This window comes from Anser brachyrhynchus (genome assembly GCF_964034855.1).
Source record: "Anser brachyrhynchus genome assembly, chromosome: 3".
Lineage (NCBI taxonomy): Eukaryota > Metazoa > Chordata > Aves > Anseriformes > Anatidae > Anser > Anser brachyrhynchus.
In genome coordinates this window covers 97,061,370-97,133,458 of record NC_137696.1, presented here as the reverse complement: position 1 = coordinate 97,133,458, position 72,089 = coordinate 97,061,370, and positions in this window count along the sequence as shown.

Sequence of the window (72,089 nt, the reverse complement as noted above, 5' to 3'; positions counted from 1 at the left end):
CTTGTATCTGATATTGGACATTAGGGGTTATCGGAAATCAGGAAAGATTAAAGTGCATCTTACCTTGTCTGAAATTAATTCAATGGGGTTACTTTATCAAAAACAGGAAAAAAAAATCATGACTGCATACATATAGAAAGCAAGGTACTTTTTTAGCCTACACCTAATTGCTACTTTATGAAGTTCATTTACATTCTGAGAATTTGTACAAAATGTTAATATCACATTTGATAACCTTTATATCTATATTTTAAAAATGATTTGATATATGCAACTTCTGTGTAAAAACAAAACCTAGTGAAAATTGCTGTTATCTTTTTAATTGAAAAAAAAAATGATGGATAGAAAACAATTTTAAAAAGATATTTCCTAGGGCCAGGATAGAACTTCAGGTCAAAACCAGATTGACTTTGGGAATTACATATTTGACATGTATCTAGACTCTTATTTGGTAAAGGCAACAAAATTAAAAAAAAAATAAAAATCACAAATACCATATAAGTGTTTAAATGACTGAAGGTTCTATTTACATTTTCAAAATCCATTCTATTAGATCTTTTTAATTTGAATAAATAATCAAAGAATCATTATAAAAGAGAATGGATTCCTTCTTCTTCTATAAATTCAGTAAATGCCCTAGTTATTGAGCTATTCAAAGAAAGATTTCTTGGAAGTGTTTTTGTCAGAAGACTTCTGAAATCTTGGTTTCCTCCCAGTGGACAACAGAAAAATGTTGAAAATCTATTCACAGAAAGAGAAAATGCCTCCTGTTCATCTCAAGCAAAAAAAGTAATACAATTGTCACCTATAGTTTCTTAAAGTGACCTGGAGAAATTTTTGTGTGGAGAACATTATCAAAGTTTCATAATCTACCTAAATTTAAGTGTCCTCAAATACCTAGATAATAATTCTTTAGATTACAGTTACTATCTGCTGCTCAAAAAGTGACAAGAACTTAAAAGTTCTTTACCTCCCAACTCACTAATGATTTTCAGTGTATGTTTTAAATTTAAGCAATAAATTTCAATGTCAAAACAATTACAGTGTCACTCAGATGTATTATGTCACTTGTGAGTGTGTTAAGATAAAAATTAAAAGTTATAGTATTCAGAAATTTTGTGATTTTTGTATTTAATTTTGTGATTGAAATATAACAGGTAACATTCGTGAAAATGTGAACAAAATATTGAAGCCTTTTCTAATTACTGCAGTTTATAAGACTTCCTCTCTGACACTGCAAGATAAATGCAGTGATTTAAAGTTATCAACTGTCTTGGTTTATTTGGGATTTTAATGACAATTAGAAAAAAAAAATTATCGAACAGTTCACAAACTAATGATAGAAACTAGAAATTGGAATTTTGGAATAATATGGACTGTGCTCTGTGTTTTCTTTAATTGGTTATTTGCAGTCCTTCTGGTTCTTCAAGCATCTTTATGCATCTTTGCTACTGAAACAACAGAGGAGTCTGCTGAACAAAACTGCCACAAGGAGTGTAAGAACACAAAAGGGAGAGGTGAGCCTTGACCATGACAAATCAGGATCAGAGTCCAGGACTTGTCATACAACTGTCCTGTTACTGTGGTCCTTGCTATCATGTTGGCCCAGAGTAGTTCAAAAGATTCAAAACTGCGAAGTATGGTGTATTCTAGAAAGAGAACAAAAGGGTTTAAAGGCATCACTCGGCACATGATGTCTTTCTTAGGTGAACTGTTTAATTAATCCAAGGAAGTTGACCAGCTACAGTGGAAAGCAAAAAATCCACAGCAATTTATTCTTGTTCCAATGATGTTGTAGAAAATCCCTTTCTGATCCAAATTAGGTGGCCAATCAGACCTGCAAGCAAGATGCAGCAAACAGGATACAAGAAACTGTAAATAACTGTAGTAGTTCTGATATCTAACATAATGTGTATACCAGGGACAAAATGTCCCCTTCCTTTCCTTCAGATTAAGCATGAAAGACAGGGCAGTGGGAGAATCTTTTTTTTTTTCTCTGTTTGGTATACTTCCTGAAAATACATTACAGTATTCTTTGGAAAAGCAAAATATGAATATGAAAGGTTCTATCCATCAGTAAAGTATTTCACTGTCAAAAGTCAAAAGACAAAAGGGGAAAGTGTATATCATCATTTTCTCAGTCTTCTGTTCAGCTATCTAAGGCACACTGGAGTTAATTAGACTGTTTTCATGACTGAGTTGAGAAAGGTGGCTCAGAGGGTATTGGTTTAGAAATGTTATTAAGTTTGGATTCACTCTGGCTTTCTTGGTTATGATGTGTCTTTCTAAAGCTTTAGTTTCTAACACAATTGGAATTGCAGCCACAGCAATTACAGGAACAGATTTCCAAGTACAAAACAAAGCCTTGCCCTTCCCTACTCAGAGCTGTGTGTTTGCTGGCTCTAGTACTGTATAGATGTGAAGTGAACAGCGATGCAGAAAGAAATAAAAAGGCCAGCAGCACAGACTCTGACACAGCACCCTAACTGTAGATTTAAGGAAGGGCTGACAGGCACCCTTCTCCCTTGTCAGGCTGCTAGCATTTCTCATACACTTAGCAGTATACCAGATAATGTCTCTTATTCCTCAGGGAATGTGTAGGGCTGTGGTGAGCACGTCCTGACCATATAATGACCACATATACTGAGCAGCATTTGTGCCATATCTTGGGTGTGAGAGACAGTGGCTGGCCAGAGGTGGGAGTGAGGGGATGTTGCTAATATAAGTCTGTGGTTGCAAACACAGGGGCCCTGTGCTTGCTGGGTCTGCATCTGGAAGGACAGCAATCCCATAGCAGTCTGAAACACTGTAACAAAAAGATCCATTTCCTGAGGTGATACCTCCCATCTGATGTGTGTCAGCACAGATTGCCATCCGTTCCTCCAGATGAGCCTCCGTCTGCCTGCCCGCTCCTGAAGGAAATAGCAATCATGACTGAAACATTCTGATGGCTGTGGAAAACACATTTGCTGAAGTATAAAATAGAGAAGAGAAGTGAAAAATAGAACTGGAAAGTAAGTCATGGAACATGGTATGTATCACTGAACTACAATGAATGAGACAGATGCATACTGATGCTCATCTGTGGCTCACACTGACTATTTACCTACTGTTCTGACAGAGCAGATAGTCACAGTCAGAACAGAGCTGGCCAGATCTGAAGAAACTGTGGCCTGGAAGTCATACTTTATTACCACAAGCTCATGTATCTCGCCTCTCTACAAGGCTGATTAGGTTGGGCTCAGCATCTGATTCTCAACTCAGCACAGACATAGAGACTTCAGGGCACGTTCAGTAGCAAAACTTTGAATGTTTGGATGAGTTTTCTCGTAAATGGTTATGCAACCCTAGTGCTTACCATTTTTGGAAGGGCTTTCTTGATTTCTCTGTTCGACATATGCACCTAAATCCACCTAATTTGTACTTTCATTGCTCAGTACTGCTTGGTTTTTATCTATAGGAACTTGTTTATAGCCTTTAACTACCCTGTATGTCATTTGGAGCATAAGAATATAGTTTTGGGCTTGTAAAATATGTCTATAGCACATAACGCAGCCCATGAAGTAATTCTTGACCTTGCTTTGAACGAGCTACATCTGGAACTTGAATCACCGTAACTGAGTCAGTAACAGCCATTAGAGTACTCAGCTAGGACATCAGTTCCCTCCTAAGTGTTTCCCAGGATCAAAATCTGCAGTGTTAATTTCTCTCTATGATTTTGAAACCAAGTAATAGTATGGCTATTTTCCAACTATGTTTCAGCTTCTGTGGTGTCTTCAAAACAAAACAAAACAAAACAAAACAAAAAAACAGAGCTGATACTAGAAAATCAAATTCATTAATTTGTACGAGGTTCAATTATTTACATTATATTTGAGTTTTTCTGAACTGCTAATGCCATACAAGCATTAATGACTAATGTTTTTAAGCACTTCAAAAGGAACAATAACATCAAGTGGAAAGTACAGTCCAATTGCCATATAGTGTGAAAGATCTTTCCTAAAGCAAACGATGGGAAAATGGCAGTTACTTAGTGCACTAAATCAAATTAAACTTCATTGTATTTAAACTGGGACCATGTAACCTCATGGAGTCATCTAGCAAAAACGTACATTCTAGATGTAGTTAAAATGCAAGAGAATCATCGGTGATACATTTTTAATTCAATTCTGCTTTTTGTCTACAGCAGCTCTACAGAAAAGGAATTGTCTACCTTAGTTCAAAATTTATTAGACTCTTCCTATATCTGCAATGTATCTTGTGTCCAGATCTTTCTATTGCAGACAGACAGGCTTATTCTTCTTATTATTATATATTTTTGAGGTTGCATTATCATGGGTAAACATTTTTATAGGATTTGGGGATCAGTTCAGATCCAAATTCCTAGATTTTTTTTTTCCCCTGATATGGTTCAGATGCAGCTGGCATCTCTGAAAATCAACAATTTATAATATGTTTTGTGAAAAAAATGTGTAATTTCTAGATTAAAATGCCCTGTTTTGAATTTTTCCATCTACTGTCCAAAAAGGAGTGGAGGGGGTTACTAGTTCATCATTTGTCATCATCATATCTGAACCCCAGTATTTCACACAAACCAAGTATGGATTAAAATCCATATCCAGGGCACACTCTGCAGAGGTGCAGGGGATCTAAGCGTACAGGGGAGTTTCCTGAGCCGGAGAAGTCCCTGGGAGCACAAAGACCCACCAGAGGTCAGCAGCCTGAAGAGACGTGGGTAGGGCCAGCAGTAATGGTGGCCACTCCCTTGCTCCTCCATGAGCAGCCCCTGGGGCGCTCGAACAGCCAGGAACACATCGATCAGGGAATGCCATAGCAGTTTGCGTGGCAGTTTGTGTGGGAGGGTGCGCAGGGAGGGTGCCTTTGAAGAATGACCATTCCACTGGCCGAGTGCCAGGTGCCAAGTACACCTTAACCCTGGGTATTGGGTTTACATGGCAAGGTTTTGGTAGTGGGGGAGGATGCAGGGGTGGTCTTTGTAAGCAGAGCCCAGCAGTTGCCCCATGTCAGATCAGAGCCATCTCCAGCCGGCTCCAAAAGGAACCTGCTGCTGGCCAGAGCTGAGCCAGTGAGCAACACTGGGAGAGCAGATTTAAGGAAGGGAAAAAGCTGCTGTGCAACAGCAGCTGGGAGAGTGAGAAGTGTGAACCAGCCCTGCAGGCACCAAGGTCAGTGAAAAAGGAGGGGGGTGGGGGGGGAGGGAGGGAGGAGGAGGTGCCGGAGCAGAAGTTCCCCTGCGGCCTGTGGAGAGGCCCCTGGTGGAGCAGGCTGTCCCCCTGCAGCCCATGGGTCCCACATGGAGCAGATCTCCACACTGCAGCCCGTGGAGGAGCCGCTGGTGGAGCAGGTGGATGTGGCCTGGAGGAGGCTGTGGCCCATGGAGAGCCCCGGAAGGAGCAGGCACCGGGCCGGAGCTGCAGCCCGTGGAGAGGAGCCCACGCAGGAGCAGGGGGTCTGGGGGGAGCTGCCACCAATGGGGGACCCGTGCTGGAGCAGTTTGCTCCTGATGGATGGACCCTGTGGTACGGAGCCATGTGGGAGCAGTTCTTGAAGAGCTGCTGCCTGTGGGCAGCCCCCGCAGGATCAGTTCGGGAATCCCGTGGGAGAGACCCTACCTGGAGCAGGGGCAGAGAGTGACTGTGAAGGAGAGGCAGAAACAAAGCGTTAGGGACTGCCACATTTCCCGTTCCCCTGTGCCACTCAGTGACAGGACATAGAAGAGGGTGGAAAGGGAAGGGAAGTTGTTTATAGTTTCCTTTTAGTTTCTCACTGCTCTAGCATACTAGTGATAGGCAATAATTTATATTAATCTCCCCATTCTGAATAGGTTTTGCCCATGCTGATGGCTGTTGAGTGGTCTCCCTGTCCTTATCTAAACCCTCGAACCCTTTTGTTTGTATTTTCTCCCTTTTATCCTTTGAGGAGGGGGCATGAAATAGTGGTTATGGTGCAGTTCAGTTGCTGAGCAGGGTAAAACAATCACACCCAGCACCTAGATCTGCACAGGCCAAGGGCGCATGATCCTCAAGGCAGAATGGTGGGTGCTCATCTCAGGGCAAAGGCTGTGGCTCTGGCTGCACAGTCTGCACTGCCTGCCCCAGCGGTGGCTAATGCCCCCACCCAGATTGAGCTACAGGGGGGTGAGGCTACAGTGCAGACTTATGCCTGCTGGAAGTGCCTAGATCTTTCCTCTGGGGTAGGGACAGGTGGCAGACCTGCCTGCAAAAGGTGTTCCCAGGTGGAGGACCTCCTGTACCAGGTGGTGGAGCTGCAGGGAGCAGTGAGAAGGTTGTGTAGTGCCAGGGAGTCTGAGGAGGAGTTAAAACAGCTGGATCCTAGCACAGTCTGCAAGGGACCCACAACCCATGAACAAACAGCCCCGAAGTCCCTCATCAGCACTTGCATAAGGGAGGGGGGCCACTAACACAGGAGAGTGGAAGCTGGACAGGAGAGTGGACGTAGACATTGGGGTCAAATGCACCCTCAGCAAGTTTGCAGATGACACTAAGCTGGGTGGTCCAGTTGATACAACAGAAGGAAGGGAAACCATCCAAAGGGATGTGAACCTAATGAGGTTCAACAAGTCGAAGTGCAAGGTGCTGCACCTGGGTTGGGGCAATTCCAGCCATGAGTACAGACTGAGTGAAGACCTCAGGATGAGCGGCCCCACAGAGAAAGACTTGAGGGCTCTGGTGGACAAAAAGCTTGCCATGAGCCAGCAGTGCACGTTTGCAGCCCAGACAGCCAACTGTGTCCTGGGCTGCACCAACGTTGGAGTGGCCAGCAGACTGAGGGAGGTGATTGTACCCCTCTACTCTGCATTTGTGTTCAATATCTCCAAACACTGAGGATTTTCTCCTTAGAATATTCAAGGAGATAACTAGTGGGTATACAAAAGGATGGTGAGGCACTGGAACAGGTTGCCCAGAGAAGTTGTGGATGCCCCATCCCTGTAGGTGTTCAAGGTCAGGTTGGATGAGGCCTTGGGCAACCTGATCTAGTGGTTGGCATCCCTTCCCAAGGCAGGAGGTTGGAATTACATGATATGTAAGGGCCCTTCCAACCCAAACCATTCTATGATTCTAAGATTCTATGATCTTACTTTTGCTGTTATGGAAACATGAAATATGTGAAGGTGTGAAGGTCACACAGGATACTGGAGGACAAATCATTTCCCCCAAGTCCTGACTGTTAGAAACTGTTGTAAACTGCTTGAACTGTTAGGACATTTTTTTAATTTTATTTTTATTTTTTGCTAAAGTGTCTATACTCAAAGTGGGCTACGTGTGCATAGACTACAGTGTAGCCATTGCTGGCAGAGATGTTTCTGTAATTTTAAGCACTAAACACATAATTTTTCCCTTAGCAGGGACAAATAGTAGGATTGAATTGTGCAGTTACAGATGAAATCCAACAAAAGGGATGTAATTGCATGTCTGCTGTATTTGTTTACAATAACACAGTTGAAAAGGTAGAGACATAAGATATTTTTATTGTCTTTGTTTTCGGTAGCATAAGGAAATTTTTCTTGCACACAAATCGGAGAGGAGAGGAGAGGGGAGGTGAGGGGAGGTGAGGGGAGGGGAGGGGAGGGGAGGGGAGGGGAGGGGAGGGGAGGGGAGGGGAGGGGAGGGGAGGGGAGGGGAGGGGAGGAGAGGAGAGGAGAGGAGAGGAGAGGAGAGGAGAGGAGAGGAGAGGAGAGGAGAGGAGAGGAGAGGAGAGGAGAGGAGAGGAGAGGAGAGGAGAGGAGAGGAGAGGAGAGGAGAGGAGAGGAGAGGAGAGGAGAGGAGAGGAGAGGAGAGGAGAGGAGAGGAGAGGAGAGGAGAGGAGAGGAGAGGAGAGGAGAAATAAAAGAATATCCATCAATAAAATTTGCGGATAACACAATATTAGGAGTGGCTGATATACATTAGAGGCTTGTGCTGCCATCCAGAGGAACCTCAATAGTCTGGAGAGATGAGTTGACAGAAACTTTATGAAGTTGCAAACATAAGTGCAAAGTTCTGCACCTGGAGAGGAACAACCCTGAGCACCAGTACATGCTGGAGACATCCCAGCTGGAAAGCATCTTGGCAGAAAAGGGCCCCGTGGACTCAAGTTAATCATGAACCAGGAATATGCACTTAATGCTAGGAAAGCTAACAATATCCTGAGCTGCATTAGGAAAAGTGTTGTCAGCAGGTCAAGGGAGGCGATCCTTCTGCTCTCCTCAGCATTGTTGAGGCCATACCTACAGTAGCGTGTCCAATTCTTGCCTCCTCAGTGCAAAAGGGACATGGAAATACTGGAGAGAATCTACTGAAGGGCCTTGAAGCTGTTTAAGGGACTGAAATATCTCTCCTATGAGAAAAGGCTGAGATAGTTCGGACTGTTTAACCTGGAGGGAATAGCTCAGGCTAAATCTTACCAATGTGTATTAATACCTGAAGGCAGGGTGCAAAGAGCAGGCTCTTTTCAGTGGTGCCCAGTGCCAGGACAAGAGTCAATGGGTACAGACATACAGGAGGTTCTATCTGTCCTGATTTCAACTGAGATAATTTTTTTTCTTAGCAGCTGGTATAGTGCTGTCTTTTGGATTTAGGATGAGAAAAACGCTGATAACACACTGATGTTTGAGTTCTTGCAGAGCAGTGCTTACACTAAGTCAAGGACTTTTCAGGTTCTTATACTGCCCTGCCAGTGAGGAGGCTGTTGGCAGCTGGGTTGGGAAGGGGGCTGCCACTGCTTGGGGATGGGATGGGCATCAGTGGACAGGCGGTGAGCATTGTGTATCACTTGTTTTTTATATTCTTTTATTCTTTTATCATTATTTTCCCTTTCTCTCCTGTCCTATTAAACTGTCTTTATCTCAACCCACAAGTTTTACCTTTTCTTCTTTTTTTTTTTTTTTTTTTTTTTTTTCCCTGATTCTGTCCCCCATCCCACTGTGGGGGAATGACTGAATGGCTGTGTGGTGCTTAGCTCCCTGCTGGGTTAAACCACAACACAATCTAAAGATGAGGAAGAACTTCTTTACTGTGCGGGTGACTGAGCATTGGCACAGGTTGCCAAGAGAGGTTGTGGAGTCTCCCTCCTTGGAGATCTTCAAAAGCCATCTGGACATGGTTCTGGGCAATCTGATCTAGGTGTCCCTGCTTGAGCAGGGAGGTTGGACCAGACGACCTCCAGAGTTTACTTTCAACCTCAGCCATTCTGTGTGACTTTTTTTTTAAATTATTTTTATTTTTACATTACAAAATCACTCATCTATGAAAACAATTTTATTTTTTAAAATTTGTATATTTATGTTTGTATATAAAATATAATTGTATATATGTGCTTTAAGAGGACAAACATATTTCTGTTGTCACATTCATGGATGGGATAAAGGAGGCAAAAATCTAGACAGGCATAGGCAGGTGCAAAGCACTAACCTGAAGCTTGAAGTAAGTAAAGCTACTGTTAGCATGGATCTCCTAATATAACCTGACCAAAATTTAGACTGACTTATTTACATATAAATTATTGCAAAATACAAAATATTAGTACTGAAGAAATGTCATCTTCTGTGACCTTAACAATAGCTCGTGCATGAAAACTCTAGAGTGCAAATTACTTCAGGGGGAAAGAGAAAGGTCAATGGGCATTCTGGTTGGTGGTTGTTAAGAACACAAACATCCGTGGAGAACCTGGAAGCACTGACAGCGTGGAGAAAGAGTGGCTTCATTAGTCACCAGTTTCTCAGACACTGTGTATCCAAAACAGAAGTTGTAGAGAAGAAATTTCTTACACATTGAAAAATTTGATGAGACCAACAAATAAGAACATTTGAACTCCACAGTCCACAAATACAGCAGCAGATTTTGTAGCTGTCTTGGAGGGGTGGCATTGTATTTTTATTTATTTATTTATTTATTTATTTATTCGTGGAAGAGAACAGGAAGACTGGGAAAAATAAATAAATAAAAAAATAACCCTCATATCCAAAATATTTATAAATATATGACAAGGACAATAGTTCTTCAGGTTTTTGGAAATCTGGGAAGATCAGGTGCAAAATACAATCCATTACAATGATAAGGCTTCAGAGTTAGTTTTTACACTGATAATAACCAGAGAAAAATAAAACATGTATAAGCTGTTTAACATATGCTATGTACAATAAAACGTATCTGAATGCTTTTTTTTTTTTAAAAAAAAAAAACAAACATTAATATCATTACTGTCAGGCAGCCAATTTTAGCTGATTCAACCATGGTATAACTAGAGAAAATATGTGAAAATTCCATAATATAAATGAGACTGGAGGTCAAAATAATTGAAATATATGATAGACCGAAGCAGGTGGACTTTTTTAACATAAAATTATAAATTCTTTTCTTCTCCCCTTTCAACTGAATAATCAAACAAGTGTGTTAGATTTAAAGGTCCTATGAGTATCTGCTGAGGAAATATGTTACAGCGTACATTGATCTTGTGACTTTTAGAGATCAATTTATTAATTATTCACACACTGCTTCTCAGGATGTGTATGAGACATGATCAAAGAGCCATAATAAAAAAAAATTTGAAATAAAATTACTACACTATATAGCTATTGGATTGTCAGATTTCTGAAAATTTCTAAAAATTCCAAATTTCAAGGAAGCTTTTGTATGAAATTTATCTTAGATTGATCCAAATCTTCTAGTTCATTAAAAAAAAAAATCGTTATTTTAAGAATGTATAACATAAAATTAAATATATCAACAAAATCATCACATTCTACGTAAAGATATGGTCTCGTGGACGGTGTTCCCCAGTATTTTTTTTTTTTTTCAACTAAATTTTCTCTCTTCTATAACTAAACTGCAATACGGAATAAATGATAAATCAAAATCTGTACCTATTACTCTGTTAGCTGGATTTGGAAATTAAAGAAAGGAAAAATACTCAAATAAAAGAAAGAGCATTCCTGACAGCTAACACTTTTCAAGGAGGACCCAGAAAATAAGCAATTAAAAAAGTACATTAAAAATTCTAGTGTTCTGCAATCTGCATTTCCTTTAAGTCAAGGAAATTCTGATATATATTCAGATAAGCAAGTGAACATGAAGTCTTGTCAAACTACACAGAAAATGAGACAATGGAAAAGTAACTTAAGTAATTCCTTTCTCACAATGTCTTCAAATAACATTTATCTCATTTTCTGATTAGTTGTTACAATGAAAAATATTTAATTCAGTGCATCTGCTGAAGCAGTTAACCATTTCAGCATATAAACAGATAACCTAGGCAATATAGCTTAGTTATGAAGAAATGCATTTACATACAAATGTCAACAGATGTGAAATCCACACGTATGTAATCATTCACTGGTTAGAAAGTACTGTATTTTTATGTTTAAGATTTTGAGAAGGACTGTCTGAAAGACAAAAGAATTAAGAGCAGAAGGAAAAATGGGTACAACTCAGTTAAATATCCTTGTTCTCAATTTGGCAATTAAAAGATACTGTGGTTTGCTCTATTTTATATGATATTCTTCAGAATAAGGTTTACAGATCCATAAAGAAGTTATGATATTCACTGTTTCTCAAAATTTGATATCAAGATATTTACCCTGTGTTTTCAGCGAGTGTTTGTTAAGATAATTTATCAGAGTTTTAACAAGAAGCAGGAGAGAAAAATCAGAGTTCTTCCATAGAGGTACCATGTGGCACCATACTGCTCAGTTGTGTGAAAGAAAGAAAGATTTATTTTTTTATTTTTTGCAAATAAGCCAAGATTCCACACTCTGGTTGTGGATCACCCTGAAACAGGACTTATACTCTCTGTTGTACACACTTCATATAAATAAAGTTAACAGATGAGCTGTTCCTCACCCAGACCAAACCTCTGTAGTGCTAGGACACTAATAATGTCCTGTTCCAAATTATTAATCCATGATAATGGAAACATTTCAGAGTATGCCCTTAATAGCCTGATCCTCCTGATATGACACTCTCCATGAAAGGTATCAAGAAGGGGACATGCGCTGTCTGATAACCAACAGGAATTAAAATAAAGCTGTCTGGCTTGTGAGAGTAAAGTAGGAGATGGCACACTTAACACAGGGATTCTCTGGGAATTTGAGCCTATGAATAATATCAAATATCATTAGTGAACAACTGTGACTACATCTGTGATATTACAGAAGGTGTTTTGTTTGGTCACGTTTTGTTTTGTTTTGTTTTAGTATGTGGAAGGTGCTCTTAGTTCTCTTTCTAATTCTACTGACTATAGTTCTGTGTTGTTTATGGGACAGGTCTGAAATTGAGAGGTAAGGTAGTGATTGATTTAGACTAAAATGTAACAAATAACAGACAGGAAAACATTCACAGTTTCTAATCTATGGGAAAACTGAAGGTGAATGATTCTGTACAAATTTGATATCTAGATGCTGGTTGTAATAAAAATAAAAATCTTGGCTATAGTCTCATCTCAAAAAGAAGTTCAGAACAGCTTTAACAGATCCCAACTTGATGAATGGATAGATAAACATATCCAAAGGAAAATTTCTCCCTCATAAAATAGAGCTCTAAACATTTGGGTGTGACTGAAGCCAACAGAATATTCATATGAGATAATTTGTCTCAACTGCTTATTATCGTCATGATAGGTAGTCAGCCAAAATGTGGAGATGACTGCGGGGTAATCACTTAATTGAAAGTAATCTTCATGGAACTTCAAGTAAGTTTATATTGAGGAACATGGTTATGTGATTTAAAGCAAAATGGTTTTGCTGGAACCTAAATTTTAATATTCCTCAACGTGGGCTACAAAAAGAACAACTATGTAGGAAAAGAGAATACATTTCAATACATCAAGTTGAAACAAACTATAAAATTGAAACTGTTACAATGTTAGAATTTAAGAACCTTTGGGAAGGATCTCAGCATACATTTCAGGGACCACTAGGTATGTAAATGTTAGGACTAATTAATATTTATTCAAGTATTCAGTAATATAGTGTCAAAACCTATGAGAACAGCTGATGGGTTTGTGTGCATTTCTGGTAAAACCCCCAAAAGAAAAAAGAAAACAGTGTACACATGAAATTGTTAAGCAAGTAACAAACCAATTCTTCTGACAATATTTTTTTATTTTCAGTTAAGTATTTTTTATTTTCAGTGAAATACTTTCTTGTCAACTTTCAGTGAATGAAAAAATGAAATGAATTTTTTTCATTTTAGTGGTTTCAATTTTCCATTCAAAAAGTAGCTTTCCTAAGCTTGAAATATCTAACTTCTCTATCACTCTCAACTGGCTTTAATTCCCTTATCATATAGTGTATAAATTATTTTTGTTTACTTTCATGGTCCCTCTTCCTACCCATAATCTGTCATAAAATGATGAAAGGTCAACTCCTACGTCTGTATAGTTCATGATATCAACATTTATCACCCACTGGTTAAATTTATAAACAAACTCCTCTGCATTTTCTCCCACTCACACTTGAGATAAGCTCCTATAAACACCCACAAAGCTACCTCATCGTTGTCATAGAGAAAAACTGTTCAACTCGCATAGTTTAAACCAAACTAGGATCAGAGAGATTTACTGATTTATAATAGACAAATAATTAACTGGCAATCAGTGAACTATATGTTCAGGATCAACATCAGCACTACAACAAATAAGCCACAATCCCAGACACTAGGAAAATGTTAATATACACCTACAAATTTCCAAATACACTTCTGTAACTGCTGTCCCTCCCAGACACTGTGCAACCTTGTACTCACTGGTTGCCCCCTAACCTCCCAGTATATGAATACTGGTCCCCCCCCACAGACCCTTTTGTGGAGATGTGGGTGCTCCAGTTGTGTGTGCACCCGTGCTGCTACCTGCACCTAAGGTATTGCTGTTTGCCAGTGCCCCACATGGCACCATAGAGACCGTGAGGAGGGCTCCCCCTCCATCTCCCCTGTGCTGTGGGTCCCTGGCTGGGTGAAGCGTGCTCCCAAACCCTGAACAGGAGATGCAGGGCAATGCTTGGCAGCGCCCAACAAAGGTCACTGCTCCTTATCCTGCTTCAAAGGAAGGCTTGAAGGCCCCCAACACTGTTACAGGTTTTCATACTTTAACACTGCTTCCCAAGTTGATTTCTTTGCTTCTAAAGTTTCTTGGCAATTCCCTGGTTACTGTTTAATTAGAATCATCATAATCAATGTTCTTCAGAATGGTCAGGTGCAAATGCTACTTCAAACCTATTTTTAGAATTCTCTTTTACCTGCAGAAAGAATTTCTATTCTAGTAACATACTGACCAGGCTGACCAGTCCCATCTCATTGTTTCTCTGCCCCATTCCAGCTTTTATTGCACTGTACTTGGGGAACTTTGAACAATAAGGGACAATTCCTTTCACATGTATAGCACCTACCCCAAAAGTAGGGACATTGCCTATGAACAAGTAACTACTAATATGTATAATAAATATTTACCTTTAAAATTTCTTTGTAATATTTTATTAAATTAGAATGGTAATGACATTTCAACAGTATTCACTTACAGAAACTATACAGATATAGTACATAGATAGAATTATCCATAAGTGTTTAATAACATCATGACTAACAAAAACCTCCAGATCATGCAGAATTACTTAATATGATAATTAAAAAGAAGAACCCATAATTATTTAGAATTAAAAATTAATTTGAGATACAAAACCAGCTACTGAAATATATAAAATGCGCTTTGGTATGACTCTGCATGTGCAAGTAGGGAGCACAATGGACGCCAATCTGTATGGTAGAACAACAGTTACTGAGGACCTGGTCTCTACGTTACCTGTAAAGGTAACAAACTGAGAGTTTTGCTTCAGATAGTCTCTGTGATGGTCCTATAAAATGAATGCTTGTCAGCAACTACTGTTCATTAGATAAAGCCCTGGAGTTGATCATCTATGTTATTTTCACAGTTCAAAGGAGCTCAGCTTTTTTGCTCTGGAAGTACTCTGCATGGTGCATTGAAGTATAGGCAAGAGCAATCAGGAGATGGACTTCTTTCTGAAGTATGATGCTTATGAAGAGGTAGCCACTACAAATTAGTGGCTGATAAGGATATTCTATTTCATTTTATTTTTCTGAATTAAAATAACCTTTTTGTTATTTGAAAATGGAATTTTTTACTCATGACAAATTTCTGCAGACAGCTATACTCTCTTAGCATAATTACTAGAATTTAGATATATATAATCACGATATATATATGGTGCTTTTGCTAATTACATCACTTCTGAGTTCCAGCTTTCCTATCACCCATTAGAAGTTTGTCCACTGAGAAGTGGATAAAGGTTAGAATGGAAAGTCAAAGGGTCACAAAAAAAGTGATTACATGTGTTTAAATTAGAAGCCCATATGTGTTTTCTTCAAAGATAACAAAATTGATCTTTAATTGTTTAGAATTTGTCTCTATATTATGCAGCAACACATTGTTAGAAAACCAAGTGAATATAAAGAATACCTAGTAACTATCTATCACTAAACACTTTTACAGTCAATGATGAAACATCATAAGAAAGAAAAAAGAATTTTTGAAGTTTTTTCTTAAGACAACAGTGTAAGAGTTTTGAAAAAAAAACAAGAACAACATTTTATTTTGTTTCTGTAGGTAGCAGAAATTTTCAAAGGTCATGATTAGAAGTAATGAGGAAATTCTTTGAATGAAGGAAAATTCATAGAATGTGAGAAAAATAAATATCTTAGTTGATATTAGTAAGACATTTTTAATGATGGCTAGTCATAATAATTTATGCACATGACAAGCATAATAATGTTCAGAAAACAGATTACTTCATGAATCAGAACACACAAAATATCCTCATACATTTTTGGAACACTGGTTTCATGAACTCAGCCTCTTTGCAATGTATCCTGCACAGAGTCGGATGACTGAGAGTTGCCTTAGTGTTATGACCACAGTAGCTAGTGCTGCAGCACCTTGGGAATGTCAAAGATGCATGTGGGGTCCTCTGCATAGCCTGTTGAATGAACTTCCTCTGCTCATTAGAAATAAAATACATATATATTGTGAAAATAGCTACACAAACTGTGTATCAAATTATACTTATAACAGTGTGATAAAATGGAAGAATAGAATAACGAACAGCTTACAGAGATAGATAAATTATTCTGATAGCAGCAGAACAAATAACATCTACTTTCCTAAGGATGCATGTGCTATATATTGCAGCCCCATTACACATCACCTTTCCAATATTCCCTAAACTTAAATGTGATATAAAGTAGATTTTTTGTACTTTTAAAGAAAGCTTTCTTCCCAAATCTATAAAACATATTAAAAAAATCATTCTCACTCACAACTCTGTGGCTTCTAAATCCTTACCTAATTTTTCTAGCTACAGGAAAGAATCTTCAAAAAGAGATAATAGATGAACTGAATCATTAATAGATGATAGAAATTAAGATGTTAAGATGTCCATAAATTAGATATTGCTTACTACATTCTACATTTGTTCCAGGGTCATGTGGTTCTGGAAATTTTTCACTATGTGCTTTGCTTTTAAACTTGGAAGTTTGCACTTAATGACTAGTGACTAGAATTGCACTTCTAATTATGGTATGGAGTGGAAGAATTAATTGAAGGCTCTGAGACACCTTTCTTAATCCTGAAGTAATCCCTAGTGAAGGCAAGAATTCAAACTCTTTCCTGTCCTCTTCAGTCCCTACTGGCTAGCTCCCTGGAGCTCTCTGCCAGCTAGCTGGCCATGCTGTCCTCTTCTGCAGGCCCAACAACACTACCACACAGTTAGGCTGATGCAAGATCTGACCTTCCCTGTGCCTTGCCTTAGGTTGTGGCAAAACAAACAAACAAAAAAAGGCAGTAATTTTCCACATGCATTTTATAGGGACTTCAGATGCATGAAAATACAAAGAGCAACATTTGAGTGACTAAATGAGTCAAATTCTAGATTCTCTATGCTTTTGATTTCCATTTTGTGTTGGAAGACAGAAGTTTATTTTCTCAAGCATAATGACTAAGTTCTGGCTGTCTTGGGTCACAAACCTAATCCCTGACTGTGAGTTTACTTTGCTAGGGAAGATAAATCCATGTCACCCTGTTGATATAACTCAAAACTGACCAAATGCTTAAGTAGATACAGAATGTAATTTCTTAAAGCTGGAGGGAGATGTGAGAGTCATCCATTCTTGCACTTTTGTCTTACGCAAAGAGAATCAGTGTTTGCAAGGGTCTAAGGACTTTTGTGTAATAGAAGCTATAGGCATGGTAAGTAAACTCTCAAAAATAGGAGGGAATTAAAGCTAGGAGCCTTATCTTTGGCATGCAAATTTTAACTCCTGACTTGCTGAATTAAAGTTTAGACATTTATTTTATGGTCTTTTTTCTTTTTTCCCAACTTTTTTCTGAGTGTTTTTTTTTTTTCTCCCCCCCCCCCCCCCGATAAAGCTATTTTGTGAATTCATTCCTTTAACTGCAATACATTTCTGAAAACTTAGAACTTCTCTTTCAAGAAAACAAAACAAAACAAAAACCTTCCTTGTCTGAAATTATTTATCTGACTTGCAGTTGCAGCTCAACTTGCTATTGTTCTTTATTCAGGTTCTACTTTAGACTAGGATGACTGCCAATGCTTGCAAAATAGTCAAAGAAAACATGAACAAAGGAAGAAGGAAGAGGTGGTCAAAGGTACATTTACTTTACATGATTGTATTACCCCTTCTATCCACCCTAATACATTTGATACAATGCTTCAGTTAAAGCATATACATTTTTCATTTGTATTATTTTTTTTTCTGTTTTTAACTTTTTTTATGTATCCATACATAAGGATAAGCTAGTCTGTGTGATGTTATTTATTTATTTTAAATAGGTGCACAGTTTTTTTATTTGATTAGCACTTCTGACAAATACAAGCAGAGTTAGAAATATACTGAATTTGTAATATACACTTTCTGAGGGAAAAATAAAAAGACACTAGCTTGATAAGATGCAGGAGGAAAGGTGAAATATATATTTTCTTTAAAAGATTCGTATGCCAAATTAGTGAACATAAAATATTTAAAGCTACCACATTTGCAAGTACTTGTACACACATTTTTTGAAAGAAAGTAACCTAAAGAATAAAGTTACATTGTTCTTTTTTTTCTTTTTTTTTTTTTTCCTACAATAAGTCACCCAATAAACAGCACATGTTTCTAGGAAGTAATCCAAGCTAGTATTGCTCCTACTCCTGTTTTGTATTCTACTGAGTGCCTTAAAAGCAGACTAGGATTTTTGCTATGTAGGTTTAGAATTTCACTTTTCCTTCAGGAGATACCTCTGCAAGGCAATTGATTCTGAATGAGGAAGTAAAATAGACATGACTATTAGGACCCCAGATCTCAGATCAGTTTGCTCTCCAATCAAATAGCAGGCACCTTCTTCAGTTCAGGAAATGCTGATGCTTTTAACAGTACAGATTAAGAATAGCTTGCATCCTTTGCACTGAAGGCACTGAAGCAATATTACTATTAATGATACAGCAAAATATATATATATATATAAATTCACTTCTACTGATAGTGATGTGTCAGTAAAACGTAAAATAGGTCACTAGACATATCAGTCTCATAAAAAACAAGAATTGAAACTGGTACAAAAAGGGTGAATTTTCTCAGTAGTGCTTAGAATCAGAAAAACTTACAGTAAAAAGTTCTGTTTTTTTGGAGGATTGCTGTGAAAACAAATCTTTTCCTCTTCATGAAGGAGAAGGAAGGGGGACAGGGGGTGTAAATAGAAACACTACTCAGTGTACAAAAGAAGATTCTGACTAAAGCAAACTTCCCATCTAAAAATGGTGTTGAAATTGCAGTGTCTATGGAAACTGCAACTTAAGATGTGAAAAATTTTATTCAGGGACAGGCAAGAGGGCAATATCCATAAAATATGTACCACATAAAAACCAAATGGTAAATTGGAAACAGCAAACAGCTAAAGATCCTGACATTTGCTGCTGCTGTGGAAGAGGGTCAGACATCCATGCCAAAATTGTAGAAACTATTATAAAAAAAAAAAGACATATCTGAAGTGTAAATGATCCAGCAAAGACCACAGTAAAGAATAAAAATGATCTTGCTATTGATACAGTGATAACATCACATTAGCTAGGAAGCAGATAAGCCCCCAAAAGGTCAAATAGAACAAAAATGACACAAACACAATTTTTGATTAGAATAGGAAACTAACCTTCAAATTAGGAAAATGGTCAGGCTTGCCAAAAAGAGCAGGTGAATGTCATTTTGACAAGGTCAGTCATTGGCTGGTAGAGCAAAGTCCCCCCCACTGTAAGCAAAGAGCAGGTTCGAGACCACCTGATGGAACTGAACAGGTACAAGTCTATGGGGCCTGATGTCATGCTTCCCAGGGTCCTGAGGGAACTGACTGATGTAGTTGCTAAGCCTCTCTCCATCATACTTGAAAAGTCCTGGCAGTCAGATGAAGTCCCTGCTGACTGTGAAGAGTGAAACATCACTCCCATTTTTAAAAAGGGTAGAAAGGAGGACCGGAGGAACTACAGACCAGTGAGTGTCACCTCTGTGCCTGGGAAGATCATGGAAAAGATCCTCCTGGAATCATTGCCAAGGCACATTGTCCTGGTTCCAGTTAGGACAGAGTTAAGTAGCTCATAGTAGCTGGTAGGGTGCTATGTTTTGGATTAGGATGAGAAGAGCGCTGATAACATGCTGATGTTTTAATTGTTGCAGAGCAGTGTTTACACCAGGCCAAGGACTTTTCGGCTTCTTGCTCTGTCCTGCCAGCGAGCAGGCTGGGGGTGCAGCAGGAGCTGGGAGGGGACAGACCCAGGACAGGTGACCCAAACTGGCCAAAGGGGCATTCCATACCATCTGACGTCATGCTAAACAATATATAGGGGTGGCTGGCCGGGGTGGGGGGGCCGGCTGCTCGGGGATAGGCTGGGCATCGGTCAGCGGGTGGTGAGCAATTGCGTTGTGCATCACTTGTTTTCTTACACATTATTATTGTTAATACTATTACCATTATCACTATTATTATTATTATTGTTATTATTATTTTCCTGTCTTAATAAACTGTCTTTATCTCAACTCACCGGCTTCACTTTCCCGTTTCTCTCCCCCATCCCAGAGAGGGAGGGGGGAGGGTGAGCGAACGGCTGTGTGGTGTTTAGCTGCCAGCCGGGTTAAACCACAACACACATTCAAGACAAAGAGGTGATCAGAGACAGCCAGCATGGCTTCACCAAGAGCGAATTGTGCCTGACCAATCAGGTGGTCTTCTATGATGGAGTGACTGCACCAGTTGACAAGACTGACTGATGCCATCTACCTGACTTCTGTAAGGCCTTTGACACGGTCTTACATGACATCCTGATCTCCAAAATGGAGAGGTACGGATTCAATGTGTGGACCATTCAGTGGATAAAGAGTTGGCTTGAAGGTCTTACCCAGATAGGGGTGGTCAGTGGCTCTACTTATGTCCAGGTAAAGACTGGTGATAAATGGTGTCCATCAGGGGTCTGTTCTGGGACCAGTATTCTTCAATGTCTTTATCAGTGACATAGTGGGATCAAGTGTACCCTCAGCAAGTTTGCAGATGACACCAAGCTGAGCAGTGCAATCGATACAACAGGAGGAAGGGAGGCCATCCAAAGGGACCTGAACAAGCTTGAGAAGTGGGCCCATGTGAACCTAATGAGGTTCAACAAGTTGAAGTGTAAGCTGCTGCACCTGGGTTGGGCAATCCCAGCCATGTGTACAGACTGGGTAAAGACCATATGAAGAGCAGCCCTGCAGAGAAAGACTTGGGGGTTCTGATGGACAAAAAGCTTGCCATGAGCCAGCAGTGCACGCTTGCAGCCCAGAAGGCCAACTGCATCCTGGGCTGTATCAAAAGTGGGGTGACCAGCAGGTTGAGGGAGGTGATTGTGTCATTCTACTCTGCCGTTTTGAGGCTGCACTTGGAGTACTGTGTCCAGGTCTGGGGCTCCCAGCAGAAGAAGACAGTGGATCTTTTAAAGCAAGTCCAGATGAAGGCCATGAAGTTGATCAGAGGGCTGGAGAACCTCTCCTATGAAGAGAGGGTGAGAGAGCTGAGGCTGTTCAGCCTGGAGACGAGAAGGCTCCATAGTGACCATATTGCAGCTTTTCAATTCTTAAAGGGGGCTTATAAAAGAGATAGAGAGCAACTTTTTGCTCAATCAGATAATGACAGGGTAAGGGGAAATGGTTTTAAACTAAAAAAGTGGAGATTTAAATTAGATGTTAGGAGGAATTTCTTCACTCACAGGGCGGTGAGGCACTGGAACAGGTTGCCCAGAGAAGTTGTGGATCCCCAACCCTGTAGGTGTTAGAGGCCAGGTTGGACAAGGCCCTGGGCAACCTGTTCTAGCGAGTGGCATCCCTGCCCAAGGGAGGGAGGTTGGAACTAGATGATCTTTAAGATCCCTTCCAAGCTGAGCTATTCTATGGTTCTATGACTTACGCTACAGTCAGAACATACTGAGAAGCACTTATTTGATTTTCTACTGTCTCCCACCATAACAAAAAACTTGTATGTTTCTGATTCAAAAGACAAGGATATTTTTCACTCTGTCCAGGTGCACGTGGCAGATTCAAGTCCTCAGCAGACTTCTGAGTGTGAGTGATATAACGTGGCTTTACAGTATCTGACTCCCTATTATGGTATCCATATTTTTTGAATGAAAATTTTAATTTAATTTCACGATCATATCTGCCTGAAGAGCATGTATAATACAAACAGAGCCAACTACAAAAATGAAAACAAAAAGAAAAAAAAAAAAAGAAAAAGGAGAGAGAGAGAGAGAAATGAGAATAGAAGAATGTCATAAAGTTGAATTATATAGAGACAGGAGGCTATTTTCTTATGATATCATACTGTCACCAGAAATGTACTGTTTAGTGGATGGCTTATTGTAGAAAAGTGATATTGTCACTTTCCTGCAAAAGTTTCTTGACCTGTTCAAGGCCACAGTTAGGATCAGTCATGTAATGCTTTATTTGAGGTGTTAAATGGATGCATTTAAAAAAAAATAAATGCATAGATATGCATAATAACAACAATAAAGTTATGATTGAATATAAATCAACATATTTTCATTATTCTGTGAAATGGTATTCTTCCAAATTTTACTTTTCTAGGAGATCTGATTTAACTGCTCCATTTTTACTTTTATCCCTGCCAAACGTTTCAGTTTCATAAACCAGAAGTTCACTTGTGAGATAATTGCTTCCTGCACTCATACAATTTTATCTGAATGTGAAACTTTTCTTCTCTTAGAAGAGTGCTTTAATCTTCTGACTGTGGGGTATGGTAGGGTAACAGTTCTTTTGGTGATTCACATTGCATAAATAATAAATACATGTCCTTTTGATCAGAGATTGGAGATCAAAAATTCTCAGCCATTACTCTGTAGAGCAATTCTCTCTCTTAGGGGCTCAACACTCCCTTCTGTGTTTTAAACCAAGTTAAATATCTCCAAACACTGAGGAGTTTCACTTTAGAATACTTAATAATTTGGTAACCAGTGGGTATACAAAATATACAGTATATATAATAGGTATGCTAACTGAGGAAAAACTTATTTTAAGTCTTGACCCAAATTGTGTTCAGATAAAATAAGAGAGCAGACATCTGAGAGGTGCCATATTTTTTGTAGATGTTGTTTGTTTGTTTGTTTAAGCTTTAAAGATTTCTTAGTATTATAGGAGGAGAAAATAATAATAATAAAACAAAAACAAAAACAAAAAAATACAACAAAATTATTTGCATAACCGATGACAACTTTAAAAAGAGTAAATAATAGTTCCACTGAGGACCATACAACTTTGGCATCAAATTGGACATCAGTTTAAATGGACATCAGTTTATAAAGTTTCCAGGATAACTACATTTAATTTTTCAGTGAAAGTTTTTTTTTTTTTTTTTTTTTTTTTTAAAGACACATATAAATGTGTTAAGAAATAAATATTTAAATGCTCCAGTGTGATTGTTCTTATTTTATTAGGAACTATCAACAGTTTTTTTCTCTCCTTTCTGAGACTCCAGTACCTCAGACTGCAGAATTATGAAAGCCGACTGCGAAGCATCCCTGTGCTTGCCAGAGCAAGAGAGGGAGCTTAATAAGCAAAGTGATGTCAAAATAAGTTTATTTCATTTCAGTCCTCTTCAGCCCTCTGAAGGCTGACCTCCAAAATTTTATCTTTGACACATGCAGGCTGGAAATTCATATGAAAATGTTCATATTCCTTCTAAGAAGAAGAAAATTTCAAAAGATTGAGCAATAAAGAATTCAAAAGCAAGAATAGTGTCCTGGTGGTTGAAGTACAAGAATTTGAGGTATATTATATTGTTAGAAATGTATATTATTGAGAAGATATTTTTCACTGAACAGAGGAAAAGGTTGAGTATATAAGAAGATTACAGTCCTTCTGGGCTAAAATAATAATACGGTCAAGAATGTTGGTTCTTATAGATGTACATTGGTGAGAGAATGCCAGGAGCAAGACGGTTGAATCTCACTTTCTTCTTTACTCATAATCACAATGTTTTTTTTTGTTTTGTTTTGTTTTGTTTTTTTATTTTTAGGATTCTAATAGTCTTTCATAGTAGGTGAATATATACCTTCACTATGAAGGTATTGTCAGAAGATTATTTTTAATTACATATTTAGAAGATGTAGCATTGTAGCTGTGCAGACAGCAGAGAAGGGACACTGGCTCCAGTACCTTTTGAAAGTCAGTTTACTCACTGATGGTACTATGCTAAGATGTTCTTACTTCTAAAGAAATGTGCAAAAATTTCAATTTAGATTACAGATGCTGCAATTTCTCATCTCTTTTACAGCTGGCTGAAAAATATGTGTTTTCAGGGGGCTGGGTATATGCAAACAAATAAAACAAGATGTCTTGAGTACTGAGGCATTAGAAGGAAATGCGCATGAAGAGAGCCTCCAACAGTGTATCTTTGCACATCTGTGCATGAAGATAGGTGATATTAGACATTCTGCTGAATGGTGTTGCAATTTACATGTATGTGTCCTATTGACTACATTATTATTGTTTTGATGTGATTGAAAAACTGTTCAAAGCTGTAGAAACTATTTTTAACTCTCTTACTCTGTTTTTCTGTTTCACAGGGCAAGATACTTTGCAATCAAGACCATTTATCGAAAGCGGAAAATGTGTAAAAGTGCAAATCCATGAAAATAGAGAACATCTGCCCATTTCAGTTCATGAATTAAGCTCTATCAATCACAGAGCTGTCTGATGGTTGCACTGTGTATGATGCATTAGCATAGAGTGAAGTGCTCTTGGCAAAGCAGCTGGGCTGAACTAGGGCTGTTGTCCTTTGGTCACCAGGATAAGAAGATTCTTATGCTGTCTTTCCTTCCTCTCAGATCTGACATGTCTCTTGACAAAGGACATTCTCTTTGAAAATTTCCCACGTGATATTTTGGATGTGTGCAGTGAGAGTATTTTTTATTATAATTGATTTCTTAATTTAAACTTCAGGGCATTTCAGCATGTTCTTTTTCTTAATAAAATTTATTTTCTTTTTGTGATTATTTTTTGTTTGAGCAAAATACAGGGGAAATTAAAATTTTAATGACAATATGCACCCAGCCCACCCCACCTCCCCACCAAAAAAAAAAAAAAGGAAAGAAAAGAAAAGAAATCAGAAAACAAAACACAACAAAAGAGAAAAAAAAAAAAAGGAGGGGAAAGGAAACAAAGTATATGTTCTTGAATGAATAATTTTGCAATTTAAATTTTATGATAATTCATTTCTTTCATTTTTATTTAGTATTGTACCATCATGAAATACATGATATAAATATTTGCTGTTGGCTTTGGATTGACTTTTTTCCCATGATGAGTGCTTTTCAAGTTATATTCAATTAGAGTTAGCACTCAGACAAGCCGTTTCAACTTCAGAATACTACTCTATAATTCACTTTATGCTAGATAATCATTTATTCCTCTTTTATGCAAACCTTTAGTTGCTAAAATGATCCCAAAGGTTTATGTTTTATTAGGACCTGTGTTCCTAATTCAGTGAGGTTACCTACTCTTTTATATAATTCCCTGAAATGGTGAAAGAGGAAAGTGTATGTGCTTCATTTTTCATTACCTTAAGTAATGAAAGTATAATAACTCTGGTGTAGTGAAATATATTTAAAATTTTGTTGATATTTAATACATGAAAACATGGTTATTTAAGGGAAAAAAAAGGTATAAAACTAAAGGGATGTTTTCATACTGCTATGTATACATACATATTATTCATATATATATATATATGAATAAGAAAGTTTCAGATCAGAATCACATAACTTCAAAACATACAACACAAGTCATCAGAAAGGAAGAGAAAAATATACACAGATGAAAAGACAGACTAGATTACTTGTGGGCCAGGCCTTGACAGACTTGAAAAATCAACCAACAAACCATTATTGTTAATTTGTTTCACATTATAGTACATAAAATAAATGAATAAATAAATAAATAAGAATCCCAAAATGAATCCTAGGCAAAGTGTGTAATTAATCTAGTATAGATGGGTGCAAAACTGTATTCAGAAACTGGTTACCAGTGGTTCACTTTCACACTGGAAATACTGATGGTCTGTTCACCTTGGCTCTGTCTAGTGTTATTTAATGTTATTCAATACTCTTGATAATAAGTTGGATGTTGGAATGGAAATTTAAAATTTATTACATCTACAAATGGTACCAAACTGACAGAGAATGCAGTAAAAGAAAGACTGAATTAGAATTCCAATGATTTTCGGAAATTGGGCAACTGGTATGAAAAAAAAAAAGGAACAGAGTTTAATGTAGTCAAAGAGAAAAATCCACACTTAGATGAGAACAACTTCACAAACTGTGAGAACAATGTAAGAGTAGAGTGCAATTCTCAAGAGCAGGGTTTGGAGATTTAAATTATGACATTTTGAATTGTTCAACATTTTGTTCGTTTTCAACATTTGAATTGTTTACTTGGATAGGAGAGAGAATGAAAGAGAAACAGAGGGAAAGAGAGACTCAAATGAGACATCCTTTATAAATTAGGATACAAAACAAAACAGAGCATAAGCTATATAAGCTAAAAACAAAACAAAACAAAACAAAACAAAACAAAACAAAACAAAAGCAGTGTGCCCTGGCGGCCAGGAGGGCCAACCGTGTCCTGGGGTGCATCAAGCACGGCATCGCTAGTAGGTCAAGGGAGGTGATTGTCCCGCTCTACTCTGCGCTGGTGCGGCCTCACCTCGAGTACTGTGTGCAGTTCTGGGCACCACAGTATAAAAAGGACATGAAACTGTTGGAGAGTGTCCAGAGGAGGGCTACAAAGATGGTGAAAGGCCTGGAGGGGAAGACGTACGAGGAACGGCTGAGGTCACTGGGCCTGTTCAGCCTGGAGAAGAGGAGGCTGAGGGGAGACCTCATCACAGTCTACAACTTCCTCGTAAGGGGGTGTCGAGAGGCAGGAGACCTTTTCTCCATTAACACCAGTGACAGGACCCGCGGGAACGGGGTTAAGCTGAGGCAGGGGAAATTTAGGCTCGACATCAGGAGGGGGTTCTTCACAGAGAGGGTGGTTGCACACTGGAACAGGCTCGCCAGGGAAGTGGTCACTGCACCGAGCCTGTCTGAATTTAAGAAGAGATTGGACTGTGCACTTAGTCACATGGTCTGAACTTTTGGGTAGACCTGTGCGGTATCAAGAGTTGGACTTGATGATCCTTAAGGGTCCCTTCCAACTCAGGATATTCTATGATTCTATGATTCTAAAACAAACAAACAAAAAAAACCACCTATAATAGATTGCCTACTTGCATTATGGCTTTTCCCTCACTACAGATTTTCAAGAACACATTGATTCATTGAAAACCATTCAAGCAGATGAAGAGGTATAGATCTGATACATCTTAAAACTTGCTTTTGTGACTCCTTTGTTTCTGATCATTTTTATTGCAAACATGCTAAATATGGAGAGTTCTTAGCTATTACAGCACCAATAGGACTCAGAAAGCTACACAAATTGAGAATGAATGTGATTGATTAAAATGACTTTCAAGAATTCGAGGCTTTAAGATGCTGTTTACATTTTGATTGAAATGGTTAAGATCCGAAATAGATGATCTTAAATGGTTTTCTTTAAGTATATGGAGAGAAAATTGAAATGTAAAGCTGCTCAGCTGTACTGTGGGAGATAAAAATATACATTCCCAACAACATCAACAACAACAAATTTTCAAAGACCCTCAGTGTTTAAAAATGAAATTTTCTAAATTAAGAAAAATGTTTGCCAATAATTTTTCAATAAAGACAATCAGTGACTGTATTTTAAGTACATGATGACATAAGAAGCTTTCCCATTCAGAATCTCTGCTCAGTATGTGTGAAATTCATTCCTGTACAGGTTCTAAAGAAAATTGAAGTGTATTTTTGCTCTTAGGATGACAGTGTTTCCTTTCTTATAGTGATAGTAGGACAGGGAACATTTACCAGAAAACTGAATAAGAATGATAATGCTATATTTCTGCATTCCATTAAAGGAAGGAATTTAGCATCTTGACATTTTTTATATAAGCAACAAACGGTTACTGCTAAATTCTGTTTTAAAAAGACATACTTGTGGCTAGAAAAATGTCTACATTTGGCCTCTGAGATTGTGACATTATTTCTGTGCTTGAGAAATACACTAAATGCTTTTAGTTTTCTAGGCAAAGGAAAGCTTTGACCTTTTTTTCAGATGAAGTACCTGAATAATATGGTGATGAGGACCACATAAAGAACCTTAATGTGAATCTTCACTTTCCCTGAGGGGAGAAGCTGATCTCGCAGGTTACTTGTTCCAGATCAGAAGATAAAATAAGATAAAATCTTTTCCAGTTTTACTTTGTACTGAGGTCTTGCCTCTGTAGTTTATATAACTTTTCAACTCAGACCTTTAGTTATTATTTGAGACCCCATGTAACAGAATATTGAATTAAGGTGTTAGATTACAATTTTAACTGTTTTTCAAAACTTCACCATTCCTGGAAATCATTGAAGGATTTAGTTCACATTTTAAAGCAATAGAGAATTCTGTATTTCCTAAGAAATTTCCAAATTACTTTTTGTGTGTATGTAAATTTAAAACATTCATGGAATTGTTCACTAGAGGTGTGTTGAAATCATTTTTATGTGCTTACACCTTTACCTGGCTAGAAGAAAACAGTGTATTAATATGAAAATATTTTTTATCTTACTTTTCAGTAACTGTTTTTCATAAGAGAATTAAGATTAAAGAATATTTGGTCAATTGTACATGTGCATATAAGTGATATAGTGTATATTCCAGTTTAGATTAAAATAAAAATAGATATTTATATCTATTTAAAGTAAATGGATTTCTGGTCAATGGATTTAAAGTTAAATTTGCAATGGCTTTGAAATCCGACTTTTTACAATGTTTTAAAATAGCTAAATATTGCCTGAAATTTCAGTTATACTTTCCATTGCATGATGATGATACGTAGCTTAGAGTAATCTAAGGATATTTAATAACAAGCGTGTCAGCATCATGGGGCACAAATGACTATAGACCCCCTAGAAAAAAATTACTTGGGATATTTATGGGCAATGATCAAAGCAGTGTAGCAATGTTTTATCTAGTTATTTATAAACTACAACTAAATATACCAGGACCAGGATCCACAACCATCTAAAATACTCTATTACTTAGTATTAACTAGTCTCCCTTGATTTCCAGAAATGCAGTTCTTAGTGCCTCACATTCTGTATAATCTATGGTGCTCTGAAGCAATCCACAGCAGCTCTTGATGTGGTGTCAGGTACTGTCATGGCTAGTAATGTCAGCTAGTTAGTTTCACAGCAGGGCTCTATTCTGTTGAATAAGCATTCTTTGACCTGAGGAGGCCTCCTGTGTTGCCCTCAGTGATTAAGCAGACTGTAAGCAATAATCAATATGCAAAGAAAAAGCAGTTAAAGTCCTTGTACCACTCTGCTCATGGAAGGGAAATTTGTCTCTTTAAAAGCAGTTATATTGATTGCATTAATATCTCTGAAATTTGTTCAAGGTCTTCCAAAAGTCCCATTGGCCAGGTTGGCTCACAACATGAGAAAAAGATAAACATTCCAAAGAATGTCGAATAATATTTATGTTAAAATGTTATTCCTGCTTCATCTGGAAGTAAACTGTCAACAAATGGATTGAAACATTTATTTTCCTAGTGTGAGACATGCAGAAAAACAGCGTTTGCTTCAGGCATTCTTCAGGCTTCTTTCTGGATTTGTTAGTCCGATATGATCAAAGTTATTATTATTTTTTTTCCAAATCAACAATTAATAGGCCATAGAAGCTTCCTAAATACATAAATAAGTACATAAAAATATTTATAAATATTATGAACAAATTTTGTAAAAAAAATAGATCTACCTTTCTGAAATCATAGCTGACTGCAAATAAAAATAGCAAAAGCTATTGTTTTATATAGTAGTTCAAGTATTGTCAAAAAAGCAAAGTTTCTTGCAGAGATAGCTATAAAGGAGGTCTGCAGTGTGTGAGGGCCTGACTTAATTGGAGAAACAAACAAACAAGCAAATCATGAATGAAATTCCATATAGCCAAAAAATGTCTCATTAAAGTAACTAAACTCTCAACATTCATGTCTAAGTGCTAAGAAGGTTATTGAATTCTTGGTCCTGTATATATGCAGAGGTAGTTCAAATGTAGGAATACTCTTACTTCTTAAATAAAGTCTAAATTATTATTCTAATGTACTTGAACAATGTAGTAGGAAGCAGAGATCATAACGCTTTCTTGTTCTCTCCTTTCTCTTCAAACTTCCTGGAACATTTTATCACAACTAAATCAGAAAGGGAACAGATTGTAACATTGTCTTGCAGAAATCCATTGACCTTGATAGAACATCTTGTGAAAGAGAACTCAGCTTAATGTAAAACATAAAAGAGAGGGCACTGAGTGAATTTCCTATGCAGAAAGAAGTGGCCATATATTTTTCCCTACAACAGATCATCCAAGCAATATCTTTCAATGTACTATTGAGAATTTGACTTAAAGAAGAAAGAAATAATAATAATATTGAAAATACTAAACCTGTTCTGCTCTTCTGAAAGTAAATGTTTAATTTTCTTACTGGGAAAAAAAAAATCTATCAGATAAGAGAGTGAAAATATCAATCTACTATTCCTGAACCAGTTATTTATTTTATGCTAAATTAGCATTAAAATTACTTCCATGTCAGTTACAAAGAAGCAAAAAGGAAAGAAAAGTCTTTATTCAGCACATTAGTTATGATTAAGGATGATGCAAATCCTCATTTTAAATCAGACATTACAAAATTAAACCTAAAGCAAAATATCCCAAAAGCTGGCCTGCAAATCTTTCATTACAGTGTCAATAACAAATGATATTTCGAGCCAAAGAGCAATTCTGATTAGTTAAACAAACTGTCAGATTTGAATTGGTGTTTTCAATATGGAAGTTATTCAAGGGTAACATTCTGAACATATGCAATAATTATTGGAAGGAAGGATATGCAATGTATTAATTTGGTTTCCTTCATAGAAAAAGCAAACGTGAACTACTGACTGAATATAGTAACCAATTTTTAACTTGTCTGTATTAGATCACTTCTTAACTGAAGAAAGGAATACCGTAGGTACTTTGGTCCTAATTTTAAGTCACCAGACATCAGTCTAAACTGCTGTCTGTGTTCAGAACTCCACTGCTACAGGACAAGGTCAAAAGAGAATAGTTTGATCCTCAGTGGAAAAAATACCTGTTTTATTACAACAGTACCTCTCTTGCAATTGGAAATTTTTTCTTCTCCTAGGTGTGCAACCATATGAATTTATAATATATTTCTTCAGTTCTTATCAGGATTATTCAAATAGTTTTCTTTCTTTCTTAGTTCACATCTAGAATATCTCCCTAAAGAATTCATACTCAATAGTGCTAGTAACCTAAATGTCAGTATTTTGAAAGCGGATTGATCAACTCAGCTGACGTTTAAAAACCTAACCAAGTCAAACCAAACCATATCAAACCAAACCAAAACCTTAGAAAACAGTCTCTTCAATAAATAGAACCATGAGGCCAATATTTTTCTTTATTTTTAAATCAAAAAAAAATATATGTTCTTGATAATACTTTTATTTTAAACTACAAAGAAGGGATTTCTCTGGGTAGTTTTTATACCCCAGATGGTTTTCCATATTTTCCTGCTAATTTTCTTTCTATGTACTTTTTTCTATAGGATTACACTATTTACACTGCATAATATTTTCCGTAGCATTACATGCATCATGATCTTTCCAATTAGAATGCAAAATAAAATCTTCAGTATTAAAGATTTACTGAAATACAATATCTAAAACTTAGTGCTTCACTCATTTTTTTATTTTTTTTTTCCCCAGAAATCAATGGTATTCATTTAACAGCTTGTACTCAGTTTCTCAGAACATTTCTCATATCACAAAATTACAGAATATTTGAGGTTGGAAAGGACCTCTGAACATCACCTAGTCCAACCTCCCTGCCAAGCAGAATCACCTGGAGTACATTGCACCTGATGGCATCCAGGCAGGTTTTGAATATCTCCAGAGAAGGAGACTCCACAACCTCTCTGGGCAATGATCTATTCCAATGATCTGTCACCCTCACAGTAAAAAAGTGCCCTCTCATATTCAGATGGAACCTCCTGTGCTTCAGTTTGTGCCCATTGCTTCTCATCCTGTCACTGGGTGCAACCGAAGTGTCTGGTTCCAATCTCTCAACACCCTCACTTCAGATATTTATATGTATTACATATATACATATATAGCATAAATACATAAAAATAATACAAATATAACATAAATATATAAAAACAAAAGCTCAATGACACTACTAAAGTGTCTACAGCGAATAATATATAGGAGGTTATTGTAATAATTTGACACCTAAGAAATGTATATTCCTCCTAAATTAAACCATTTACATTAATATTTCTTCTATTACTTCAATTTATATTTCGTTGTTCACTTGTTTCATTTGTACTAATAGTGCACACTGCATTATTCTACTCAGAATAATAGTTTGATTTTGAAGGGGCTGAGTAAGTTTGACCTGTGATGCATGGATACATATAACAACTCTTTATATGTGAATGGCAAATTTCAGATCACTTTTGTACTGTGCAGACAGACAACATTAATTACCATGCCTATCATGTAGATCAGGATGATTTTGCTGATCGGTATTTCACATCAAATTTTACAGAAAGCTAAACTCTAACTAACAGGCTTGGATATTGTGATATTAAGTTCATGTACAGTTGTGACAGAGTAACTTTCAAACATTTGGTTTGAGAAAAGTGACAATAATTTAGCTCACTTTAACACAAAGTTAATATATATAACTAGTATTGACAGGATACCAATAACAAGCAGACACTTATGGCAGACAACTCAAAGTTTTAATAATAAACTGAACATTTGTGTATTTATGTCTAAGTTCCTGTGGAATCCTTCCATTCCTCTGCAAAGCAAATCCCATTTGCTTATCTTTTCATAACTTCTGGCCTCTACCATAAGCCAACATGTTTTCTGCATCAACTCATGTTAGTAAGGATTTCTAGGTATGAAGAACTGAGCAGTTCATCTCTTTCCTTTCCTTAATTTGGAACTGATAAGGTGTTTTGCTTTGAGGAAACCACATTCAGTAAGATTATCTTGAGCGGCCTGTGTTTGTGGTTGATTTCTTCTTCAGAGAAATATAAAAACTTTAAAAATCTCTCAGTACTCAATTTTCAAACAGGAGAGTTTGAGTTGCTAATAAATTCAAAATCTGTTACCTTCAAATGTCATCCTGAGGAAATGGTAATAATATATTCAAACTTAATATTCCCATACCTGAAATAGTCCAAATTCTACAGACCTTTTTTTGCCTTGACAATTACTTACTTTTTCAGGGAGCCTTTTGTTGTTATTATTATTGTTGTTATTGTTGTTGTTATTGTTATTATTGTTATTGTTGTTATTATTATTATTATTATTATATGTAATGACAGTGTTATGAAAAATAAATAAATAAATACCTATATTTCTTTTTCTTTGAGAAGAAAGTAGGGAAATGGTTAAAAAAAAAAAAGAAAGAAAAGAAAAAAAAAGACAATTTGTTTAATTAGAAGAAAAAGAAAATTGTTTCCTATTATCTTCTAATATGCACATATTTCTCGTCAGTGTAGTGTTTTACTACAGTATGACAACTAAAACTAGTACTATAAAATATCAGCCTAAACTGATTTAGAATTTCCTTTTGTCTATAGTTCCGAGATGAAATGTCTGAAAGACTTAGCCATTTAAACTGATGATCACTTCAGTTTTTAATTCCTCTTTAAGTATAAATCTATTGTTACTTCCTTCTGTCTTTTTTTCCTTTTTATACACAGAATCATAGGATCATCTGGGTTAGAAAATACTTTCAAGATCATCAAGTCCAGCCATCAGTTTGACCTACTGAGTCCCATCACTAAATCTTTTCCCTCAGTGCCATGTACGCATTCCTCTTCAATACATCCAGGGATGGGGACTCTGTTCTCTGGTGTTTTCTTTTTGTATATACAATCTTTGACATGCCTGTCACCTCTGTAAACTTCTAAATAAATGGAAAAGTGCTCATACAAGTGTTAATGGTTGTTACAAAACACAAATAAGAAGTTCCTAAAATTTCTTAAAACAAATGAATAAACTAATTACAGGAAGCCAAAAGTAAACGAAAAATATTTTTTTAAAAAATACAGTAAACACTGAAATACACTGATTGCATTACATAATTCATAATTAGCTTTTGAGTGGGAAGTAAAGATGCTTTTAAGTTGTATCCTTTGTATAGTAACTTATGTAAAATAATATCCCCAATAATTCTGCATGTTCCCTATTTTGCATACGCTGGTTTTATAGCATGAAGTCCTGCAATTTCTCTTTGGGGAGAAAATGAATGCTTACAGTGCTGCTGTGTCCTTTGGTGTGACTGTTCAAATTTATTTTGAGGCTTTTTATTTGATTAGTATGCCCTTTGTTACTACAATGGGCATGCTAATAAAAAAAGCTCTGTTATCCTATTCATAGTATTCCTGCTGTACAAAAATGATGGTATTTACTCTTCATATAATAAATGAGTGTGATGCTTCACATGAGGTTTTCATTTGAGCAAATTTGATTTAAAGTCTAATAGCTATTATTTTCTATTTTATGTATTCTTTCAATGTCATTACTAAAGCGCATAGCTTTTTTTTTTTTTTTATCTTCTGAATAAAGGGAGGGAGGTCATTTGCTTTTATATAACGTCTCAAAAGTTCCTAAAAGTCAAAAAGTCGTATTATGTTTGTTCTTTGTTCATAGGTAAACTAAAAAAGAAACACAGCAAAATTAGATATACCATATGTATTTTGAGGATTGTTTCATAAAACAGTATCCTATCTACTAAGTCCAATTAGATACAGTGGAGAAAGAAAACACTTTAACATCAACAGAAAATTTCACAATCCATATGTACACAAAATGTGTAAAAGAGAGTTATAAGCATAAGTTTTTTTTGTTGTTGGAAATTGAAACTCACATACATTTCTGTAATAGTTCTCTGTTTTATATAAATTCAAATCATCGTATTTAGGTACATAGTTTAACACAGAATCAGTTAGATTCCCTTAATAAAGTATATTCTCATAGGACCATAGTCTTGAGTCCAGACAGCAAAAAACTCACATCATCAGCTAAGTGAAGACATATCTATCTATCTATCTATCTATCTATCTATTTTCCCTTTATAGCAGTGATGTTTTATATTTTCAACAAATTTCCAAACTAAATGGTTCATTATATACAATAGAAACTAGATGAAAGTATTTCTTTTAGGGAAGATCTCCATTGTGCCTGAGTATGTGTGTATACTTGTTATGTGTAATATGTATCATTTTTTGTTTAATGGAAGCCTTTTTTTAAAAAAAACAATTATTTTAGTTATTTTTTTTTTAATATCTTGTTGCAGTGTCTGATGCATTGCCTCTATTTGTTAGCTTGGAAGCAAATGAATTAAACATAGTGGGGTGCTGAGTGAAGGAAGGGAATCTGTGCTGTCACATGAGCTTTGTGGGAAAGCATAACAGCTTGTAAAAACTCACAACATTTCATGAATAAAAAATAAGCCTATTCAGAAAGGTGCTTGTCCTTTAGACTACAACTTTCAACCTCCTTTGTCTAAAATTCATCTTTTTTTACATTTTAACCTTTTAGTTTAGTTTTATTGAAATCTCATTTATTTACTGTATTCCAATGATTAATTCAATTAAATATTTCAAAACACTAATGAAACACAGTAGTGGAGATAGAAGTTACTGAAATTTAAGAATACCACGATACATAGGTATTTAGTTTTTTTTTGCCCCAGTAATTGTGCCATTCAAATATATATTTACTTTACCTGTTTTGTAAGAGCAGATGCCCACCAGAGACTACTTTCTTAGACATAAAATCCATGTGCTACTACATATACTTAAACCTTGAAGACATTTTTAAAAAAGAAAATACATCTTTTCATATAATTAGAAACAAAGACTATCATTTAGGATACTGATTATTTTGCCAAAATGAGATGAAGACCCTAACTTTAATGTGCGTACTTGCACAAAATTGCACTGGGCTCATCAATCCTGACAGCTTTAGTAGAGGCTTCATTAAGCATTAGTTAAATTAGCCATAACTTCTTAACATTATTGGCTAATTGCTTTGTGAATCTGAGGTAACTCCAGAGTATACTAAAGCTCCATATCAGTACAATAAGCTTGTAACTCTCAATATGATATCACACTATTTAAATCTTGATTGATGGTTTATCTCCAGAAGCTGGAATGGACATTATTTCATTCCTAAATCGGAAGAACTAAATAGAAGACTGAAGATTTTATTTTTAGGTCCAAATAGAGTTTCCACTATACTGAAGAGGTTGGTAAAGGTGACCAGCTGGAATTTGCAAAATGGCTACTGGAAAATATTCCAACACAGAAAAATAAAATAAAATACTGAAGATGACAACACCTTACATCATTTATTGACTAGAATATTGCAGTCTTCTTTCAACTAAAAATTGTCGGGCACTAAGTTGCTAAGTTGCCATTTCAAGCAATAAAATGTGTTAGCTCTTTCTAAAAAATATATTGTAATTTGATTCAAAAGTTTTGAACTTGAGGAGAGAATTACTAAATGATCACTCTGTCCTTTTATACAGGAAGATGGATAAAAAGGGTTACAATTGCCCATGTCCTTGCTACAGAAATAAATCAAACCAGGAATGATTCCCTTCCAACAGGAAGCTCAGAACATTTGAATTTATTTTTGTCTTTAGGAATTATTGGGATCAAACTCTAAAGATAATCACATACTTGCATATGAGCAGCTGTAGGCTGAGTCCAGTAATGTACCATGATGCCAAAAAAGTTTTGATATTACACTTCAGACATCTTAGAGGGTGGAGAGATAGTTGTAAGAAATATGGTGTACCTGGTTGCTTTGTCCATTCCTCTTTGGCCCTTATGAAAACAATTCACGTCTGCAAAGCCTATACCAGTCTATATGGTGGTTCTCTTCTGAGATAAGATACCTACCTTTGCTTCTAAACAGTAACAGCTTCAGGAACAGGAAGTTCAAACCTACAGATTGAAACCTATTTCTGAGGAGAATTCCTTAATTACAAAATTACAGTACTGTCTTCCCAGTTCTCTGTTCCAACTGTGTCATGATGCAGCAGAGAATTAAAGATTCATGGCCTGTACCCGAAAGAAAAAGCAGGAGCCTGTCTCTGTTGCTAAGCAGTGAGCAATGTGCAAGTGGGGAGTAATGAATCTTTGATTCTAGTCCTTGGTCCTAGAGTATGGTGGCTGCAACTGAGGCAGCCAGGAGAATTGTGCTGCTTGCTGCTCTTTCACTAAGGAACGGGACACTCTGGCTTCTACAGCTGCAGCATTGTGAGCAATGTTAAGAGGCATGGCTAAGGAAGGAATGGTGCAAGAAAGGTATACCTCCTGTATATTCTGGGAAATTAGAATTTCTGGCACCTGAATTCCTCCAGTCTTGAAACAAAGCTGACAATATTGTGTGGAAGATGCTAGGGAAGTTTTACCATATCCTTTTGGAATTATCTGAGTTCTCAGACACATCATTGTATCTGGATAGCAGAAGGATTCTGGACAGCTAAACCACTCCTGCCAGTACTCTGACCTACAGCAGCAGCTTCCTGCAAGAGATCAGAGAGCTTATGCTGGTTGCTCATGCCTCAGGAGGCAGAGAGCAATGCAAGAGTAGGCATCTATCTGCTTTGCTGATTATCTTTGTACTGAAGGAGCTCAAGAGGACAGAAGGTTTCACATGGCCTGCTATGTGATATTGAAGAAATGTCTTTTACCTTATAACATCCTTTCACTTTCTCTTACCTCCTGCTACTGTAAAGGAGCATGGGAAAAGATAAAAAGGTTTTGAAGCAACAGATTTTGAAGCAACAAATCAGATGTGAAAAATCTAATATACTGATTTATAAAATCAAGCTTATATAGAATGCAAGGGAGACTACAGTGAGAATATATTGTCTTTGGAGGAATTTGAACGATTAAAATGATAATAAAGTGGTTATTCATTCAGAAAACCTTGAGAGGACAAGTGAAATTTGGGGACATTTAGATGGGTAAATAGAAGAATAGTCTACTTTTTCTTTCGTCATTTTAAATGGATAAATATCTCTGACCTGCTCAGTTCACTACTAGAAAATGTAAAAGAAAGCTGCATGCTCTTCCATTTCTTTGCTGTTTGCTCAGAAACACATCATATGTCTTCATCTATGAAGGTGCACATTTAATGTCAACTCTAGCTTGAAAAGTTCTTTAGAATTGCCTGTTTCTAACAATAGTTAGTGTGAGTTGTTGTGACATAGTGAAACATACCAAAAACTTCATTATAATTCTAAGATTCTGTATATTGTACTTATATGCAATTTCACTTTGTATAGAGAATGTGGTTACATATAAATAACAGGCAGAAAGTGTATTGATAGAAAAAAAAAGTATTGTGAATAATAGCTTGTGATAAGAATTGCACTGATGTGTGTGATTGAACCTATCTTGTATACAACTTAATAAACATGTTTATTGACATAATACACATTTGCCCACCCAGATAATTTTGATTAATTATTGGTCACTTGGGGGGTTGGCGGCAGAGAAGTCTTATGAATGCTATAGCACACTAAGCTATGTATTGTATTCATCTAGCATTCACACAAAACCAAAATGATGTGTGTTGGCAAACACAACATCAAAGTCTCTTGTTATCATATCAAAGAAGAAACCAATGCAGCCATTGAAGTCTGGGTTCGAGAAGGGGCATAAGTGCCATCACCACTGGATATACTGACCTGAGCTCCCTGTGCCCACATTGATTCTGATAGTGAAATACTGCAAAAGCATAACACACATTTGAGCTACGTGCATCTGAGTCAAGATAATCATGTTTATTCAGTAGAGATAGGAGGGCTTGTCAGCTCTTGTTTTCTGTCTCTGACAGCGCACCATTCAAATACAATTATTTTACAGTGTAAGTGAATTGAGCCTTAACATAGATATCTCACTAGCATAACATCTCTATTCCTTGTTCCACTGCACAGCACAAAAATGTGCTAACCTCTGCACAGTTGGCACCAAGGCATCTCTGTCCCAGGTTTACTTCCTTGCTACTATCCTAATCTTGATTTGGTAATGCATTTTGAGAATGAAGTTTTAGTCTGTGTCGATGCTATAGCTAACATAACTCCTGGATAGTTTTGCCTTTCTGTATAATAGCCAATGACACATTTCAAGGTCATGATTTTTAATCAATCTGGATAACAGATTTGAGTCCTGCTTGTCTTTTTATTTTATTTTATTTTATTTTATTTTATTTTATTTTATTTTATTTTATTTTATTTTATTTTATTTTATTTTATTTTATTTTATTTTATTTTATTTTATTTTATTTTATTTTATTTTATTTTATTTTATTTATTTTATTATTTTCAGGTTTTTAAAACTCACAGGTAGAATAATGTTATTCCAAAAAAAATTAGGTGTCCTGTTTGTTTGTTTGTTTGTTTTCTTTATCCTTATTTTTTTTGGCACAAATCCATGATATGCTAAAATTCACACAATCACATAATTAAACAAAGGTTGAGGTTGGCAGGGACTTCAGCTTCAGAATATCTCCAAGGAGCTCCCTCAGCCTCTCTGGGAAACTTGTGCCAGTGCTCAGTCACTCTCACAGTAATATACTGTTTCTTAATGTTCAGATAGGATCTCCCGCATTCCAGTTTCCACTCATTGCCTATATTCTGTCACTGGGCACCAGTGAAAGAGCTGGATTCCATCTTCTTTGCACCTTCCTTTCAGGTATTTATGCACACTGTTGAGATCCCCCTGAGCCTTTTCTTCTCCATGCTAAACAGTCCCAGCTTTCTCAGCCTTTCCTCATTGGAGAGATGCTCCAGTCCCTTAATTTGCTCAATATTGTTTTGCATAGATTTGGAAGACATTCCAGACTCTGAATGTTTTGTTGTTGTTGTTGTTGTTGTTTTGTTTGTTTATTTGTTTGTTTTTGTTTTTCCCCAGAGTTATGGAAATCTATAGGGCTGTGTTCTCAGATATGTGAACATATGAATATGTAAACATATGTTTTGGGATGCAAGTCCTTGGCTTGCCTAGGTGCACGTGTTCCTAAAGCATACTCTGCTTTTCATATCTATACTTGCTCACAGAATCACAGAATAGTTCTGGTTGGAAGGCCACTCTGCAGGTCTTCTGGTCCAGCCCCCATACTTGAGGGGGGTTAAAGGAGAAAGGTACAGATTTTTTATTATTAAGTTTTAAAATAAAAATTTACACAACAGAAAACCATATATCTATGTGTATATATATATACGCACTTAGTTTATGTGGCAAGATTTTCTTAATAGGAGGAGGGCTGGGGGGGGGGGGGGGACAACGGCAGGGAAGGGGGGGAGGGTCCACTGAGAAGACAGGGTTGCTGTTCTGGACACAGCTGCTTCCAGCTGATTCCGACAGCCCCACTGCAGGGCACAGGTGAGCATGTCAGATAGGCAGAGAGGAGTAAGGAACAAGAGTGTGACAAACAGCAGAGGGAACACCAAGGTCAGAGATAAAGGAGGGGGAGAAGGTGCCACAAGTCACTGGAGTTCCACTCCAGTCTATGGAGGAGACCATGATGAAACAGGTGGATATTCTGTGAAGGAATGTGTCCTGTGGAGAGTATCGATGTTAGAACAATTTTATCCTGAAGGACACAGGAACAAGTATTCCTTACAAGAACTTCATCATGTGAAGGAATCACAATGGAGCAGTCTTATCCTAAAAGTCTGCAGCACACAGTGTACACACTGGAATTGTTCATGAAGAACTGCAGCCTGTGGAGAAGACCTCTGTTGGAGCAGGAGAAATTGCAAGGAGGGAGGATCAGCAGAGAGGAGCTGTTATGGGCTGACCAGAACTCTCATTCACCATTCCCCCATACCACTCATGGGAGAGGAGGTAGAGGAATCTGGAGTGAAGGAGTGAAGTTGAGCCTGGAAAGAAGAGGGACTGAGAGAAGGTGTTCTTTGTTTTATCTTTGTTTCTCACTATACTATCTGAATTGCCACTTAATTAAACTAATGCAAATAGAGTTTATTTTGCCCATGATAGTAATTGGTAAGTGATCTCTCTATTTCAAACCAACTTGTTGTTGTTGTTGTTGTTATTGTTATTATTATTAATTTCCAATCTAATTTCTGCTCCCCTCCTGTTGAGAAGGAGAGTGAGAGGGGGGTTGGGTTGGGGTATGGCAGCCAGATAAGTTTAACCCACCACCATCTCTTTCTGAATTTTGTGATTGCAACAACAAAATTAAGACCATGGCTATAGAAACAAGCCCTGTTCTGGAATTCATCACCAGATCATTGTAAACTTCTTTTTTGTTTTGTTTATATATATATATGTGTGTGTGTGTGTGCGCTTAAATCCTGTATCACAGGTAAAGGAAATTGATCATGTTGAACTGGATTTGTCTAGATTTTGAAGTCTTTCAGATCTGCGTATGGAATCTGTTTCAAACTAATAATATTGTCATGACGAAATATTTTAAAATAATTAAAGATAAAATGTGTCAATAAATTTGGCAGCTGCAGACAAGTCCTTAGAAGCCCATCTTTTCAAAAGACAATATTTCTGGAATCATTTATTTAATCAGTAATGAAAAATTGAATAGATTCAATAAAATTTGAATTTGATGTATGATAAGACTGGACCAGTTGCATCAAAATAGCATTAATACCATTAATGCCAGAACTTCTCTCGTCCTTTGGACTTCAAGTCTAGTAACTTATGTTTAGCTGTTGTATGAGAAAAAAAAATGCACAAATGCATAAGCAGGTAACCCTAAACCTTTCTGAGTCTGAAGGCATTGTTTTGCTTTTGATTTAACTGGGCACTGAAATACAAGTGGTTCTTTAACTGTTACTACTAATTATTTCAGAGGATGTCACGCAATAGTGCTAGAAGCAGCTAGAGCCGGTTATATACTAACAGTGAGGTATCAGGTATCTAATCGTCATTATAAAAGTCTGAGAAACAGACAATTTTTCTTTAGGGGTGATTTTTTTTGTGTCTGTGTTTATATTTTCAATTCAGTAAGAACCAAACTATAAATGCAGCTAGTCAGGGTTATTAAATTAAGCAACCTTTTTTTTTTTTTTTTTTTGAGGAAAATAAAAATATCCTGCTGCTCTGAACTCTGTGTTGTCACTGTAGGCCAGAAAATGTCTTTGTTTTTGAGCAAAAGTGTTAAAACTTATGCAAAATATATTAAAAAACAAACAAACACTTGTAGAAGTGGATCTTTATATATAAAAGAACCCTTAACAATATATAAAGGAAAGCAATTTACTAACTGAAAATAACTTTGTATAATTTGTTTTTTGAGACCAGATGTGATTGTTTATGAAATGACATCTTGGATCAGACTAATACTTCATTCAGTATGTTGCCAAGTCTTTCATTGCCCACCTGAGATTTTTGGTGAAGAAGCCAAAACCTCAGAATGGAACAATACATAAAGTAAAAAAAAAAAAAATCAGTCCCACTCTCAACATTATCAAGTTAAAATAAAGACAATTGTTGTAGTCATATATAAATACAAAGATAGTACCTTAGTTATCCTGAGAAGAACTGTTAAAGATTAAGGTGAACTTGGATTCTTGTGAAAACTAAACGTTAATTATAATCACAGATCAAACTACTTCAGACAGTAGATTTTATTCATGTTTTCAAATAAGAATATACATAAGGATTATCAAGTTCAGGACACATTTCTCTGTTGTAGATTAATACTAATATAATGAAGTAACACCTATTATGCAAAAAGATTTTGCTCTTATAAAATTCAGACGGTGAAATCAATTACATTCTGAAAACAAGCTTTTTATTATTTTTGGAGAAAAGAATGTCTGTACTTTTTGCATAATGTCTTTTTATGTCTACTTTTTCCCTGTATACTCTTGTTAATACAGCGTTGAGTTCATTAGGCTCTTCTCAGCTTTCTGTTGTCATCTAAAAATAACTTTGTAAACGTTATGTTTACCAAATATGCATGGAAAATCAACCATTTAAAGAAATAAATTAGACACAAATATTAGTTCTGTTTTATTTATTTATTTATAAGCAACACTAACAAAAAAAAAAGAAAATAAAAAAAAAAGAAAATATTCACATTAAAGAAGGCTTATCAGAATCAAATATTTGCCTGTTTCAGAGTCCTGTGAAGGACTTTCACTGAGACAGTTTCACAACGTTGAAAGTATTTAATAAGGTGACAGGTAACAGCTTTGGAATATCCATTGATAAACACACTTACTGCAAGAGAACTAGTATGTGATATTAGCACTAACAAAATGCTATCCTGGGTATTCCTCACCAAAAGGTGAAGGTGCAGAGCTTACCAAGAAGGCTTCTCTGTCTTGGTGGAGGAGAAAGGAGCACAGTCCATCGACTGTCTCTCCTACGCTTCCAGTTTCTTCTTCTTTCTTTCTTTCTTTCTTTTTCTTTCTTTCTTTTTCTCCTTCCTTCCTTCCTTCCTTCCTTCCTTCCTTCCTTCCTTCCTTCCTTCCTTCCTTCCTTCCTTCCTTCCTTCCTTCCTCCCCCACTCTTTTCTTTTCCTAACTCTAACTCTTTTTTCCTAACACTAACTTTTATATCCTAACCTTATCTGTTCCCCTCCATGTGGTGATGTTTAGCATGATTTGGGTAGAGAGTTGAGTACTATAGCATGTACTTCATTAAACTCATTATCAAATTCAGGGGAGTTAACTTTAATACTCATTTTGCAAATAATCAAGCAAAAGATTTCACTACAGGCACTGTAGCCTTCAAGATTCAAGATTCTTCAGCATTCAAGACAGCAGAACTGCTGTCAAAACAGGGTTATCCTGTCACCACAAGACTCCCTCCTTTGGCAATCTCTCATGCCAGCCTTGCAGACTTCCACAAAGACTGTATAAGAGATAAACAGGACCAAGCTGCTCAACGCCCCTTTGACCAAGGCTGGTGTTCATCAGTGACACTTAACAAGTCTGACTATTCTCCACACTGGTACCATAACATGTAACAAAATGATATTACTATAGGGAAAACTTTCAAAGAAACAGAAGAAAAATGTAACAATTAGCTTTTCAGCATCAGAACTAAGATATATTGAAATTGAACTGTGCTGGTAGCAAAGCCTAAAAACAGTAGTTATAGTAACAGTACATCAAAGAAATTGTAATATGTTTCATAGGAACATAAAATATACATAGCCTTTAGGGTCATGTAGACTGGTTCACGGCTACGGCAAATCTATGGGATGCAGACTCTATTTTTGAAGGATATTGTTCCTGGATCATTCTTATCCTACCTTTAAAAAAAAAGTCCTAATTTAGAAACATAGAATCACAGAATGGCTTGGGTTGGAAGGGACTTCAACGATCATCTAGTTACAACCCCCCGGCCATAGGCAGGAACGCCACCCACTAAATGAGGTTGCTCAGGGACTCATCTAACATGGTCTTGAACACCTTCAGGGATGGGGTATCCACAACCTCTCTGGGCAACCTGTCCCAGTGAAAAAAAATTCCAAATTGAATTACTGAATTATTTAATTATTTAATTATTAAATTGAATTATTTCCAAATTGAATAATTTTATGTTTATGTTATAACCTTTGTGACATCATTTGCCTATCATCTAAAATAGCTTTTATCCTCTTCAGTATTTGTCTCCTTAATTATTTAGGTTATTATTTGTCTCCTTAATCATTTAGATACCGTCATCATATTCCTTCTGAGTCTTTTTTCTTTCCTGGGCTGAACTATTCAGGTTTCCTTTGAATTCCCTCTTAAAGAGCAGTCTTCAGAGATATTTAGTAGTTTACCTGATTACTTAATTTATTTTGATTTTTTTCCAAAGTTTTCTACAAGATTTCTATGTTATTACATCCTTATAAAATGGCGTGGTACATTTTTTTAAAATTTTTTTTTTAGCATCCTAGGAGCATTTCCCTTTTTCATGGCTATGCTACAGTAATGGCCCTAGTGACTGATAACATGTCCAGGAATTTTCTTTGTGTGTGTGTGTATAGCTCAAGTTGTGACTCTCCGGTTCATTTTACCTACAATGCTCGAAGTCTTATGTAATATTTCTTGCCCCAATATGATCCAGTTTCCTGAGGAAAATATAACTCCACAGTTTTCTGCCATTCACAAATGTCCTTAACATGTTCTATATTATGTTCAAAGCAAATCAATGAAAATATTCAGTTTGATAGGAGCTCCACAGGGAAAGAGTACTCTCTTTACTCAGAGAACAAGTATTTGTAAGTCATTGTCATCTCTTTGTTTCTCCTAATTATAGCAATCTTCTCTTTAATAATTTCTGATCCTTACAGAAGTCTCACTGAGATATTTTTTATCAGCCATATCTAGTCGTCAAGAAAATATTTAAAATGTATCAGGCATGGAATACTAAACATACTGAAACATATTTTGCTCTGTTCTATTTTATTGTAAGTTTATGATGTGAAAACCTAAGTGATTCAAGCATATCTCTTTTGTTTGAAATGCATTGCTGGAGAAAAATGAGAAGAAAATGTAGGTATCAATATTTAAATCTCTAACTTCCAATGTATTTGGAATTGAGCTACCATAAATAACCTTTTTTGACCTTCTGTCCTTATTCACATTCCTAATTATTCAACACACTTAAAATGTGCCTAATTTCAAGAACGCATTAACCTCATCGAAGCTAATAGAACTACTTCAATTTAAAATTTAGCATGTGTGTTAAACATCTTGCTGGATTTTAGTCCCTTTTATTGTCATGGAGTTTTTGAACAAGGTCTTTTGAAATTCAAGCAAATTTTCAAAGCTGATAAGGTAAATAGTTCTTAAAATGCAGTACTCCATACTGCTCTGACATTTTAACTTGATTCACGTCTGTTAGGATTTTGGGGAATGGGGGTTCTTACTCTTAGTGAAGAATCTCTGGTTTGATTTTATTTTTCCACTACATGACGTACATTTCAGTGGAATCTTAAATGTGGGCTGGGTGGACTTATAGAAATCTCATGAAATTCAACAAAGGCAAAAAAGACAATGTGTTGCAATGAGGACAGAATAACCCCATGCATCAGCACAGACAGGGCTTGCAGAGAAGGCTATAGAGGGTCTGGCGGACAACAACTTGGACAAAAGCCAGTAGTGTGCTCTGGCCAATGGCATCTGTGGCTGCACTTAGAAGAGCATTGCCAGCAAGTCAAGGGAAGTGATCCTTTCCCTCTGCTCAGCACTGTTGAGACACATCGGTGTTGGGTCCAGTGCAGGTCTACCCAAAAAAAAGAAAGGCTAGCAAACTGGAGCAAGCCCTCTGGAAAACTTCCAGGCTAGATGGAGCTTTGAGCAACCTGGTCTACTGGGAGGTGTCCCTGCCACTAGGTCCCTTCCAACCCAAACAATACCACGATTTTGTGTGATTCTGTGTGATCTGAACACCATGCTTTGCCAAGAAAGGCTGAGAGATTTGGGATTGTTCAGGTTGAAGAACAGAAGGCTGAAGAAATTTAACTCATCTTCAGTTCTTTTGTGGGAGGATACAGAGGAGACAGAGTCTAACTTTTCTCAGGGCTATACACAAAAGATCAAGAGGGAATGAGCACAGCTTGTAACAAAGGAAATACAAATTCAGCAAGAGCAGAGAACACTTTGGGGTGAGTTTGGTTAAGCCCTGGAAAAGATTGCCCAGACAGGCTGTGGAATGAGTGCCAAATCTTACAGTCTTCAAAATGCTATTCTTTAGAAGCTGTTTGTCAGATATATTTGCTACCAGGCAGGCCCTCCAATGAGAGAGATCTGTGAAGGAAGGATTAGATTAGAATCTGGAAGTGAGATATGAGCTTCACTGACTCGGTGGGAAAAAAGTCCTATTTAGTCCTGGTATTTGGTGTGAGTTGTTAATAACAATAAATTACTCAGTTTTATGTAATATAATGTACTTGTTAAGACCCCTAAAGTAAAAAAAAAATAATAAAATAAAAGTGCTACAGCCAGTTTGCAATAAACAAATCAGTTTAAATATGACATTAAGTATATTTTGTCATTATTTGTCATGATTTAATAGCCTGCATGAACATCTTTTTCACTTCACAGTTCAGAAACTAACTTTCAAAATGTTAATAGGATTTGTCAATTAATTCTAAATAACATTTGTAATACAACAGTCAACTTTGACTGATCTGCTTCTGGTTTGACATCTTGAGTCCAGTTCAAACTGAAAAGAAGCCTTGGCTCATTGACTTTAGGAGGTTTTGGATCAGTTTTATTAAAACTAATAGAGCTTGGATATAAACAGTCAGGAGCAAGAGATGAGCTTTCTTTACAGCCAGCTTTACACAAAACAATAATTTGATTTAAATTGAAAACAAAGAGTACAATGAATCACACCCTTGGACAGGCATATTTTTCTGTAAGGTGCCAGCTAAGTACTCAGTTGAACAGTATGCTTGTGCAGTCCTCAATGGTTTTTTTAACTGTGGTTCAAAGGACAAGAAGAAGGGATTGTGTGGCATTAAACATTCCTGTGGGATAAGGGTGAGAATACAGGATTCATTTTCTCTGCTGAATGCTGTTACATCTGAGATGTAAATTATATTCTTTCTCTTCTCTACTCTCAGATATCTATTAAGTCCATTAACACCTTCTTTTTCTTCATTTTTTTTTCTTTTGTTTCAAAAAACAAGCTGCATGGAGCTCTCATAATACACTCTGAATCACTTACAATTCTTGTAACCCTGATTCACATATCTTCATCCTGGAGGAGACTGAGGGGTGACCATATATGTTTATAAATATGTAAAAGGTGAGTGTCAGGAGGATGGAGCTAGGCTCTTCTCAGTGACATCGAATGATAGAACAAAGGGTAATGGATGCTAACTGGAACACAGGAGGTTCCACTTACATTTGAAACAAAACTTTTTTATGGTGAGGGTGACAGAACACTGGAACAGGCTGCCCAGGGGGGTTGTGGAGTCTCCTTCTCTGAAGACTTTCAAAACCCATGTGGACGCGTTCCCATGTGACATAATTTAGGTGTTCCTGCTCCATCAGGGGGATTGGACTAGATGATCTTTCAAGGTCCCTTCCAATCCCTAATATTCTGTGATTTAATTTCTGAAGCCGTATTTATTATTTACTACTAATATTATATTTATTATTATTTCTTGAATGTCAGCTAGTTACATAGTACTTTGGCTATCTAGTTAGTTCAATTAGAATTTCAGCTAACCTAAGGTGATAATTGAAATTTTAAGTTTCCAGAAAGCTGGCTTACAGGTAGGTATTTTGAATTCCTTCAAAAACCTGTAAGAAATATTTTGCTCTCTCTGTATGGGAGGCATGTGCTGCAGGGTATTTCATGTATTTCTTAAAGCATCTATTTTAAATTGGATATTTTTATTAGTTCAGATAATCTTCAGGTTGATTCAATTCAATAATTACATGTGGAAATATTATCACTGGTAAAATACTCACGTTCTCAAGTTTCAGGACACTAGTGTCCAAGGTATAAGTTATAATTAAGTAAGTTCATTGCATACATCTCTTCTGTTCTCCACATGCATGGAGGCAGTTCTGCACTCACTCTAAATCTGAAGTTGATAATCAAATATATCATAGTCTGCTCATATATGTCAGGTGGGTTGGGGGAGCAGGGAAAAGGATTTTGGCTTCCCATACTTGTACCATAGCAATACTTGGTTTATTTATAAACTTGGAAGGACTTTTATTTCAGTTTTACTTTCAGGCCTAAAAGCTTTCTGGAAAAAGTCTTGATTCTGCACAATCTTATTGGAAAAATATACTGCTCCACTGATGAGCAGACAAATTGACTAGTAATGATCTATCAAAATTTGATGTGGTGCTCTGTTATTAAGCATTAAAACATTAAAAAGACAGAAATAACTGAATTGGAGTACGTAATAATAATAAATTACTTTTTTTTTTTTTTTTTCAGTTGTCTAGCTTAAGAAATATTCACCTAGGGGAGATTTTTTATTTTATTTTGTTTTTGATTTTAATTTGGATAATATATCTATGAATGGCTTTATTTAGGATTACATTTTTCCTTTTCCCCAACATTCTCCTGTCTTGTCATTTGAGCAGTTCAAACACCGGTGGTGTCTAGACTGCAACACCTTCATCACCATCAACTAGATCTGTTCTTCTGGGATGGGAAGGTAATGGAGATGGGAAAAATCCTAACTAAACTGAATCTAACCACTTTTTTGGATTGAAGGATAAAAAAAATCCCAACTCTGAACAGAAAAAAAAAGGCTTTTGTATCTTTATACAGCTCTAACATATATATCATGGTTTGTGACAGCAAAAAATTAAGACATTAAAATGCTACATAATGTTTAATATAATGTTTAATACATCCAATAATTAATATGATTTGCCACACAAGTAGAATATTGCCACTCAGAATCACTATAATATGAAAAACAGAGGAACATAAGCTGTAATAAATATTTCAAAATTTGGTAATCTTCAAATTTTCTGAATAAAGAACAAGCCCTTACTCATGAGTTCTGCTAGAAAAAAAATATATATATGTACATAATTTAATTTTAAAATGTCTGTTATTAGACTCAAAATTTCTGAAATTTTATTCTCAAAAGCCCCAACGTTTTGAAAATGCTTAAAAAACAATTCTGAACCCAAAAAGGTAACAAGTACATGAGAGTGATTCACACCCTTATAGATATGAATAGTCAAGGTTCACTTCTTACATCAGCATCTATGTGAATGGGAGAAGAGTATTAAATACATTCTTTTCCTAAAATGTTCAGAGAGCATCACAGACAATCAGAGTCTTTTGATTCTCTAAGAGCATTTCATTTCTGTCTGTATGTGTAAAGGTTTATGTTTTAAAGGGGAAGTTAGTGAGTAGGAAAGAGGAAGAGAGAGCATTAGAAAGGAAAACAGTCTCCAGACTGACTATTGAAGAATACAAGCTTAATAATCATCCCACTTTTTTAACAAAGATTTCATTAAAAAGTATCTTAATCTCCAATGTCAAATATCAGTTCAGACTAATAGTAATAAAAAAATCTAAACTCCTTTTACTTTCTTCTTCATGAATGAAATACTATGAGTTGGGCATTTATGTTTAATTGGTGTGATTCAAGACATTAGTCTAAACTATCCTTCTAAATAAATAAATAAATAAACTATCCTTCTAAACTATCCTTCTAAAAATCTGTCACATTATCCACCATCCACGTCACTTCTCTTCAAACACAAAACTCATATGTACTGCCATGTTTCAGATTGTTCTTCAGATTGTTGCTTATCTACTGGACCTGGCATGTACCTTTTCTGTTTTAATGTTTGATATTTTCATGTGCACTGGAATAAGAAATGCATTACTTAGCTAGCAGATTTTTTTTCTTTAACAATGTTCATTGTCAAAAATAAATTCAAACATTTCCAGGTTCTGCACTTTATCGAATGTAATTTTTCTGTCCATATAGTAGCAAGGCTAAGTATTTATATTTTAGAAGCACACTACATCATTCTGCATAACCCAGCAGTCTTATTTCTTTTCAGCACACCAGTATCATTGCTGGAAAACATCTCTGGGAAATAAAGGCAACTGTCTTGCATACGTAAGAATTTTACTTCATATTTTGAGACATTGTAGGAAAGGGAGTGAAATATAGATGCTGAATCTATTGCAGATATGCTTTCTCATGAGTGTCCATAGCTTCAGTTCTGTAGAAATGTTTGTGACCCATCAGATTCTATTCCCACAATAATTTATGTCTGGGCTTATCTTTATTTCAGGAGAGTCATTTTCCTGAAATCAATGCTAATATCGGAGCCTTAAATAATATTTTTCTCTTGCCAATATCTTTTCTTCTTCCCTAGACTTTGTGGAGTTTCAAACCATAACTACTGCTATCTTGAGATGGGCCATAAAAGTAAGCTTTTCTCATTTTTAAACAATATGAAGTACTGAATTTTGTGTAAGCAAAATTTAAAAGGTTTATTGGACTTTGGAGATCAATATATTCTATTTCACTGTATCTGCTTTTCTCTGTTAAGAAGCATTCCATCGTAGCACACATATTAACAATCATTTGCACAAGAGCAACCGATGCCATTGCCTTTCTTCATCTGAAATTTGTGACTGAATAATTTCACAGAAAAGATAGCAATAAGATAGCAATAAAGAGATAGCAATAAGCTTGTAAGATAGGAAGAGGCAGAACTGATGTAAACACAGAATAGAATATAGAATAGGGCAGGGCAATTCCAGTAACATTGTGTTCTTAAGGTTTTGAGCTACATGTCAAGTAAAATTATCGAAGTCGGATGTCTTTTTTACCATGAGATGTTAATTTTTCTCTGGGATAGAAAAAATAACTTGCTTGATTTGTGACAAACTAACATTAAAAACAAAACAAACAAAACAACAACAACACCTTGTTTTGAATTTTTACTTGCTAACTCACAGAAGTTGCTTCCCTAGGTACAAGATGGCAATGATAAATAAATAAATAAATAAATAAAAATCTTTATGTGACTTTGAAAAGCTGCAAATTTTCCATGAACATTTTTTTCAATTATTCCTTTTAAACTGAGAGGATTAGGGCCAAGAAGGTCAGCAGTATCCTGGCTTATATCAGAAATAGTGTGGCCAGCAGGACTAGGGAAGTGATTGTTCCTCTGTACTCGGCTCTGGTGAGGACACTGTGTTCAGTTTTGGGCTCCTCATTACAAGAAAGACATCAAGGCACTGGAGTGTGTCCAAAGAAGGCAACAAAGCTGGTGAAGCATCTAGAGAACAAGTCTTATGAGGAGCAGCTGAAGGAGCTGGAGTTGTTTAGCCTGGGAAAAGGAGGCTCAGGGGAGACCTTATCACGCTCTACAATTACCTTCAAGGAGCCTATAGCAAGGTGGGGGTCAGTTTCTTCTCCCAGGACCAAGTGATAAGACAAGAGGAAATGGCTTCAAGTTGTGACAGGGGAGGTTTAGGTTGGATATCAGGAAAAAATTCTTCACTGAAAGGGTTGTGAAGCATTGGAAGACACTGCCCAGGGAACTAATTGAGTCACTGTTCCTGGAGGTCTTCAAAAAACATGTAGATGTAGAGCTTAGTAACATGGTATAATGGTGGATTTGTCAGTGCTAGGTTAAAGGTTGGACTAGATGATCTTAGAGATCTCTTCCAACCTAAATGATTCTATGATTTTATGATAGTTATAAACCATTCTGGAAACGATACCCCACTTCTGCAATGCAGTAAATGGTGTAGATGCCATATAACTTGAGATGCTCCTGTTTCAAAATGTCATATGTGATGTCACCCCAAGGGGCTAATAAATTAGACAAAAAATAAAAGATCTGTTTTATTACAATAATGTTTTCCAAAGTCACTTCAGTGTCATAGGTTACAGTTTCAGTAATTACTTAACAACTTGATGGAATGATAAGGCACTTATTTTGAAGAATAAAAATTTATCTAGAAATAAGCTGTGTATTGCCATGTACTTTGGAGTGAAAGAATGTTAACATTTAGTTTATTTTTCAAAACTGTCAATCTAACTTTGGTGCATATGTAGAAGATGCTCAGAAGCTGCAGTTACCATTTTTTGGATTTTCTTTCCACAGCGTAAATCAAATTCTCTCCTCCCCCACAAGGAGTTTTTAGTGTAAAGTTATTTAATTGCTCTCTACTGAGTAGCAAATTTTAAAATGAAATTCACAAAGTATGTTTACAATCTCTCTTGGACACAAAAGAAGGAAAACTTTAATAATTCTGATGCTTTTATATACTGTAAGAAGTAAGTTAATGTACACACTCAGTTTCCAAACACTCACTGACTTATTTAAATCTCTTAGTTCCATTATTACTAAGAATGAAAAAGGTGAGATGACAAAAGTTTATCTTCAAGACATTTGAGTTCAGGAATTAAAATATTGTTGCCCCTTCAGTATGTTTCTGAGGAGACTGCTATAACCCTGACTATCAGTAAAATAGTGTGTGGGAATTTGGCGAAAATTACCTGCCTAAAACTTAATTATTCATATGAACGCACCTATACAAAACCTGCTGTTAAGACCATACAGGGAAGTTGAAGGACTTGCAGAGACAAAGCCAAAAGCAAATATCCAGTATATACAAATGCAATTATAATCATAGAATTACAAACATAAAATATCCTGGGTTGGAAGGGACCCACAAATATCATTGACTTACTCCACTTGAAAATATCAAATGATGTGAAAAACGTGTGTCTGATAAAACTGCAAAACTCTTTGCATGTAATGAGGAAGCAAAACAAGAGTTTTTATCAATAAAATTGTAATGGAAGTTAAATTTAGAGAGAGGAAATATAATATGTAATTCAAAAAAAAAAAAAAGAAAGATTTCTTAATGATCTGATATTCTACTGAGTAGTGAGTACTATTATTGTATATGTTTGTTTTTTTTTTCTTACATCCTTTCAAGGTGTTCTTTTTTTCTTTTTATCTTAATGACCTGTGTGTGAATTCAAGAGAATTAAATAAGATTTCTTTATATAATTTGTAATCATGATTATTGCAATCAAAATAATATATATTCAAAATATGTCAATGTTAAAAGAAGAAAGGAAATAAAGAATAATTGATACAGGTGTTACTTTAATTTTGTTTGTTTCTTTTACTCAGTCTGCTCCTTTTAATTACAGCAGCCCATGCAAATACATATATATAATATATACATCTACTATGAACCTAAGAATTTATATTTTGTGTCACTTTTTTTTGTTTGTTTGTTTTATTTTTTCCCTGTTACCTAAATAAGGACTTTATGAGCAGAAATATGATCATCCCCAAAAATGTTGAAGTCTTAAGAAACAGTCTTGGAATATCACCCAAAGTTGCATTATAGCCATGATCTCATTTACAGTACAGTTAAAATAAGACTAAACCATAGTATCTTCTCCAGGACGTGATCTTATGAAAGTGCAACTAAATTTTATAATTAATGTACGTAGGAGTAATGAAGAGAATATAAAATATAATATATGATGATTACTAAAATGTCAAAATTTTCAGATGTGCCATTTTTTTTAACCTGACATGCATATTTTGTATTTCAATGATGGCTCGATGCATAATTCAGAATGGTTCCTAAATTGAATCACTGCTAAAAATGAAACCAAACCAAACCAAACCAAACCACCACAGTTGATAAGAATGTGATCATTAACCTGCTCTTGTGAACCTCTTGACTTTTTGTCTTTCACTTCTGCTTACTCTTATCCAACGACCTCATTCTGATTTGACCATAACAAAATTCACTAGGAATTCTGCTGTTGATCTGGTTTGACTTTCAGCTTCTTTTTTTTTGTGAAACCTGAAAAGAATGGTGGCATGTTTTTTGGACTGGGTTTAGAATAGTCTTGAATAGAATAGAATAGTCTTGAATAGAATAGAATATTCAAATAGAACAGTCTAGAATAGAATAGAATAGAATAGAATAGAATAGAATAGAATAGAATAGAATAGAATAGAATAGAATAGAATAGAATAGAATAGAATAGAATAGAATAGAATAGAATAGAATAGAATAGAATAGAATAGAATAGGAGTAGAAAACTGAACAGAATCAAATAGAATAGAATAAGTGAAGTGAATAGAATCAAATCGAATCAGGGCTTGAATAAAGATCTGTCATTGTCAAGCAGAGAAGAAAACTAAAGTCAAAAGCACTTTTCATATTCTACTATTTGAATGGGTAAGTCATTGTAGTGGATTTACATGGCAAGGTTTTGGTAGCAGGGGTCCATAGAGGTGACTTCTGTGAGAAGGATCTAGAAGCTGCCCCATGTTTGGTAAGGGCCCCACTGCTGACCAGAGCTGAGCCAATAAGCGATGTTGTTTTGCGCCTCTGTGAGAGCATATTTAAGACAGGGAAAAAAAAAAAAAAACAAAAAACACTGCACCACACAGCAGCTGGGAGAGTGAGAGGAGTGAGGAACAGTCTTGCAGGTGCCAAGGTCAGTGAAGAAGGAGGGGGAGAGGTGCTCCAGGCGCCGGAGCAGAAGTCCCCTGTGGCCTGTGGTGAGGACCATGGTGAAGCAGGCTGTCCCTCTGCAGCCCATGGAGTACCACGGTGGAGCAGGGTTCCACGCAGCAACCCGTGGAGGAGACCACGGTGGAGCAGGTGGACCTGCACCGACGGAGGCTGCGGCCTGTGGAAGACCCCTGCCAGAGCAGATTCTGGGACGGACCTGTAGCCTGTGGAGAGGAGACCACGCAGGAGCAGGTGACCTGGCAGGAGCTGCTGCCCGTGGGGGATCCAGGTTGGAGAAGTTCGCTCCTGAGGGGTGGACCCCGTAGTACGGACCCATATCTGGAGCAGTTCTTGAAGAGCTGCTGCCTGTGGGAAGCCCACACCGGATCAGTTCAGCAAGGACTGCATCCCGTGGGAGGGACCCCACAGCACAGGGGACGAGAGTGACCGAGAAGGAGCGGCAGAGAAGAAGCGCTATAGACTGACCATAACCCCCCATTCCCCCCGTTCCCCTGCGCTGCTCAGGGGGAGGAGGTGGAAGAGGGTGGATGGGGGGGAAGGTGCTTTTGGTTTCTTTCCTTTGTTTCTGACTTCTCTAGCTTATTAATATTAAGCAATAAATCTTACTATCCCCCTACGCTGAGTCTGTTTTGCCCGTCACGATAATTACTGTGCTATCTCCTCGTCCTAATCTCAACCCTTGAGCCCTTTTCATCGTATTTTCTCCCCGTTCCTCTTTGAGGAGGGGGAGTGAGAGAACGGTTGTGGTGGAGCTCGGCCGCCCACCCGAGTAAAACCACCACAGTCGTATAACCACTCCTCTATTTGTTATACATCTAAATAAAGTAGTTAATACTCTTGGTATTTCAGAAATATGTGGATCTCTTTGGAAGAAATCTTTGTTGTCAGTAACGTGAAGCTCAGAACTGAGAAACTGAAAAATCTCTGAAATCCTGAATACTATTTTGAAATACTTAGTTTTCCCTATAGCTTAGTTAGAGATCATATATTTAGCTTGTTGTAACAGGCTCCAATATAAAGACCAGATTCCTAAAATTTTGTCTTTGAAGTACCTAGCATGTTTGGAGCTAATCCCTATGTGAAACTGAACTGCTGCCAGATTTACTAGGTTTATTGTTTTAAAGATGTTTGATTTAAGGAATTTGGTTCCTAATTCCATTCTCAACTTGAATGCAATTTTTAAGTTTACATAAGTAATCCATAAATCAAAACAAACAAACAAAGCCAGCTCCTAGCCTGTGAAAACTGAACACTGAAAAGTATTGTTTTAATGCTAAAATTTTGCTGCTTCAATTATCCATGCGTAAGAGGGTGATAACATCTTTCATACTGAAGAATATAAGGATAGCAACTTGTTCACTGATTGTCTTCTATGCAATGTTTAAGATACATGTTTAACATTGAACTACTGATGATTCTATACAATGTTTAAGATACATGTTAAACATTGAACTACTGATCTCCCAAATCCTACATGTAGATGCGTATTGTAGTTCACAGCAGAGAGAAACAAAACAGCACTCAAGCTTTCTGAAGAGATCAAAAGCTCGGTGTGTTTTAAAACCCAGAAAAAGGAAAAAAGATAAAAAAAAAAAAAAGAAGAAGTGAAATGTGCCAAGATGATCCTTGGAAGTGAAACATTACTCACGCTACAGATAAAGGCACAAAAAAATCCTAGTGATTCTGATTTTTCCATGTTTGTTCTTCCTCAGCCTCTGGTAAGATTTTAGCAAAGTGTTCGTAGTGTCTCATGGGAAGCTCAATCTTTGATCTGTCAGTCGTATGGGCCACAAAGTTGATGAAGGGACTGGAGCACCTCAGGAAAAGCTGAGAGAACTGGGACTGTTTAGCCTAGAGGGAACAACACAGTGTGGATCTTACCAGTGTATATAAATAGCTGAAGGGAGAGTGCAAAGAAGATGGAGACAGGCTCTTTTCAGTGGTGCCCAGTGCCAGGACAAGAAGCAACGGGCACAAACTGGAACACAAACATTTCTGTCTGAAGATCAGGAAGCACTTCTTTACTATGTGGGTGACTGAGCACTGCAATAGGTTGCCCAGAGAGGTTGTGGAGTCTTCCTGCTTGGAGATCTTCAGAAGCTGCCTGGACATGGGCAACCTGTTTTAGGTGTCTCAGCTTGAGCAGGGGTTTGGACCAGATGGCCTCCAGAGGTCCCTTCTGACCTTAACTATTCTATGATTATGTGATTTTATCTAGAAGATTTTTAGAATTTTCAAGAACATAGTAATATGCATTTATTTTACTAGTGGGAAAAAGATAAAGTTAAAGACAAAGACTTAGCAGCAACAAACAAGCAAAGCCAGATGCTTAGAAAAGTGCTAGTCATACTTTCTGTAAAAAGCTAAACAACAAGAAATGAAAGTTCTCTTTACTTGTTTGTTTCCAGGCTACTAATATTTACAACAACAAAGAATGGGGAGGATTTGTAGGCAGCCCCAAAGAGCCAAATTAAACAATGCCTGCTATAGCAGGGGCCTTTTTTTTTTTTTTTTTTCTTGTCTGATTTGTTTCTTTTCACTGAATATTATCCTTCAATCAAAAAGAGACTCTGCAAGCCTAGCAAGACCTGGAAATTATTGAGCTGAAAAATGGGAGATATTCCTTCTTGGTAAATAAAGAAGGAATTCAAGATACTAAGTCAAACAAACCAAGAAAAATGTGTGCTCAGAATTTTAATTGCTATTGTCTGCAGTCCTCTCTCATTCCTAGAGAGGATAAAAGCTTTTGAAATGAAAGGAGTAAATAATGAAGACTTCGGTGTCATATCAAGAAAGAGGTATAACAAAGAATTAGTCTAAAGACATTCCATATGTGAAAAAATGTCTTAAGCAGCTTGACAAAAGAGAAGGTTTGAACGATGTATTTATTTGAAAATCTTAATGTCAGGAAGCTTTTGATGAGCAGTACCAAAAGGACTAAGGGAAGGAAAGGTGCCAAAATAAAGAGAATTGTTGATTTAGTGTTGTGTGTGTTTAATATACAACATCTGCTCTTGCCAATCATCACAGTTATTTCAGAAAAAAAAAAATATGAAAAAGGTGTTCTTTTTCTTGCTGTCTTGAGTCTTCCTTCAGATCTTAATTAACAATAATGTTTTTACATTTTCAGTTTATTAACAACAGATCTAAAAAGATCAAGGGAATGCAGCAGGGCCTCAACTCTATTATATCAGAGAAACTGTAATTCCCCTGACAGATGTGCTTGCATATTCTAATGGCTCCCATCTGATCACAGGCACATCAACAGTTCACAGATAACACTTTCATCATGCATTGATTATGGCTGTATTATATCTCACCTTATCATGTAAAATATTCAGCATATTTAGAGATAAAGCTCCGCAAAAGGAGTGTATTGAAGTACATGCACATAATAGATCCAAAATCTCTTGCTTGACATTTATTTGTCACACCTTCCCAGTATAACTATGATTTTTATTGTTCTTTATAAAACAACTGAATATACCTAACACAGTGCAGTTCACTTACATGCCATTTCTTCCCTCAAACATCAGCAGAGATTTGTTTCCATATGCAAATAACTGATTTTTTTCAAACTCCAGAAAATCATCTTATTTTTTAATTTTTTTTTCCTGCAATGTTGTCACAGGGAAATAGTCAAAAGGAGTTTACTTACTGTTCTCTTTAAAATATGTGAAATACTCATAGAGCAAATGAAGTATCACAATTTTTCAAAGGAAATTCTGCCTAATAATAATTAAATAATGATGTGATTGCTCTCTAAATGAATATGGATGACTTCTTGCTAACTTTTTTTTTTGTAATGCCATGTTTAATTACATGTTTTACAGGACATAAATAGAGAGGTATGTAAACAAAGGAAAAGCAAGGATGATGTTGCACTAATATATGGCCTGAAAATGTTACACAGTTACAACCTTAAATGAAAATATATAATAGAGGAAAATAGTCCTTCCCAATCCTTTGGATAATTACTGCTGTTTTTACAGATCATTTATTCTTTATAAAAAGGCAGTGATATGCATGTAAAGTTCTATGATAAGAAGCCTGAATTCCAGTATTTACCTGGAGAAACAAACAGTTGGTCCTGAGGCACGCTCATAAATCTCACTTCTGTGCTGCAGAGAGTTACTCTTTTTAGTCAAGAACAATATTCTTTGTTCCTTTAAGGGAAAGCATCATGGACCTGCATACCAATTTGCAAAAGCAATTTGTAGCTCTTGTGCAACATGATGCATTCTTACTTGGCAAAGAATAAACTGAAGAGTGACCATATTATTATTATTTTTTTTTCCATGACATGAATGGAGCCCTTCTATTTAGAATTACATCCTGAAAGGTCCTGAATGCCTATATGGTAACAGAACCACATGGCTGTTCAGTTTTTAACAGCACCATAACAAGTTGAATTATTATTTAATATGAATAGTTTTTCTTGTGTAAGTAAGATTTGTGGTTTTCACATAATTTCTTATAGAAATGCACAGAGCACACACTTTCATTCATTACCAGCCAGGATGTTTTTATCTACTGACTGAACTGTAGTCCCGCATACCATTGTCATTATCCCTTCTGTAAATTGATCTATCCTGAGCTGTTTTTTTTTTTTTTTAAATGAAAAGTTTTTAGCACAACATAATTTCTAACAATTCACCTTAGAACACACCCTTCTTCTTCTTCCCCTTCCCCTCCTCCCCCTACTTTCCTATCTTACTAATAATTGGCTTTTTTTTTTTTTCGTGGAGTATACTTGAGGGTGTAGACTGATATTGTCATGGTAATTAGAATGTACCATAGTGTGCTATGGACATTTTTCAGTTACATACACTTACCCTGATAAATACCATACAGTTGCAAATATTTATGGGCCATACATCAAGAACTATAACTAAAGAACGATTTACTTGGTTGTCATTTGGACACTTTAGTAAGCAAATGGCTACAGCCATGATAAGGCTATGACATTTTGGGCTCTGCCATGTGAGTGAGCATGGCTTTTTACAGGATGTTTATGGTTGATATTTCCCCAGCTCCTTGATTTAGTTCTTAATTTCCCCTTGCATGGTGTAAAATTCATCTAAAAAGTTCTGAATGTTAGCAGTTTTAATTCATCATGTAAATTGTGCCAAAATTGTTTTCACATTTAACATATTCACTTGTAAACCACAATGGAATGGCACAACTGCTACATAGAGTTGTACATATCCCTATAGTGGGAAAGATAATCACCAAGTGAGTAGTACAAACAACTGAATGCTGAATTTATGACATTCATAAATTTTCTGAACAGTTGGATTGATGAGTGGGACATAATTCAGAATAGCCATGGGCAGCTGAAAAAGTCGTTCCTCCTTGAAGTCTACCCTAACTACGTTAACCACTCTAGAACAGTAATTTTCCTTTGTTTCAATTATCAAAAGGCTGTAGTTTTCCAACAATCAGAACCTGACTAAGGTCTGGCATAATACTTCCCAACTTGTTTTAGCCATGCCCATTACATCGTGCCACAGCACTTAATATTGGGGGGGGGGGGGGGGGGGGGGGAGGAGCGGGTTAGAAAATGCGGCTGCATGCTTGTATATATACAGCATGCTTCATACATTACTGAGGCTATATTCAGTTGGCATACACGAGCATCTAACAGCATCTATTATATTGAGAGGGGTACAAAATGTCTGCACGGGGTTGGCAGACAAGACAAAGGACTTGTAGGTTAATCTCTTAAGATATATCTGAATGACAGCTCAACCAGGGTACACTAGACATGCCAGATGGCACTAAGTTGCCTGTATATAAACTGCTAAATTAAGTTGTACGTGTTTGAGTTGGGATTCTACTGTAGATTAAGACACCTATCTATAAATTTGTACATGTGAAAAATGTGTTTATGTTGCCATTACAGTCAACAAGTATGTAGGACTAGATTTCTTTGTTGAAGTGTAGAGAGCTCTTATCCTTTTGGTTTAGCCAGTACCTCCTTTCTGGCTTCCAGATTTCACTCTAGAAAAGCAGAGGTCATCTGTAATTCCTATGACATATGTGTGAGCCTGGAGAAATGCTTTAGACACCAGCCTAGAGAAACATTTGGGATATAGAACATTTCATTTGGAAGCAGGTTTCCATAAATGTGTAAGGCAGTTGAATTCCACTTAGTTAATACAGCCAGTGAAGCTTAGACAGTGACTCAGCTCATTGCATACCAACTAGTTAGTCAGCTGAATGGCTTTCTAGAATCTGTCAACTGTGGGACTCCCAACAAATAGGGACTTTGTTGCCTATACATAGGTATATGGTGACATTTTAGATGCTTTAGGGTGTCTAAGGCAACAGCATCAGGCTGACAAAACAAAAATGGAAACAAAATCCATAGGAAATCCACACAGTTTTGGAGCTGGAAGCTAGACACTAAATGCTAAGACATCTAACATAACTTTGCATTCTTCTATGTGTTTGTTGAACTTAATCCTATCGTGTTTTATACTTTAAGAAGAGGTAGCCAATGGAAATTGTCTCTGATGCCTAAAGAGTTCAGCCTCATTGAAGGAGGCTGAACACTAGCTATGGGACACTATGCATTATTAATTATTAATTAACAAGGTCATGTAATTAAAGCAAGTATTTTTATGCTTGCCTTTAAAACCTTACCAGGAGATTTCATTTATTTATTTATTTATTTATTTCAAGAGGCTAAAATATGATGCCAAATGGTGAACTTCTAAGTAAGAATCATTTTTAAAAGATCCTTTGTGTATTCTCTACTTGTCCATCAATTTCAAAAAGGATTTATGTTCTGAAGTCAATTAGGCTCTTTCAAAAAACTTCACCCAAACTAGTAATGAAAAGGTGATGATGCATGACAGTATTTCTGAAAAGCTGGTAAGGGTGACAGGACGCTCAGCTGCTGCATGAATTCAGTGACATAAAACATCTGAAATGTGCATCTTAATTGTGTACACTGGATTAGGACCTTCTTATATTGTTATAATGAGATAAGAACCATAGTATATCACTGAAATGTAGCCTTGGAAATTTGATGAATAGAAAATGCACTCTTTCTCTTCCCCAAAAATTTACTTTTATGTTTACGTACCACTGATCAATTTTCAGAGATGATTTCTTTCGAATAAACTAGATATGTTTTGGATTATAGTACAAATTCCACACAATTTTTGTACAAAGACTTTGACCTCTAATAATAGTCTGAATTCCATATTTACCACAAAATATATATACATATAAACTAACTTGTTTGTATAGTACATTACTATGAACAAAAATCATACAAAGAATAGCTGAAAAATATTTTTTACTTACCTTTCTCACAGTCCAGAGGAATGCATATTATAAGAAGCATGAAATGATGCAAAAAATAAAAATTGCATGTAAGCAACCATCTACAGCTGATTCAAATGAAAGCAGAATACCACTGTTGTGTAATATGCAAATCCTGTTGTGAAGACATCAAAAGGTACTAAAGTTATTTGTGCTGTAACTACATTGTAACAATCATAATTTTAATAATCATTAGTTCTCAAAAGATGTAAAAGAAAGTGGAACAAAAGTGAGGTATATATTGCTTATATTTATTGAAAGTATTAGCAATATAGAAATGGGAATTGCCATAACTGTTACTGTGTATTACCACTAAGATTTAGAAGTCTGGGTATGATCGCAGAATAAAGACAGAAAATGAAGTGCAAGCATAAACAAGATGGTAGTCCTCTGATGATTTATAGAAATATTCACGTTTAAATGCTTTTTAAGACCTGAGTATATAATACCCCAAGTCTTTGTTTTACATTATGAAAATAAATAATAAATAAATAAGGAATTCAGGCAGCTAACAACTGAGGCAAATTGTGGAGTCCTAAAGAAAATAGCATATGGTCTACAACTTTCTCAGTATTAGGCAGTAATGGTAGAGGATTATCCCAGATTAAATCAGTCATATATGTACTACATTTTGGTAATGCTGTAGAAGGAGCTTCAGTCTATTATATACAAAAGTAAGACAATTTACGCATAGGTAATATGGTGGTATGGTGTTTTTTTTTTTTTTTTTTTCAGTATTATTGATTCTTACATGATGCCTGTTGCTGTGCTTCATACCTATTACTTAGACACATAGTAATCTATACATAAACTATATTATAAACAATACAAGTTATATAATATACTAAAAATTAGTACTAAGGTAGATTTTTACTTAGAAGATGTACTATTTTTAAATACTTTTTCCCTTTTACAATGACAAAGACAATAGATAAAACTAATTTAATATTAATACAAGATTTATTCATGTTACTAGGTAGCTACAGCAAGCCATATCTTGTGTTCTACCTAATTTAGTAGACAATATTGTCACTATTCTTGTAAAAGTCTAATTCCATTTTGACTGATACTATTTTTCCCTTTACAATAATTTACTTTAAAAGTATTTTGACTGTTCTAGAAATTGCTTCCTTTTCAATTCATATAAAGTGCTTCTGTTCTGTGAAGGGGAACAGGAATACCCACTCTAACTTACTTCATTCAGTTACAGCAAACTAATATTGAGTTATTCTGAATAACTGTGATTAGTCCTGGTAAGTTTTATATCTTTAAAAACAAAACAAAACAAAACAAAAGCAATAACAAAAACTAGTCCTTTCTTTACATATATATTTGATGCCTAATAACTTGATGACTAATTCTTTCATTTCCTTTATGTTTGATAGTTAAGATGCAAAGTAAATTCTAAAATAAAGCTTGAAAAGTACCATGTACTGTATAAATACATTTTACTTTCTAGAAGGATAGATGTCATATCCAAAAGATGTGCAAAAGAGTAAAATACACTTAGCAAAGTCTGAGCACTGTATATTTATATTTTACCATCAACTGGAGAGACTACAGCTGTAGCTTTAGAATAAATGAGAAATTGATACCATTTATCAAATGAATTTCCCTTCTCGGCATAAGAGATTTTATATTTTTTTCACTGCAAAGTATCAGCAACTTTGAATAAACTGAAAAAAAAATAAATATGGTAGGAAAACTGTAAGACTAGAACAAAGATACTAGTAGTTTTGTAAGAAGCAGAAAATTAGAACAATTTTCTTACAGATTTGTTTGAGGTTGATTGACTTAAGTGATTAAGGGCAAGTTTTCACAGAAAGATTTCTGTACCACTGGGACACTTACAAGAGCTCTACCCTCTCTGTCTAAATGGTTATTTCTCTGAAATTTCTGAGTCTTGTGACCTCTGTTCTTTGTAGCTATGTAATAGGTTAGAGTATTGTCCTGTACTTGCAAGGCCTCGGGACTGAGGCTTATCAGGATTGGTCTGTCTGAGGTTTTCCTGATGTGCTTGCAGCTTGTTTTTACCTGGTTTGTCAGTGACAGCAATATCTCTAATGGATTAGTTAACTATGTCTAATTTGGTTTACTTTTGTTTGTTTTAAATTCATTTTTCCACCACAGTTTTATATAAATAGCAGCAATAATCAGTTATTCTATGTTATTCTATGTAGAATAGCATATTTACTAATCCAGTGTAATGCTGTTATACACAGAAATATTGCTGTTGGTACAACAGTAGAGGCCTTGAAAAGTAGAGACAGAGAGGAGAGAGTAAGGAAACACAGACAGGGCAAAGGCTTCACAATGAAGACGCCACAGCAATAAACAACTCACACATGATTCTTAAAAAAATACAGACTTGGAGACAGAAAAAAACTGGTCTTGGAGTAACAAGGAGAAAAAAAAGAGTACCTAGATGTAAAAGCACTATAGGTAGGAAATTTATATCCAGCATGGAGTTTCAATCCAATGAACAAAGAATAAGGAGTAAAAGCAAGCATATAAAAATTACTTGAATTGGATTCTAGAGAAAGGAAGATGAAATCATTAAAGTAAACATCATTTTTGTTCTAGCAAAGGACTACAGATGCTGACAGCTCACTGCTGATAGCTACACCACCAACACCAGGATGAAATCATCTATCTTAAGACCCAGAGAAGCAGGGTAAGTGTGAGCATAACACACACACAAACAACAACAAACAAATAAAAACAAACAAAACACACACACACACACACAAAATACAAAATATAAAAGGTATAGAAAACATAGAAGTGCATATACAACAATTTTAGCTTTTTTTTTTTTTGGTAATTATTGGATCTGGACAAATAATGATTAGACTCTAAAGAGTTCAGGTACATTAACAATAAATTCTTTGTTTTACTCATACATAAGTTGACCTTTCTCTTTGTCCATAAACAAAATTTTGACTATAATGCATTCTATAAAATTGGCTGGCAAAGGTTTAAAAAGGTATTAGAAATTTGCAGCTCCAAATATACATAGGAATTCCCACCCGTGATAAAAAAAAAAAACATTGTTCCGTAAGAAATCAAGTCAATATGGCAGTAATACACGTGGAATGCCCAACCTGAGATTAGTTCACAGTTGGCCACAATTTGGTATTTAGTCACAAGCATTTACAAAGGTGAAGGATGAGAAATCTTTATTCTTTCTGCAGCTACTGTCAGAAGGGATGGTTAAGCAACATTGTTCAGATTGCTAGTCTGAAGTAAAAAAAAAAAAAAAAAAAAAAAAAAATTGTACCCTAATAGATATTGCCTTCATAGCAGCTATTTATAGATGCCTGTTTCTGACATGGCCTAGAAATTGGCAAGCTGGCTGCAATATTCCAAAAAAATAACGTAGATGTTATGCCATATTTACCACTGTTGTGCCATTGTGAAGTTACAAAGAAACACGTGAGATGTAACCATATGCAACTGAAGGTTTTCATGTCAGAATCAGAAAATTTAAGGCAAGTTAAATGGACTAAACTAAATCAGAGTATAAAGTACCTTAAAATTTTTTGCTCAGACTCAGGAAACAGTTTTCTCTGGTATGTGAAGGCTATGGGAAAACTTATATAAGACAGAAGGGCTCCTGAGCTGGTGACATTAATAAACTCAGAAATAATATAATAAGTAAAACAAGAACTCCAAACATGACAAAAAAATTACAGCCTTGTTTTCAGAGATAAACCTGAAAAAAAAATAAGATGAAAGATATTGTAAAATATGTTAAATGCAGTTCATTGGTTTCTAGACATATAAATGAAAGCAGAATAAGGATATCTATTCAGCAACGATTGACCAGAGGTGAAAGTCAGACAGAACTATCCCAAGCTTTTCAAGAAGGGTAAGAGTTATGGTTGGACACTAATGAAACTAAATACATGGAAGAAGAAATTGTTACATTCAGTGTAGATGAGAAATGTATTATTTCAAATAGGGTAGGTAATAAACCTCTCAGAATAACTTGAATTGTGGAAATGGAGCAAAGTATTTTATAGGTAATCTTCTGTAAGCTTATGCATGATGAGATGGGGAAATAAGCTGCAGATTTGTGTGTGAAATAGAAAACTGTGATCTAAGAAATTACAATCTTAAACCATGCAGTACAATCTTAAAACATGCAAAGCTTTAAAAATATTTTGGAGAAGAAATAAATATATAGAAGTTTAAATGGAATTCCTCAAAATGGACATTCGTATTTAAACTGAATTACAAATAAAAACTGGTAAATATTTCTGAGAAAACAAATCTGGAAGGCAATCTTAATAGTGAATAGGACTGCATATACAGTCTAAGAACTACGAAAAAAATTGTGAGATTCTTTCACGACAGAATTATTAACTTGCAGTTAAGCATAGGTAAGTAATATACCTCCTGCTATATATACTTCTTTACAATTTAAAATGTGATAAAATAGCCTACGCCTAGACACTCATATCCAAAATTGTCTGCAAGAGACTCAAAGTATGGTATATTCAATGCACTGTGAAATATCTGCAGTAAAAAAAAAAAAAAAAAAAAAAAAAAAAAAAAAAAAAAGGATGAGAATGCATAAATACACAAATCAAAATAAGGTTATCCTCAGGATAGAAACGGCTCTAGTCAGGATCTTTTCTCCATTCACTCTTTGCAATTTATTATAATCTTCCTGTATGGCAGCACCCTGCAGAGTTTCTATGCTGTACTTAAAGCTGACTTGCTGTTTCTGCCATAGCACTTTTCTTTTTTATTGATTTTAAATTCACTGTTATATTAATCTTTTCCTAAAATTAGGCACACACATTTTCAGGTTTATAGTCTCATCCTACATCTCACCTTTCCCACACATCCTTCTAAATCACTGCTTTACTAGCGCTTAGCAGTAAAATGGATGTTTATTATAAATTGGATTAGCATTTAATGTTGTTGGAGTTGCACATGGAGAGAGGGGAGGTGAAGGTACTTCTCACCACAGCTATGTCACAGTTAAAAAAATACACAAATTATTATGGTCTTGCTCTGTGCAAAAAGATTCCCACAAAAAAAAAAAAAATAATAATTCTGAACAATTTTTCTGGTTAGACTTTACTCAGGCCATGATTTCACAGTCTAAAAATCTCTGTAGACCTACGTAAAGGGGAAATGTAAAACAGAAAATGTAAAGACAAGTCTTTAAACAAATATTTCATAAACAACATGACGTACTGTGCTTCCTAAGGCCAAGCTGTGTCTAAAACAATGTATGTATTAATATTTCCATACCTAAGAACTATATAGAGTTTCTAAGTACTGTGCAAGAAAATCCCCTCATGTATACATCCTAGAACAGCATTTGCAATGAGGAATACATTTTTGAACAAACGTGGGCAAATAAATTGGACAATCAGAAACAAACTACTTCATACTCTAAGTTTGAGGTTTTATTGTATCTAGAAGATTCTGATCATGCCACATGGCAAAAATGTTCTTAACAAAGAACTGTGTAAGTTTGCTCCAAGACTGCTGAATGTACACAGCCAAGAATAGAAACACAGCCATCCATAAAGGTGAATTTACTCATACAATTCTTTGCTCTTCTAGCATTGTTCTTTCACTCTCTATATTTTCATAATTCTGTAATACCCATCTCACTTTTGGCCTTTTTATTAATTAATTTTAATAATTAATAATAATTTTAATAATTAATAATTAATTATTTAATTAATCATCATTGATGATTAAGTGTCAAAGATTAGTTGTTTTTGTTTGCTTGTTTTTGTTTGTTTGCTTGTTTTCCCCCCCACCTCCCCCCCTTCCCCCAGCAATTATCCAGTTGAAAGCAGCCTTTTTGGAGAGTAGAAAATAAGCAATAAAACCCAAACTTTCAGCCTACAACCATTATATCTACAGAAGACCAAGAATTAGATTATTCGTAGCAGTGGGAATGTCACAGAAACCACGGCCTTGCCTACACTGAGGATAATTTGAAAAAAATCCCATTGCAGTTAATGTTAGCTCAGCTGAACTAAAAGACATCAGAGGAGCAAAACCCAGAGGAAACAAGATCAGACAATCTTTAGAGAGCTTCAAGATCATCAGAAAAGCCAGCTTCCTCAATCTAAACAACAGGTGGAGAAATAGCAGCAAGCTTAAGTCTGTTACAAGATTTTAAACCGTTTAACAAAACAGTCCAACACAAGAACAGAATACAACACCGAAAATTTTCATCTCATAGGTCTTTTCCCTCTGGCTTCCCACACAAAATGAACATGACAATTTAACAACTGACTAAAACATACATATTTTGGTTCTGTTTGGTGTCTTATGACTTGTAGCTTTGGTGATGAACTTTCTCCTATCAGGAATTTAAATTACTTAAAAACTAATCTATAACTTAAGGATTTCCAGTACTCCAGCTGTTGGTGTGTTACCTTTGGAAGGAATACATTGGTGGGTAAAAATTTCTTAAAATCCTTAATCTTTTACGTTTATATTTTTTTCCCCATAACTCTGAAAACATTTATGCGGTGTTATTTTAAATTCCTTTCACTAAAATAAATAAATAAATATCACTTACATGCAGATAAATATTACCAATGGCCCAAAGAGAAATTCTGGGGGGAGATAAAGTCTGAATATGAAATCTCAACGCAATCTAAATTTCTTTTCAGATTTAACCTTCTAAATCTATGATGGCTTTGTGATACTCAGTTTTGAGTACCAAGTTGGACACCTGGGAAAGGTGTCATTTTCATGTGATAGTTATTAAAAATAGCCCAGCTGGAATACCTATTTATATTTTACACTAAAGTAGGAGGAGAGCTGATGGAAATATAGAACACCTATTCCACTGAAATACCATATATCACAATCTGTTTTCATACAAATATTAGTATTAAAACTAATTGTGCACAGTTTTTTGTTTTTTGTTTGTTTGTTTTAATTTTAAAAACATAAAATGTGGAAAAAAATCAGAAACTTCTACTTCATAATAGGTTTATTCACACTTGCCACCTCCACTCTTTAAAATGTTTCTGGCTTGGGATCAACTGGATTTTATATCCTTTCCCCGCATTTTGATTTGGACTCTACAGCTTAGCAGCTGAATGATATAGAGTTAGCTATGCAGCTTCTATCAATAATAATAGTCTGTGATGGTGTGAAGCGTCCCTGAAAGCCTACTGTTCATGTAGGGGGGGACCTTGACTGGTCTGTCTGTCTGTAAGTGATTAGACAATTCTGGTATGTATTGGGAAGACAAGGAAAATAATTTTATTGAGGAAAGGCTTACCTAAAAGCTCTGGATTACATCTTCCCTGCTTCCCTACAGGTTTCAATATGTGCTTCATGGAAAACAGACCAACCAACCAAACAAACATACACACACACACAAAATAAATAAATAAGTAAATAAATAAATAATTCTCAGTGGCAACAGGGATGACTAATACTGAGAATTAGTGTTATATGACTAAATCCAGATATTTTTTGAAAGCATGATGTCAGTATCTAAAACAGAGCTCTAAAAGCTTTAGCCTATATGACAATACTGATGTACTTAGAAAATTCACCTGCAAAGCAGCTGTGCCTGCTGGTGTTTGTAAAATCTCTGAAAGTGTCATCAGATAATCATATCCCTAGTATGACAAAAATAAAAATAAAAATTACTATGTGAAATATTCTCCGTACAGATTACTGGATCTGTCTCTTACAAGTTTTATCATTTTTTTCTATCCTCTATGTATTCAATGGTTAGGATGTGACCCTGGAAAGCCAAGACTCATATCCAAATATATGTGCAGATAGGGGTGACTCAAATATCCAGTTTCTGAGATTCAGGGCAGTGGCTAGTCATCCATTTATGGAAAACAAAACAAAACAAAACAAAAAATAACAACAACAAAAAAAGTGAATATAGAACTATGCTGTTTATTATTGTTCAAGCAGGGCTAATGCACAGAAAAGAATACAGATTCCAGAAGGCAAGAGGGAGAACAAGTGAAGCATGGATGTACTGAGAATTAGAAATATGATTGCTCTTGCTGGTTAGTTACTCAGGAAAGGGGAGGAGATTGGGCTGGTGCTCCAGTTTCTATAAACATTTCACATATAAAACCCTGGATAAAGTAAAACTAATAAACAAACAAAAAGTCAAAACCACTAAGCCAAAAATATCTTTCTTTTGTTGTTTATTTTACTCCAGTACCATAAATCTATTTATTTCTGAAATTTAAAATCTTTTGAAATTTAATATTAAACTTTTGAGTTTAGCCTTTCTCACAAAGCATCTGAGAGTTTGTATCCTTGTAGAGATTAAATTTGACTTAAATTAGACTTCAATCTACATGGAAGGCATTGTAGTGCCCACAGAAGGTAGTTAGTGTCAAAGCTTACTAAGTTTAGAAAAGTCAACATTCACAAAGAATACCCCCTGATACCCCACCCCTATATGAAGAATACATCAGGCACTGAGGCCCTAGAAAGACTGGTATGGGAGTTTAATGCTCATTGTTTCCCCTATTGACTAGTTCCAGCTTAAGGAATCACAGAATGGTAAAGGTTGGAAGGGACCCCTGGAGGTCATCTGGTCCAAACCACCACTCAAGCTGAGATACCTAGGTTAAGTTGCCCAGGACTATGTCCAGGCAGCTTTTGAAAATCTCCAAGCAGAAAGACTCTACAACCTCTCTGGACAACCTATTCCAGTGTACCATCACCTGCACGGTAAAGAAGTGCTTCTTGATCTTCAGACAGAAATGTTTGTGTTCCAGTTTGGGCCCATTGCTTCTTGTCCTGGCATGGGACACCACTGAAAAGAGCATCTCTCCATCTTCTTGGCACTGTCCTTTTGGATATTTATTGGTATATTTGGGTATTCACAGACTTTTAGACAGTGTAATTCTAAATGAACTAACAATAATTAATATCAACAGGAAACTGATGTACTCTGTAGCAAACATCTGTTGACCTTTCAAGCATTCCACCCACAAGTTCACATATTAGGAGAGTGGCCGAGCCACTATTCAGAAAGAAGCCATATATATCCATATGCATGGATATATTGAGATGGCCAAATAACTTTCCTCATTCTGTACCTTTACTCAGAAATGTATAAATCTTTTCACATGGTAAACACATGGTATGGAAAAGTCAATGATCCAGGAATTAGTATATGAAAGAGCAAATATGTGTTTCCTCCATCTATGACTCCTGCTAAAAATCATTCCAGTTATGCTGCTTAGAAGAAACTGAGCTCTGTTTGATCCTGACCCCAACCTGCAGGCTGATGTCCCAGCTTGATCTTGGCCTGTCCTTGTCCCCACAACCCTGCCTAGCCACCTTGGGGATGTGTTTGACCCTGGTTCCAATCACCAGCCCTTGTCCAGACCCTCCTCCCACAGCCCCACATACTGTCCTGTCCCAAGTGAGGTGCTGGGTTCCTGGGACTGGGGCTGCCCTAGTGCCCCAATGCACTGCTCCTTGCTGGGGAGGTATGACAGGCCATGGCTCTCAGGTTCTGCCCTGCCACACTGTGTGGAGTACCCTCTCCTCCCTCCTCACAAACTGCCATCAGGCTCTGCTCTGCCTTCACAATATCTACTGCTGGTACGTGCATCCTTGAAGGTGATATATGCTGTACTTTCTTCTGAAGTGTCTGCAGAAACTCATCAAACACTACCACAATTATTTTGTATACAATGCAAAGAGGAGGCAAGTATTATGACCTTATTTCTGAGCACAAAATACAATAGAGTCTTAGCAAAGGAGGCTCACAGGTTGCACTGGCATAAAGCCATCTGTCTATACCATTTACTGTCAGAAATTTTCTCTAGACAGGGAACTGACAGAGACAGAGAGAGAAAGTTGTTGATTGTGCTCTTACTGTTCAACAATGCTCTGTTCATATCTGGGCTTACAATAAAAGTACAGCTAAATCACAAGCCAGTAGAAACCATGCAGAGATACATAAA